Genomic DNA, 72,089 nt, shown 5'->3' on the forward strand with positions numbered 1-72,089 from the left:
CAGTTCTGGTCGCCGTGGTAACGCTGCGTTGACACCAGAGTCTCCCAGACGGGGGGGGGGGCGAGGTGTCTAAGGTCATGACACCTCGGAGACTTGGAACCTCAGAGTGAAAGGTAACCGAGGCTTCCCATTGGTGGTTTCTGACACCCTCTGAGTCAGAAACTCGGGTATCATCTTTGTACAACGAGTTTCCAAATGAGACATTTCAAAGTGGTAATTCAGACACACGTCGTGAACGCACCATGAGTGTTCCTCCAACAGTCTGTGTCTCCTGGCAACAACTCTCTCCAGTTACAACATCCAGGAATTCTGGAAAAGGCAAAAAATAACAATCATTTCAGTCCCAAGCCAGGTACATCCTGGAGGGGGCAGGGTAGAGAGGATATTTTAGTTTTCTTGTTGTTGTTGTTGTTGTTGTTGTTGTTGTTGTTTTTGCAGTAGAGTGTTCTAGAAGCAGTAAGAACAGTAAGTGGAAGTCATGCCAGTGTCACGAACAGTCCCATCATCCCTAGGGAGGGAAAGGGGGGGCTTCAGGGTTGCTCCCATCTCCTCCACCTCGATCAGTCCCTCCGTACATCCATCAGACGCCTGCGATGGAGGTCAGTTTGTCTGTCTGTGCGTCTGTGTGTCTGTCTGTCTCTCTAGGTCTGTCTGTCTGTCTGTCAGTCTGCCTGTTTGTCTGTCTGTCTCTCTGTGTGTGTGTGTGTGTGTGTGTGTGTGTGTGTCTGTCTGTGTGTCTGTCTGCCTGTGTGTCTGTCTCGCTACCTATCTGTCTGCCTGTCAGTCTGTCTGTCTGTCTGTCTGCCTGACTCTGTCTGTCAGTCTGTCTGTCTGTCTCTGTCTGTCTGTATGCGTGTCTCTCTGTCAGTCTGTCTGTCTGTCTGTCTCTCTCTGTCCATCTGTTTGTCTCTCTGCCTGTGTCTGCCTATCTGTCTGTCTGTCTGTCTGTCTGTCTGTCTGTCTGTCTGTCTGTCAGACGCTAGTGATGGAGGCCAGGGTCGGGGGCTTGGTCAGCTTGTCCTTCTGCGCGGAAGCAGGGGGTTGTGGGTTAGCGCGGAAGTTGAAGGGCGGGCCGACGCTGGTCAGGTGACCGGGGATCATGTGACGGGGGCTCAGGATTGCAGAGTTCTGACGTCTGTTATTCTCCGTCATGATGCTGGAGGTGTTGGAGGCAAGGCTCTCACGAGTCCTGGAGGAGGGGGAGGGGTTGGAGGGAGGAGGGTGAGAGGAGGGGAGGGAGGAGGGGAGGGAGGAGGGTGAGAGGAGGGGAGGGAGGAGGGGAGGGGTGGGAGAAGGGGAGGGTGGGAGGAGAGGGGTGGGTGGAGGAGAGGGGTTGGTGGGAGAGGTAGGAGGGGAGGAGAGGGTTCAAACTGTTAACTTTTAAAAAGCAGTTAGTCTGCCTTTAAGAACAGTTTTTTTTGTAAATAACAATACGTGTACAATACACAATGTCAACTTATCTTCTCTTACCTAATGCAGACATTTTCATTTTTTCAGTAATGGTTAAGCACATCCATATCGGATGATGACATAATGGTTACCCTATTTTCAGGGCTGACAGAAAGGGTAGAGGGGGGCAGGGGGGTAATATCAACACAGCTAATATCAAAAAAGAGACGACCATTTTTGACAAATGTAAATGTACTCTGTGGGACTGTAAATGTAAATGTACTCTGACATTATACTAACAGACACCATCAGTACACAGCCAGTGGAGGTTTTGCACAGGGTGTTAGTGATCCCTGTACTAATAAAGGCATAAGACATGTAGGAATACAACAAACAAGGTCACGCTCATCAACAAAAGGAATTTTCAGAAAAGTTAATGAACATGATTTCTAAGTGACCCAGAAAGAGTATCCTCCATTTCTGAGCCTGACTTGGCTCTTGGTGACTCCTCAAATGTTTCTAACTCTGTCACAGATGAACATGCTCCATATAGGCTTCCGGTTGAGACACGGACAAGATGGCAGCATAAAGAAGGCTCTCCCGTTCAATTACGTTCTTAAAGTCCCTCAAAACGCCCTAGCGCCCTCTATTGGCCAGCCGATATCTATCAATATCTACCGCCACTGGAAGCAGGTTGAGGCAGAGAACGGAGTAACACGTGTAAGTAAAATATATGTGTGTGGTTACTATCGGTAAATCTAGTATAGCTTTCTAAAATATTCAGTAAAGGAAATATCTTCCCCAACCAGATCCACCGAACCTTGAAAGACCTGTAGCCCCTGAAGTTACACGTCTGCTGCTATTTGCCGAAGGCAACGTCTCGGTGAGTTCTACTGAGATGCTACGGTGTTATTGAAACGTGTATGAAACGTGCTGTGCTGATAAAAAGAGACTATCAACTTAGTTATCAAGTTAGACTGACTGAAATGATGTGATAACGTCCTAAACGTTAGCATTATCAACCGTTAGCTTGTTAACATTAGCCGCGCTATTACCCTCTATTACCCGCTAATACCCTCTACCCTTAGTAATTGCAGGGTGATGACTGCCTTGTTATGATGATACCCACTGACAGATGGCAACACGACATATTTACAAACACGAAACTGATTAGCTACCGTATCTGACAAGACTGTCCTGTAGTTGTTCATGTGACTGTTGTTCTAGTGTTTTAGTTTTTCTTTCTATGTGTCTAAATAATGTATCTAGCTAGAATCTGGCTAGCTAACATTAGTGTAAGACAGTCAAGGCTCAGAACATTTTGATCTTTGTGGTTTCTGGTCGGCCACTCCATTTAACGTATTGTAGTCCTTCATTGAAAAACAAGGACACTACACTTACCATCATTTGATAGAGGATGGAAGGAAAATTCTGTGATGTGGTGATTAAAGTCAATGGCATCGACTTCAACGCACACAAGAATATCCTTTGCGGCTGCAGTCCATATTTCCGGTGAGTGTCTTAACTTTGTGGGGATGTGGCCATGATGGATGGCAGGGATTCACTTGGCATGGATCCAAAGGATAATCAGAAGAAAATAGCCAGATCCTACAAGAGCTTACACTTTGTTCTTTGTGGCAGCAATGATACATTCTATAAAAGATAGCATGCAACTATTGATTCATAATATTTGTGTACCCCTCTTTATATTGTCATATACTTGCAGAGGGTGTTTATTATATAGCTGTGCTGTATTGAAAAGAGTATTGAGAAAATCTGGTACAGTATATGGATGATTCCTGACCATCATAAACCCTCCTCTCTAAACCCTGACCCACAGAGCTCTCTTCACAATTGTCTGGAACAACCTAGAAAAGCGGGTGTACAATATTCCTGGTGTGTCACTGGACATGATGCGTCTCATTATTGAGTATGCCTACACACGCTCTGTGCCTGTCACTGACGAGAATGTGGAGCAGCTTCTGGTGGCTGCAGATCAGTTCTCTGTCATGGGCATTGTGCAAGCCTGCTCTGACTACCTAGAGGCCCAGCTGTGCCCGGAGAACTGCATTGGCATCTGTACGTTTGCAGACTTCTACTCCTGCTATGAGCTGAGGCGCAGGTCCTCTCTCTTCATCCTGCATCACTTTAAGGAGATGGTGCGTAGCTCCGAGGAGTTCCTAGAACTCTCGCTGTGGCAGTTTCGTGACATCATTGAGAAGGACGACCTGAATGTGAAGCAGGAAGATGTAGTGTTTGAGGCCATCCTGTGCTGGATTGGCCATTCTCCTCAAGACCGCGAAGCCCAGATCTCGGTGCTGTTGCCTAAGGTGACTGAGAGTTGGACAACACACGTAACACGTAAATGTTTGATGCATTTCATAAAGGCTGCCGACTGCATTCTGTGTCCATATCTGTCTGTGTCTGTTTGCTTAGGTACGCATGGCCTTGATGACAGCAGACTACTTCATGAACAATGTGAAGAATAATCCACTGGTGAGAGCCAATGATGACTGCAAGCCCATCATCATCAACGCACTGAAGGCCATGTTCAGCTCTGACAGCAGCAACCCTCTGACCCGCCCTCGCCTGCCCTATGCCATCTTACTGGCCATCGGTGGTTGGTGTGGTGGCAGCCTCACCAATGGCATTGAGGCGTATGATGCACGGGCTGACCGATGGGTCAATGTGACTCGAGAGGAGGAGAGCGCACGGGCCTTTCACGGTGCTGCCTACCTCAATGGTTTTGTGTACTGCGTGGGAGGCTTTTACGACGTTGACTACTTCAGTAGTGTGCGCAAGTTCAACCCAGTCACACACACTTGGCACCAAGTGGCACCCATGCACTCACGGCGCTGCTGGGTCAGTGTGGCTGTGCTGGGTGGCTGCATCTACTACGCCATGGGCGGCTTTGATGGCCATGTGCCAGTCAACACTGTTGAGCGCTATGAGCCTGAGACCAACCAGTGGACACTCATCTCACCCATGCATGAGCAGAGAAGTGATGCCAGTGCCACCACACTTTTTGGAAAGGTAAGTGGAATAGGTAAGACTAACTGTACCTGGAACACAACTTGATAACTATTGTACAATGAATCTATTAAAAAGCCAGGATGGATGAATTTACAAGTTGCCTTAACTCTAGGTATACATATGTGGTGGTATGAATCGGAATGAGTGGCTGTGTACAGCAGAGTGCTTCAACCCTGAGACCAACCAATGGACTCTGATCGCCCCCATGAGAAGACGACGTTGTGGGTTGGGGGTCATCGCCTTTGGGGAGCAGGTCTATGCGGTGAGACCTACATAAAAATACACAATAAATCTATGCTCAAGTTCTGATATTCTGTTATTGACCCACATTTCTCCTATCCTCTCTTAGGTGGGCGGCTTTGATGGAGCCAACCGTCTGCGACACGCAGAGTGCTACAATCCCCAGACCAACACCTGGCGCGCAGTTCCCACCATGTTGAACCCACGGAGCAACTTTGGCATCGAGGTGGTGGATGATCTTCTGTTTGTGGTGGGCGGCTTCACTGGCACAGATACCTGCAATGTGGAGTGCTACGATGAGAAGACAGATGAGTGGCATGACGCCCATGACATGGGCATCCTCCGCAGTGGCGTTAGCTGCTGTGTGGTGCACGGACTACCCAATGTGCTCGAGTATGCTGCCCCGCGAGATACCCTGCAGAACCCCCGGGAGGAGCTCAAACTGTCCACCTCCAATAGCATCCTTACTGTCTGACACCATATCTACCCACCATTACCCCCCATCCCTACATGACCCGGTCCTGCCCACTGCAGTCCATCTGGGCAGAGACAGAAACCATCCAAATAAATCCTTCAAGTGCCCATGGAAATCACATAACATTTCTGTCTTTCTTATTGCTTCTATCAGGCCGGGTGGTACAATAATTTTTCTACAATGAACGTATAAGGGAGGCTTTAATTGAATGCTAGTTTGCAATCATGTCTTAACTTTGCTGGGCAAGCCCATGCCCATTAATGTCCATCAATACGTGTATATCTGACGTCTACATGTAAATACCCTCCAAACAAAAGACGAATGTTATCGTTTGCCTTGAAAGATGCATACACATATTGGGCTACACAACAATCATGTAGATTAGCTATCCATTTCAACCCCACATTCAAGACAGATCAGGCATCAAGGTTATATTTAAAAAGTTACTTTGTTGCCCCCTAGTGGGTATTGAATGCAATATGTCATCTGTACAGTTATGTGCTGCTGAACTATGAGTGCGGATAATGATATTGTCAATGGGACTCCATCTTGGAGGACAGTAACTATCCTGTTTATTTGTTTATATATTGTTAGATGTTGAAATGATTGTCAACCCTGTTGCAGATTACTGGACTGATCTGGCTAATCTGCCAGTGGTCGCTATTGCACCTACATCACAGAATTGACTTGGTGTGGTCAACTTCATTATCTGGCAGCGACTAGAGGCCTTTCTTTCCTGACATCTTACCATTTCAATCATGTCCTTTGAGCATTATTGCTTTATGCCCATAGTACGTCAAATCCAATTTGTATGAAAACAAAACAAGCATCTAAAAAGGTCCAGGGTCAGAGTTTCTGAACTCAAACCAAACCTAACTACCTCATCTGTATAAATTATTGATATGTATTTTGTGTGTTTCATAACAGCTGTGTTACTGTGTGTGTGTGCGTGCGTGCGTGCGTGTGTGTGTGTGTGTGTGTGTGTGTGTGTGTGTGTGCGCGCGCGTATGCATGTGTGTGCGTGTGTGTTTTGTGTGAAAAAGGGACAACATCATTGACAAAGTGATGGAGCGCTATTCTCTCAGCAGGAGGAAGCAGGAGGACAATTTCAAAAAGTTCAGGTGAAACATGAAAATAAACACACTCAAAAGCAGACCCTAAATCTAAAATGTCAAATACCACACATGATTAAAGTTCAAGGGGTCATATCCGTTTTACCTCTAAAAGAATGGGAAACAAAACCATGTTGAAGTGGAAGTGTGCTTCAAAGCAAAACTGACAATGGAAACATATTTACTTCTTTATGCTATTAGTGGAAGATGGGTCATGGTCATGTGTGATTACAACACAGTGGGTATTTCTCTCCTCAAGACTCCCTTAGTTTCCTGCCTCTGTCATCACAGTCTTGTTCTCTTTGGACTGCAAGAACTTCAATAAGATAAGTACAGCATCATGGCTCAAATACCCAATGTGACAAACTCTTATGAGCATACACTGCTGCCCTCTGGTGGTCAGAGTGGGATTGATGTAACCAGCAGGGCTCAAACTGGGGATCTCTCCCCTGGATGACCTAAGATTCTACCATTAGGACATCCATTTGGACTGGCAGGGCTACTCATCACGAGAGCTACACTGCCACTACACACTACACCATGCACACTACACACTACACCCTGCACACTGCACACAAGGGAGAGGGGACATCTGTACATCCAACAACTCAGGGAAAACACACCACTGTCCAACTGCATGTGTGTAGGCTTGATCTTAGTGGAACATCAAAACCTTTGAGTTTGAGTGTATGAAGCTTGATCTGTGTAACAATGCATCATGACATGTTGATCTATCATCTTTGAGCCTTTGGTGTTCAGTGTGATCTCCCTGAGACTAGTGTACACAGTAAATACAGTGTGCATTGAACTACAGTACATCTACATTCCTATGTCTAACATTAATCTGGTTATGAATGAAGTATCTATAATCATCATCATCAATATCATCATCTTCATGGTAAATGCCCTCCAGAGACTCTTCTCTTACCCCATGGCTTCAACATCCCCAGAGAGACTAATTTTAGAGGCAGTGGTCCCCTCCTCTCTCTCTCCAGAGAGACTCATTTTAGAGCCAGGGGTCTCCTCCACTCTCTCCTTAAAGGACCTCTTGCTGTAAACCTGAACAATGAACACACGCAGCACATTAAAGGAGACCAAAGTTAAAAACTGTGAAGTGAGAAACTACAGCATAGGAAAGGGACATGAAAGTATGCTGATACTGTATATACAGTATCTCTCTCTCCTGAAGCTAACAAGGGATATTTACAATGTCTCTCTATAACCCTAAAAGTTAACTTTGATCACACAAGCCCATTTTTACATAAAAAAGACATACAGTAAACCAACTAATTGACCCTTCATAGAGGAGTGTATTCAACAGTCTTCTGTCAGTCTTATAGCTCTGCTGATTGGTCAATAGTGACCTTTGTAAAGACTGTTGACTAGTCTAGACACAGTCATTATTATCTATTATTATCTAGGGCCTCATGTAGTTGAACCTACTAGATCACAGTCAGCTGGACAAAATCAGGTTGAGGCTTTCTTAACAGGCTGGTCACATACAGTTGGCTACTGTAGTATGTTAGGGCTACATCATTTTGTGAGATGATACAAAGGCATGCAAGTTTATTCAAATCATATTAAACAGTGAAAAACTATGTAAAACACCAACTTACGGTTATGATCTGTCTCCCACATCAGTGCTCAGCTCTCTGTCTTGCTCCTCACTGATACAGCTCTCCCCTGTATGAACTAGTCTGTCCACATTGTATCACCTCATTGTGTCTGTCTGTATGTATGTATGTATGTATGTATGTATGTATGTATGTATGTATGTATGTATGTATGTATGTATGTATGTATGTCTGAGACACATGACAGGCTGACAGCTATCACACTTAATGTGTCACCATGGCGTGGGGCAAGATATTTCTCATCCAATGAAATGATTGTGTGTGAAAACACAGGTGGTTCAAACACAGATACAACCCCCAAAAATAAATAAACTTTTGCCAGTCATAAATTCTCATTTCAACATTATTCTTTTTAATGACGTTTTTTTCTTCTCCAAGTATTTGGTCATTTAAACATTTAAAAGAATTGAGTATACATGATCGCAACAATAAAGAACTTATAGGGATAGGAGGATGGAACTAGAATACTTTGCACATATCAGACCCTCTGGAGCTCTTCCTGGTTCACTGCTTCTCAGGAGGCTGTGTCTCTGGTCGTCGTGGTAACGTTGTGTGTCGTCACAGGGTGACCAGTTCTGGTCGCCGTGGTAACGCTGCGTTGACACCAGAGTCTCCCAGACGGGGGGGGGGGGGGGGGGGGGGGGGGGCGAGGTGTCTAAGGTCATGACACCTCGGAGACTTGGAACCTCAGAGTGAAAGGTAACCGAGGCTTCCCATTGGTGGATTCTGACACCCTCTGAGTCAGAAACTCGGGTATCATCTTTGTACAACGAGTTTCCAAATGAGATATTTCAAAGTGGTAATTCAGACACATGTCGTGAACGCACCACGAGTGTTCCTCCAACAGTCTGTGTCTCCTGGCAACAACTCTCTCCAGTTACAACATCCAGGAATTCTGGAAAAGGCAAAAAATAACAATCATTTCAGTCCCAAGCCAGGTACATCCTGGAGGGGGCAGGGTAGAGAGGATATTTTAGTTTTCTTGTTGTTGTTGTTGTTGTTGTTGTTGTTTTTGCAGTAGAGTGTTCTAGAAGCAGTAAGAACAGTAAGTGGAAGTCATGCCAGTGTCACGAACAGTCCCATCATCCCTAGGGAGGGAAAGGGGGGGGGCTTCAGGGTTGCTCCCATCTCCTCCACCTCTATCAGTCCCTCCGTACATCCATCAGACGCCTGCGATGGAGGTCAGTTTGTCTGTCTGTGCGTCTGTGTGTCTGTGTGTCTGTCTCTCTAGGTCTGTCTGTCTGTCTGTCTGTCAGTCTGCCTGTTTGTCTGTCTGTCTCTCTGTGTGTGTGTGTGTGTGTGTGTGTGTGTCTGTCTGTCTGCCTGTGTGTCTGTCTCGCTACCTATATGTCTGCCTGTCAGTCTGTCTGTCTGTCTGTCTGCCTGACTCTGTCTGTCAGTCTGTCTGTCTGTCTCTCTCTGTCTGTCTGTATGCGTGTCTCTCTGTCAGTCTGTCTGTCTGTCTGTCTGTCTCTCTCTGTCCGTCTGTTTGTCTCTCTGCCTGTGTCTGCCTATCTGTCTGTCTGTCTGTCTGTCTGTCTGTCTGTCTGTCTGTCTGTCTGTCTGTCAGACGCTAGTGATGGAGGCCAGGGTCGGGGGCTTGGTCAGCTTGTCCTTCTGCGCGGAAGCAGGGGGTTGTGGGATAGCGCGGAAGTTGAAGGGCGGGCCGACGCTGGTCAGGTGACCGGGGATCATGTGACGGGGGCTCAGGACTGCAGAGTTCTGACGTCTGTTATTCTCCGTCATGATGCTGGAGGTGTTGGAGGCAAGGCTCTCACGAGTCCTGGAGGAGGGGGAGGGGTTGGAGGGAGGAGGGTGAGAGGAGGGGAGGGAGGAGGGGAGGGGTGGGAGGGAGGAGGGTGAGAGGAGGGGAGGGAGGAGGGGAGGGGTGGGAGAAGGGGAGGGTGGGAGGAGAGGGTGGAGGAGAGGGGTGGGTGGAGGAGAGGGGTTGGTGGGAGAGGTAGGAGGGGAGGAGAGGGTTCAAACTGTTAACTTTTAAAAAGCAGTTAGTCTGCCTTTAAGAACAGGGTTTTTTGTAAATAACAATACGTGTACAATACACAATGTCAACTTATCTTCTCTTACCTAATGCAGACATTTTAATTTTTTCAGTAATGGTTAAGCACATCCATATCGGATGATGACATAATGGTTACCATATTTTCAGGGCTGACAGAAAGGGTAGAGGGGGGCAGGGGGGTAATATCAACACAGCTAATATCAAAAAAGAGACGACCATTTTTGACAAATGTAAATGTACTCTGTGGGACTGTAAATGTAAATGTACTCTGACATTATACTAACAGACACCATCAGTACACAGCCAGTGGAGGTTTTGCACAGGGTGTTAGTGATCCCTGTACTAATAAAGGCATAAGACATGTAGGAATACAACAAACAAGGTCACGCTCATCAACAAAAGGAATTTTCAGAAAAGTTAATGAACATGATTTATATCTAAGTGACCCAGAAAGAGTATCCTCCATTTCTGAGCCTGACTTGGCTCTTGGTGACTCCTCAAATGTTTCTAACTCTGGCACAGATGAACATGCTCCATATAGGCTTCCGGTTGAGACACGGACAAGATGGCAGCATAAAGAAGGCTCTCCCGTTCAATTACGTTCTTAAAGTCCCTCAAAACGCCCTAGCGCCCTCTATTGGCCAGCCGATATCTATCAATATCTACCGCCACTGGAAGCACACATGTTGAGGCAGAGAACGGAGTAACACGTGTAAGTAAAATATATGTGTGTGGTTACTATCGGTAAATCTAGTATAGCTTTCTAAAATATTCAGTAAAGGAAATATCTTCCCCAACCAGATCCACCGAACCTTGAAAGACCTGTAGCCCCTGAAGTTACACGTCTGCTGCTATTTGCCGAAGGCAAAGTCTCGGTGAGTTCTACTGAGATGCTACGGTGTTATTGAAACGTGTATGAAACGTGCTGTGCTGATAAAAAGAGACTATCAACTTAGTTATCAAGTTAGACTGACTGAAATGATGTGATAACGTCCTAAACGTTAGCATTATCAACCGTTAGCTTGTTAACATTAGCCGCGCTATTACCCGCTATTATTATAGCTGTGCTGTATTGAAAAGAGTATTGAGAAAATCTGGTACAGTATATGGATGATTCCTGACCATCATATCCCTCCTCTCTAAACCCTGACCCACAGAGCTCTCTTCACAATTGTCTGGAACAACATAGAAAAGCGGGTGTACAATATTCCTGGTGTGTCACCGGACATGATGCGTCTCATTATTGAGTATGCCTACACACGCTCTGTGCCTGTCACTGACGAGAATGTGGAGCAGCTTCTGGTGGCTGCAGATCAGTTCTCTGTCATGGGCATTGTGCAAGCCTGCTCTGACTACCTAGAGGCCCAGCTGTGCCCGGAGAACTGCATTGGCATCTGTACGTTTGCAGACTTCTACTCCTGCTATGAGCTGAGGCGCAGGTCCTCTCTCTTCATCCTGCATCACTTTAAGGAGATGGTGCGTAGCTCCGAGGAGTTCCTAGAACTCTCGCTGTGGCAGTTTCGTGACATCATTGAGAAGGACGACCTGAATGTGAAGCAGGAAGATGTAGTGTTTGAGGCCATCCTGTGCTGGATTGGCCATTCTCCTCAAGACCGCGAAGCCCAGATCTCGGTGCTGTTGCCTAAGGTGACTGAGAGTTGGACAACACACGTAACACGTAAATGTTTGATGCATTTCATAAAGGCTGCCGACTGCATTCTGTGTCCATATCTGTCTGTGTCTGTTTGCTTAGGTACGCATGGCCTTGATGACAGCAGACTACTTCATGAACAATGTGAAGAATAATCCACTGGTGAGAGCCAATGATGACTGCAAGCCCATCATCATCAACGCACTGAAGACCATGTTCAGCTCTGACAGCAGCAACCCTCTGACCCGCCCTCGCCTGCCCTATGCCATCTTACTGGCCATCGGTGGTTGGTGTGGTGGCAGCCTCACCAATGGCATTGAGGCGTATGATGCACGGGCTGACCGATGGGTCAATGTGACTCGAGAGGAGGAGAGCGCACGGGCCTTTCACGGTGCTGCCTACCTCAATGGTTTTGTGTACTGCGTGGGAGGCTTTTACGACGTTGACTACTTCAGTAGTGTGCGCAAGTTCAACCCAGTCACACACACTTGGCACCAAGTGGCACCCATGCACTCACGGCGCTGCTACGTCAGTGTGGCTGTGCTAGGTGGCTGCATCTACGCCATGGGCGGCTTTGATGGCTATGTGCGACTCAACACTGCTGAGCGCTATGAGCCTGAGACCAACCAGTGGACACTCATCTCACCCATGCATGAGCAGAGAAGTGATGCCAGTGCCACCACACTTTTTGGAAAGGTAAGTGGAATAGGTAAGACTAACTGTACCTGGAACACAACTTGATAACTATTGTACAATGAATCTATTAAAAAGCCAGGATGGATGAATTTACAAGTTGCCTTAACTCTAGGTATACATATGTGGTGGTTCCAATGGGAATGAGCGGCTGTGTACAGCAGAGTGCTTCAACCCTGAGACCAACCAATGGACTCTGATCGCCCCCATGAGAAGACGACGTTGTGGGTTGGGGGTCATCGCCTATGGGGAGCAGGTCTATGCGGTGAGACCTACATAAAAATACACAATAAATCTATGCTCAAGTTCTGATATTCTGTTATTGACCCACATTTCTCCTATCCTCTCTTAGGTGGGCGGCTTTGATGGAGCCAACTGTCTGCGACACGCAGAGTGCTACAATCCCCAGACCAACACCTGGCGCGCAGTTCCCACCATGTTAAACCCACGGAGCAACTTTGGCATCGAGGTGATGGATGATCTTCTGTTTGTGGTGGGCGGTTCACTGTGGTTCACTGGCACAGATACCTGCAATGTGGAGTGCTACGATGAGAAGACAGATGAGTGGCATGACGCCCATGACATGGGCATCCTCCGCAGTGGCGTTAGCTGCTGTGTGGTGCACGGACTACCCAATGTGCTCGAGTATGCTGCCCCGCGAGATACCCTGCAGAACCCCCGGGAGGAGCTCAAACTGTCCACCTCCAATAGCATCCTTACTGTCTGACACCATATCTACCCACCATTACCCCCCATCCCTACATGACCCGGTCCTGCCCACTGCAGTCCATCTGGGCAGAGACAGAAACCATCCAAATAAATCCTTCAAGTGCCCATGGAAATCACATAACATTTCTGTCTTTCTTATTGCTTCTATCAGGCCGGGTGGTACAATATTTTTTCTACAATGAACGTATAAGGGAGGCTTTAATTGAATGCTAGTTTGCAATCATGTCTTAACTTTGCTGGGCAAGCCCATGCCCATTAATGTCCATCAATACGTGTATATCTGACGTCTACATGTAAATACCCTCCAAACAAAAGACGAATGTTATCGTTTGCCTTGAAAGATGCATACACATATTGGGCTACACAACAATCATGTAGATTAGCTATCCATTTCAACCCCACATTCAAGACAGATCAGGCATCAAGGTTATATTTAAAAAGTTACTTTGTTGCCCCCTAGTGGGTATTGAATGCAATATGTCATCTGTACAGTTATGTGCTGCTGAACTATGAGTGCGGATAATGATATTGTCAATGGGACTCCATCTTGGAGGACAGTAACTATCCTGTTTATTTGTTTATATATTGTTAGATGTTGAAATGATTGTCAACCCTGTTGCAGATTACTGGACTGATCTGGCTAATCTGCCAGTGGTCGCTATTGCACCTACATCACAGAATTGACTTGGTGTGGTCAACTTCATTATCTGGCAGCGACTAGAGGCCTTTCTTTCCTGACATCTTACCATTTCAATCATGTCCTTTGAGCATTATTGCTTTATGCCCATAGTACGTCAAATCCAATTTGTATGAAAACAAAACAAGCATCTAAAAAGGTCCAGGGTCAGAGTTTCTGAACTCAAACCAAACCTAACTACCTCATCTGTATAAATTATTGATATGTATTTTGTGTGTTTCATAACAGCTGTGTTACTGTGTGTGTGTGTGTGTGCGTGCGTGCGTGCGTGTGTGTGTGTGTGTGTGTGTGTGTGTGTGTGTGTGTGTGTGTGTGTGTGTGTGTGCGCGCGTATGCATGTGTGTGCGTGTGTGTTTTGTGTGAAAAAGGGACAACATCATTGACAAAGTGATGGAGCGCTATTCTCACAGCAGGAGGAAGCAGGAGGACAATTTCAAAAAAGTTCAGGTGAAACATGAAAATAAACACACTCAAAAGCAGACCCTAAATCTAAAATGTCAAATACCACACATGATTAAAGTTCAAGGGGTCATATCCGTTTTACCTCTAAAAGAATGGGAAACAAAACCATGTTGAAGTGGAAGTGTGCTTCAAAGCAAAACTGACAATGGAAACATATTGACTTCTTTATGCTATTAGTGGAAGATGGGTCATGGTCATGTGTGATTACAACACAGTGGGTATTTCTCTCCTCAAGACTCCCTTAGTGTCCTGCCTCTGTCATCACAGTCTTGTTCTCTTTGGACTGCAAGAACTTCAATAAGATAAGTACAGCATCATGGCCCAATGTGACGAACTCTTATGAGCATACCCTGCTGCCCTCTGGTGGTCAGAGTGGGATTGATGTAACCAGCAGGGCTCAAACTGGGGATCTCTCCCCTGGATGACTTAAGATTCTACCATTAGGACATCCATTTGGACTGGCAGGGCTACTCATCACGAGAGCTACACTGCCACTACACACTACACCATGAACACTACACCCTGCACCCTGCACACTGCACACAAGGGAGAGGGGACATCTGTACATCCAACAACTCAGGGAAAACACACCACTGTCCAACTGCATGTGTGTAGGCTTGATCTTAGTGGAACATCAAAACCTTTGAGTTTGAGTGTATGAAGCTTGATCTGTGTAACAATGCATCATGACATGTTGATCTATCATCTTTGAGCCTTTGGTGTTCAGTGTGATCTCCCTGAGACTAGTTTACACAGTAAATACAGTGTGCATTGAACTACAGTACATATACATTCCTATGTCTAACATTAATCTGGTTATGAATGAAGTATCTATAATCATCATCATCAATATCATCATCTTCATGGTAAATGCCCTCCAGAGACTCTTCTCTTACCCCATGGCTTCAACATCCCCAGAGAGACTAATTTTAGAAGCAGTGGTCCCCTCCTCTCTCTCCCCAGAGAGACTCATTTTAGAGCCAGGGGTCTCCTCCACTCTCTCCTCAAAGGACCTCTTGCTGTAAACCTGAACAATGAACACACGCAGCACATTAAAGGAGACCAAAGTTAAAAACTGTGAAGTGAGAAACTACAGCATAGGAAAGGGACATGAAAGTATGCTGATACTGTATATACAGTATCTCTCTCTCCTGAAGCTAACAAGGGATATTTACAATGTCTCTCTATAACCCTAAAAGTTAACTTTGATCACACAAGCCCATTTTTACATAAAAAAGACATACAGCAAACCAACTAATTGACCCTTCATAGAGGAGTGTATTCAACAGTCTTCTGTCAGTCTTATAGCTCTGCTGATTGGTCAATAGTGACCTTTGTAAAGACTGTTGACTAGTCTAGACACAGTCATTATTATCTATTATTATCTAGGGCCTCATGTAGTTGAACCTACTAGATCACAGTCAGCTGGACAAAATCAGGTTGAGGCTTTCTTAACAGGCTGGTCACATACAGTTGGCTACTGTAGTATGTTAGGGCTACATCATTTTGTGAGATGATACAAAGGCATGCAAGTTTATTCAAATCATATTAAACAGTGAAAAACTATGAAAAACACCAACTTACGGTTATGATCTGTCTCCCACATCAGTGCTCAGCTCTCTGTCTTGCTCCTCACTGATACAGCTCTCCCCTGTATGAACTAGTCTGTCCACATTGTATCACCTCATTGTGTCTGTCTGTCTGTCTGTATGTATGTATGTATGTAAGTATGTATGTATGTATGTATGTATGTATGTATGTATGTATGTATGTATGTATGTATGTATGTATGTATGTATGTCTGAGACACATGACAGGCTGACAGCTATCACACTTAATGTGTCACCATGGGAGGGGTGGGGCAAGATATTTCTCATCCAATGAAATGATTGTGTGTGAAAACACAGGTGGTTCAAACACAGATACAACCCCCAAAAATAAATAAACGTTTGCCAGTCATAAATTCTCATTTCAACATTATTCTTTTTAATGACGTTTTTTACTTCTCCAAGTATTTGGTCATTTAAACATTTAAAAGAATTGAGTATACATGATCGCAACAATAAAGAACTTATAGGGATAGGAGGATGGAACTAGAATACTTTGCACATATCAGAGACCCTCTGGAGCTCTTCCTGGTTCACTGCTTCTCAGGAGGCTGTGTCTCTGGTCGTCGTGGTAACGTTGTGTGTCGTCACAGGGTGACCAGTTCTGGTCGCCGTGGTAACGCTGCGTTGACACCAGAGTCTCCCAGACGGGGGGGGCGAGGTGTCTAAGGTCATGACACCTCGGAGACTTGGAACCTCAGAGTGAAAGGTAACCGAGGCTTCCCATTGGTGGATTCTGACACCCTCTGAGTCAGAAACTCGGGTATCATCTTTGTACAACGAGTTTCCAAATGAGACATTTCAAAGTGGTAATTCAGACACATGTCGTGAACGCACCACGAGTGTTCCTCCAACAGTCTGTGTCTCCTGGCAACAACTCTCTCCAGTTACAACATCCAGGAATTCTGGAAAAGGCAAAAAATAACAATCATTTCAGTCCCAAGCCAGGTACATCCTGGAGGGGGCAGGGTAGAGAGGATATTTTTGTTTTCTTGTTGTTGTTGTTGTTGTTGTTGTTTTTGCAGTAGAGTGTTCTAGAAGCAGTAAGAACAGTAAGTGGAAGTCATGCCAGTGTCACGAACAGTCCCATCATCCCTAGGGAGGGAAAGGGGGGGGGCTTCAGGGTTGCTCCCATCTCCTCCACCTCTATCAGTCCCTCCATACATCCATCAGACGCCTGCGATGGAGGTCAGTTTGTCTGTCTGTGCGTCTGTGTGTCTGTCTGTCTGTCTCTCTAGGTCTGTCTGTCTGTCTGTCAGTCTGCCTGTTTGTCTGTCTGTCTCTCTGTGTGTGTGTGTGTGTGTGTGTGTGTGTCTGTCTGTCTGCCTGTGTGTCTGTCTCGCTACCTATATGTCTGCCTGTCAGTCTGTCTGTCTGTCTGTCTGCCTGACTCTGTCTGTCAGTCTGTCTGTCTGTCTCTCTCTGTCTGTCTGTATGCGTGTCTCTCTGTCAGTCTGTCTGTCTGTCTGTCTGTCTGTCTGTCTGTCTCTCTCTGTCCGTCTGTTTGTCTCTCTGCCTGTGTCTGCCTATCTGTCTGTCTGTCTGTCTGTCTGTCTGTCAGACGCTAGTGATGGAGGCCAGGGTCGGGGGCTTGGTCAGCTTGTCCTTCTGCGCGGAAGCAGGGGGTTGTGGGATAGCGCGGAAGTTGAAGGGCGGGCCGACGCTGGTCAGGTGACCGGGGATCATGTGACGGGGGCTCAGGACTGCAGAGTTCTGACGTCTGTTATTCTCCGTCATGATGCTGGAGGTGTTGGAGGCAAGGCTCTCACGAGTCCTGGAGGAGGGGGAGGGGTTGGAGGGAGGAGGGTGAGAGGAGGGGAGGGAGGAGGGTGAGAGGAGGGGAGGGAGGAGGGGAGGGGTGGGAGAAGGGGAGGGTGGGAGGAGAGGGTGGAGGAGAGGGGTGGGTGGAGGAGAGGGGTTGGTGGGAGAGGTAGGAGGGGAGGAGAGGGTTCAAACTGTTAACTTTTAAAAAGCAGTTAGTCTGCCTTTAAGAACAGTTTTTTTTGTAAATAACAATACGTGTACAATACACAATGTCAACTTATCTTCTCTTACCTAATGCAGACATTTTAATTTTTTCAGTAATGGTTAAGCACATCCATATCGGATGATGACATAATGGTTACCCTATTTTCAGGGCTGACAGAAAGGGTAGAGGGGGGCAGGGGGGTAATATCAACACAGCTAATATCAAAAAAGAGACGACCATTTTTGACAAATGTAAATGTACTCTGTGGGACTGTAAATGTAAATGTACTCTGACATTATACTAACAGACACCATCAGTACACAGCCAGTGGAGGTTTTGCACAGGGTGTTAGTGATCCCTGTACTAATAAAGGCATAAGACATGTAGGAATACAACAAACAAGGTCACGCTCATCAACAAAAGGAATTTTCAGAAAAGTTAATGAACATGATTTATATCTAAGTGACCCAGAAAGAGTATCCTCCATTTCTGAGCCTGACTTGGCTCTTGGTGACTCCTCAAATGTTTCTAACTCTGTCACAGATGAACATGCTCCATATAGGCTTCCGGTTGAGACACGGACAAGATGGCAGCATAAAGAAGGCTCTCCCGTTCAATTACGTTCTTAAAGTCCCTCAAAACGCCCTAGCGCCCTCTATTGGCCAGCCGATATCTATCAATATCTACCGCCACTGGAAGCAGGTTGAGGCAGAGAACGGAGTAACACGTGTAAGTAAAATATATGTGTGTGGTTACTATCGGTAAATCTATTATAGCTTTCTAAAATATTCAGTAAAGGAAATATCTTCCCCAACCAGATCCACCGAACCTTGAAAGACCTGTAGCCCCTGAAGTTACACGTCTGCTGCTATTTGCCGAAGGCAAAGTCTCGGTGAGTTCTACTGAGATGCTAAGTGTTATTGAAACGTGTATGAAACGTGCTGTGCTGATAAAAAGAGACTATCAACTTAGTTATCAAGTTAGACTGACTGAAATGATGTGATAACGTCCTAAACGTTAGCATTATCAACCGTTAGCTTGTTAACATTAGCCGCGCTATTACCCGCTATTACCCGCTAATACCCTCTACCCTTAGTAATTGCAGGGTGATGACTGCCTTGTTATGATGATACCCACTGACAGATGGCAACACGACATATTTACAAACACGAAACTGATTAGCTACCGTATCTGACAAGACTGTCCTGTAGTTGTTCATGTGACTATTGTTCTAGTGTTTTAGTTTGTCTTTCTATGTGTCTAAATAATGTGTCTAGCTAGAATCTGGCTAGCTAACATTAGTGTAAGACAGTCAAGGCTCAGAACATTTTGATCTTTGTGGTTTCTGGTCGGCCACTCCATTTAACGTATTGTAGTCCTTCATTGAAAAACAAGGACACTACACTTACCATCATTTGATAGAGGATGGAAGGAAAATTCTGTGACGTGGTGATTAAAGTCAATGGCATCGACTTCAACGCACACAAGAATATCCTTTGCGGCTGCAGTCCATATTTCCGGTGAGTGTATTAACTTTGTGGGGATGTGGCCATGATGGATGGCAGGGATTCACTTGGCATGGATCCAAAGGATAATCAGAAGAAAATAGCCAGATCCTACAAGAGCTTACACATTGTTCTTTGTGGCAGCAATGATACATTCTATAAAAGATAGCATGCAACTATTGATTCATAATATTTGTGTACCCCTCTTTATATTGTCATATACTTGCAGAGGGTGTTTATTATATAGCTGTGCTGTATTGAAAAGAGTATTGAGAAAATCTGGTACAGTATATGGATGATTCCTGACCATCATATCCCTCCTCTCTAAACCCTGACCCACAGAGCTCTCTTCACAATTGTCTGGAACAACCTAGAAAAGCGGGTGTACAATATTCCTGGTGTGTCACCGGACATGATGCGTCTCATTATTGAGTATGCCTACACACGCTCTGTGCCTGTCACTGACGAGAATGTGGAGCAGCTTCTGGTGGCTGCAGATCAGTTCTCTGTCATGGGCATTGTGCAAGCCTGCTCTGACTACCTAGAGGCCCAGCTGTGCCCGGAGAACTGCATTGGCATCTGTACGTTTGCAGACTTCTACTCCTGCTATGAGCTGAGGCGCAGGTCCTCTCTCTTCATCCTGCATCACTTTAAGGAGATGGTGCGTAGCTCCGAGGAGTTCCTAGAACTCTCGCTGTGGCAGTTTCGTGACATCATTGAGAAGGACGACCTGAATGTGAAGCAGGAAGATGTAGTGTTTGAGGCCATCCTGTGCTGGATTGGCCATTCTCCTCAAGACCGCGAAGCCCAGATCTCGGTGCTGTTGCCTAAGGTGACTGAGAGTTGGACAACACACGTAACACGTAAATGTTTGATGCATTTCATAAAGGCTGCCGACTGCATTCTGTGTCCATATCTGTCTGTGTCTGTTTGCTTAGGTACGCATGGCCTTGATGACAGCAGACTACTTCATGAACAATGTGAAGAATAATCCACTGGTGAGAGCCAATGATGACTGCAAGCCCATCATCATCAACGCACTGAAGGCCATGTTCAGCTCTGACAGCAGCAACCCTCTGACCCGCCCTCGCCTGCCCTATGCCATCTTACTGGCCTTCGGTGGTTGGAGTTGGGACAGCCTCACCAATGGCATTGAGGCGTATGATGCACGGGCTGACCGATGGGTCAATGTGACTCGAGAGGAGGAGAGCGCACGGGCCTTTCACGGTGCTGCCTACCTCAATGGTTTTGTGTACTGCGTGGGAGGCTTTTACGACGTGCGCAAGTTCAACCCAGTCACACACACTTGGCACCAAGTGGCACCCATGCACTCACGGCGCTGCTGGGTCAGTGTGGCTGTGCTGGGTGGCTGCATCTACGCCATGGGCGGCTTTGATGGCTATGTGCGACTCAACACTGCTGAGCGCTATGAGCCTGAGACCAACCAGTGGACACTCATCTCACCCATGCATGAGCAGAGAAGTGATGCCAGTGCCACCACACTTTTTGGAAAGGTAAGTGGAATAGGTAAGACTAACTGTACCTGGAACACAACTTGATAACTATTGTACAATGAATCTATTAAAAAGCCAGGATGGATGAATTTACAAGTTGCCTTAACTCTAGGTATACATATGTGGTGGTTCCAATGGGAACTGTGTACAGCAGAGTGTGTACACAGTGTACACACTGTGTACAGCAGAGTGCTTCAACCCTGAGACCAACCAATGGACTCTGATCGCCCCCATGAGTAGACGACGTTGTGGGTTGGGGGTCATCGCCTATGGGGAGCAGGTCTATGCGGTGAGACCTACATAAAAATACACAATAAATCTATGCTCAAGTTCTGATATTCTGTTATTGACCCACATTTCTCCTATCCTCTCTTAGGTGGGCGGCTTTGATGGAGCCAACTGTCTGCGACACGCAGAGTGCTACAATCCCCAGACCAACACCTGGCGCGCAGTTCCCACCATGTTGAACCCACGGAGCAACTTTGGCATCGAGGTGGTGGATGATCTTCTGTTTGTGGTGGGCGGTTCACTGTGGTTCACTGGCACAGATACCTGCAATGTGGAGTGCTACGATGAGAAGACAGATGAGTGGCATGACGCCCATGACATGGGCATCCTCCGCAGTGGCGTTAGCTGCTGTGTGGTGCACGGACTACCCAATGTGCTCGAGTATGCTGCCCCGCGAGATACCCTGCAGAACCCCCGGGAGGAGCTCAAACTGTCCACCTCCAATAGCATCCTTACTGTCTGACACCATATCTACCCACCATTACCCCCCATCCCTACATGACCCGGTCCTGCCCACTGCAGTCCATCTGGGCAGAGACAGAAACCATCCAAATAAATCCTTCAAGTGCCCATGGAAATCACATAACATTTCTGTCTTTCTTATTGCTTCTATCAGGCCGGGTGGTACAATATTTTTTCTACAATGAACGTATAAGGGAGGCTTTAATTGAATGCTAGTTTGCAATCATGTCTTAACTTTGCTGGGCAAGCCCATGCCCATTAATGTCCATCAATACGTGTATATCTGACGTCTACATGTAAATACCCTCCAAACAAAAGACGAATGTTATCGTTTGCCTTGAAAGATGCATACACATATTGGGCTACACAACAATCATGTAGATTAGCTATCCATTTCAACCCCACATTCAAGACAGATCAGGCATCAAGGTTATATTTAAAAAGTTACTTTGTTGCCCCCTAGTGGGTATTGAATGCAATATGTCATCTGTACAGTTATGTGCTGCTGAACTATGAGTGCGGATAATGATATTGTCAATGGGACTCCATCTTGGAGGACAGTAACTATCCTGTTTATTTGTTTATATATTGTTAGATGTTGAAATGATTGTCAACCCTGTTGCAGATTACTGGACTGATCTGGCTAATCTGCCAGTGGTCGCTATTGCACCTACATCACAGAATTGACTTGGTGTGGTCAACTTCATTATCTGGCAGCGACTAGAGGCCTTTCTTTCCTGACATCTTACCATTTCAATCATGTCCTTTGAGCATTATTGCTTTATGCCCATAGTACGTCAAATCCAATTTGTATGAAAACAAAACAAGCATCTAAAAAGGTCCAGGGTCAGAGTTTCTGAACTCAAACCAAACCTAACTACCTCATCTGTATAAATTCTTGATATGTATTTTGTGTGTTTCATAACAGCTGTGTTACTGTGTGTGTGTGTGTGTGTGTGTGCGTGCGTGCGTGTGTGTGTGTGTGTGTGTGTGTGTGTGTGCGTATGCATGTGTGTGCGTGTGTGTTTTGTGTGAAAAAGGGACAACATCATTGACAAAGTGATGGAGCGCTATTCTCACAGCAGGAGGAAGCAGGAGGACAATTTCAAAAAGTTCAGGTGAAACATGAAAATAAACACACTCAAAAGCAGACCCTAAATCTAAAATGTCAAATACCACACATGATTAAAGTTCAAGGGGTCATATCCGTTTTACCTCTAAAAGAATGGGAAACAAAACCATGTTGAAGTGGAAGTGTGCTTCAAAGCAAAACTGACAATGGAAACATATTTACTTCTTTATGCTATTAGTGGAAGATGGGTCATGGTCATGTGTGATTACAACACAGTGGGTATTTCTCTCCTCAAGACTCCCTTAGTGTCCTGCCTCTGTCATCACAGTCTTGTTCTCTTTGGACTGCAAGAACTTCAATAAGATAAGTACAGCATCATGGCTCAAATACCCAATGTGACAAACTCTTATGAGCATACACTGCTGCCCTCTGGTGGTCAGAGTGGGATTGATGTAACCAGCAGGGCTCAAACTGGGGATCTCTCCCCTGGATGACCTAAGATTCTACCATTAGGACATCCATTTGGACTGGCAGGGCTACTCATCACGAGAGCTACACTGCCACTACACACTACACCATGCACACTACACACTACACCCTGCACACTGCACACAAGGGAGAGGGGACATCTGTACATCCAACAACTCAGGGAAAACACACCACTGTCCAACTGCATGTGTGTAGGCTTGATCTTAGTGGAACATCAAAACCTTTGAGTTTGAGTGTATGAAGCTTGATCTGTGTAACAATGCATCATGACATGTTGATCTATCATCTTTGAGCCTTTGGTGTTCAGTGTGATCTCCCTGAGACTAGTTTACACAGTAAATACAGTGTGCATTGAACTACAGTACATCTACATTCCTATGTCTAACATTAATCTGGTTATGAATGAAGTATCTATAATCATCATCATCAATATCATCATCTTCATGGTAAATGCCCTCCAGAGACTCTTCTCTTACCCCATGGCTTCAACATCCCCAGAGAGACTAATTTTAGAGGCAGTGGTCCCCTCCTCTCTCTCCCCAGAGAGACTCATTTTAGAGCCAGGGGTCTCCTCCACTCTCTCCTCAAAGGACCTCTTGCTGTAAACCTGAACAATGAACACACGCAGCACATTAAAGGAGACCAAAGTTAAAAACTGTGAAGTGAGAAACTACAGCATAGGAAAGGGACATGAAAGTATGCTGATACTGTATATACAGTATCTCTCTCTCCTGAAGCTAACAAGGGATATTTACAATGTCTCTCTATAACCCTAAAAGTTAACTTTGATCACACAAGCCCATTTTTACATAAAAAAGACATACAGCAAACCAACTAATTGACCCTTCATAGAGGAGTGTATTCAACAGTCTTCTGTCAGTCTTATAGCTCTGCTGATTGGTCAATAGTGACCTTTGTAAAGACTGTTGACTAGTCTAGACACAGTCATTATTATCTATTATTATCTAGGGCCTCATGTAGTTGAACCTACTAGATCACAGTCAGCTGGACAAAATCAGGTTGAGGCTTTCTTAACAGGCTGGTCACATACAGTTGGCTACTGTAGTATGTTAGGGCTACATCATTTTGTGAGATGATACAAAGGCATGCAAGTTTATTCAAATCATATTAAACAGTGAAAAACTATGAAAAACACCAACTTACGGTTATGATCTGTCTCCCACATCAGTGCTCAGCTCTCTGTCTTGCTCCTCACTGATACAGCTCTCCCCTGTATGAACTAGTCTGTCCACATTGTATCACCTCATTGTGTCTGTCTGTCTGTCTGTATGTATGTATGTATGTATGTCTGAGACACATGACAGGCTGACAGCTATCACACTTAATGTGTCACCATGGGAGGGGTGGGGCAAGATATTTCTCATCCAATTAAATGATTGTGTGTGAAAACACAGGTGGTTCAAACACAGATACAACCCCCAAAAATAAATAAACTTTTGCCAGTCATAAATTCTCATTTCAACATTATTCTTTTTAATGACGTTTTTTTCTTCTCCAAGTATTTGGTCATTTAAACATTTAAAAGAATTGAGTATACATGATCGCAACAATAAAGAACTTATAGGGATAGGAGGATGGAACTAGAATACTTTGCACATATCAGACCCTCTGGAGCTCTTCCTGGTTCACTGCTTCTCAGGAGGCTGTGTCTCTGGTCGTCGTGGTAACGTTGTGTGTCGTCACAGGGTGACCAGTTCTGGTCGCCGTGGTAACGCTGCGTTGACACCAGAGTCTCCCAGACCGGGAGACACTCCCAGCTAGAGAAAACCATCAGGGGACCAGTGGAAAGGGAAGGGTTCAGCAACATCAGGGACAGATTTCAAAGATCCAAGAGGCATCGCCTCGGATTTGGCAAAGTTGATTTTATAACCTGAGAAGGTGCCAAATGAGGAGATAACCTTGGTCAGGTGTGGGACAGAGGACTGGGGGTGTGATAAAAATAGCAAAATGTCATCAGCATATAAAGAAATATTGTGCTCCCTGCTCTGAGTGGAAATACCAGAGATAGAGATGTTTTGTCTTATAGCTTGTGCCAGAGGTTCGAGCGCAATGTTGAAAAGCAGCGGACTCAGTGGGTCTCCCTGGCGATTGCCACGGTGGAGTGCAAAGTTGTCTGATCGCAATCCATTTGTCAGGACTGCTGCTAGTGGAGAGTTATAAAGAACTCTGATCCACTTAATGAGATAATCTCCGAGTCCAAATGCTTGTAGTGTAGAGAATAAGTAAGGCCATTCAACTCTGTCGAATGCCTTCTCTGCATCTAGGGAAAGCACCAGGGCTGGGATGTTGGAGTTGTGGCATAATTGAATGATGTTGAGTAACCGTCGTGTGTTGTCACTAGAGTTGCGACCTTTGATGAAGCCTGTCTGGTCTTCATTAATCAAATGGGGTAAAACTTTTTCTAGACGCAAGGCTAGGATTTTAGACAATCATTTTTGGTCGGAGATGAGTAGAGGGTCTATATGAAGCACATTTCTCAGGGCATTTCCCTTTTGTTAAAATAAGGGAGATGTTAGCCTCTCTGAGAGAGTGTGGTAAGATGCCATTTTCAAATGAGTGGTTTAACATTGCTAGGAGTGGGTCTAAAAGAATGTGGCTGAACTCTTTATACAATTCACAGCCAATCCTATCGGGCCCTGCGGCCCTACCAGAGGACATAGAATTCAAGGCATGCAGTGCCTCCTCTCTTGCGATTGCGGCGTCGAGTTGTAATTTCTGCTCCCTGGTTACTTGTGGAAGTTTTAAATTGGAAAAGAAAGCGTTCATGAGGGTAGGGGCATCGTCAGGTTGTTCAGATTTGTAGAGATTGCTATAGAACAATGCAAACTCCCTGTTGATAGTTTTGGAGTCAAAGGATCTAGCTCCCTCATGACTTATCACTGAGGTGATGGTTTGAGAATTAGCCCTCTTTTTGGTAAGATTAGAAAGAAGCTTTCCAGGCTTGTCCCCAGATTCATACATTTCCTGCCTAACATATTTGAGGGAGTGTTCAGCATCTTGAATAAGTAGGGTGTTTAGTGCAACTCTAGTGGCTGTCACTTCCCGAAGTACATTTGCACTTGGGGTTAATACATAGGATTTCTTCAGATCTGTTAGTTTAGATTCAAGAAGTTTACACTGTTCATTCTTTTTACGTCTTCTAGAAGCCTCAAATGACATAATCAAACCTCTAGAGAATGCTTTGCAGGTTTCCCATAGAATAGAGGGATTATTCATAGAAAGTGAATTGATGGAGTAGAAAATCTTAAATTCTGAAGTAAAATAAGAGATAAACTGGTTATCCTTCAATATAGAGGGTTTAAATCTCAAGCGCCTAAACAAGGCCCTATCCTCTGTTAGGGAGTACACCATAAAAATTGGGGCGTGGTCCGACAGTTTAATGTTACCCATAGAGCAAGAGGAAATTAGAAATAATTTAGATGATGGTATGAAAAAATAGTCAATTCTGCTATAGCTTTTGTAATGCGAAAAAAATGTAAATTTTAGGTCATTAGGGTAGAGTGTCCTCCAGACATCTGAGAATCCGTTGTCCTGACAAAGTGAGTTAAGCATTTTAGCTTGTCTAGATGGAGGGGAGGAGCTAGAGGGGAGTTTATCAATCCCTGGGTTTAGATGACAATTAAAGTCTCCTCCCACAATTAGGTCATCAGATGCCAGTACAGTGAATTCGGCAAAGATATTTGGTTAAAAAATCAGGAGAGTAGCCAAGTGGGCAGTAGATATTCAAAAAGGAGAACTCCCTACCTTGAATGACCCCCATTGAGGAACACATAGCGCCCCTTACTGTCTTTAGTACAAATGAGAGGTGTGAAAGCTATATTTTTACTAACCAAAATGGCCACACCTCTACTGGCAGAAGAGTAGTTTGTGGCAAATACCTGGCCATTCCAGACTTCCCTTTCAAGCTTCTTAATACCATTATCATCTAGATGGCTTTCTTGCAGAAACAAAATTGATAGGCTACACCCTCTTTTTTTACAGAGGTGATAAGTGCCCGTCTTTTTGTAGGTTTCTGTAGGCTTTTGGTATTGGAGGATTTTTAATGAATGCTGATAGGCGCCGACAGAATATCAGCCGCATTTTATGAATAAACAATGTTTATTTTTAAAAAATCTTTTACGAAGTGGGGCTGCGTTGGAAGGTGTGGGCGGCGCCCTAGCGCCCTCTATTGGCCAGCCGATATCTATCAATATCTACCGCCACTGGAAGCAGGTTGAGGCAGAGAACGGAGTAACACGTGTAAGTAAAATATATGTGTGTGGTTACTATCGGTAAATCTAGTATAGCTTTCTAAAATATTCAGTAAAGGAAATATCTTCCCCAACCAGATCCACCGAACCTTGAAAGACCTGTAGCCCCTGAAGTTACACGTCTGCTGCTATTTGCCGAAGGCAACGTCTCAGTGAGTTCTACTGAGATGCTAAGTGTTATTGAAACGTGTATGAAATGTGCTGTGCTGATAAAAAGAGACTATCAACTTAGTTATCAAGTTAGACTGACTGAAATGATGTGATAACGTCCTAAACTAAACGTTAGCATTATCAACCGTTAGCTTGTTAACATTAGCCGCGCTATTACCCTCTATTACCCGCTAATACCCTCTACCCTTAGTAATTGCAGGGTGATGACTGCCTTGTTATGATGATACCCACTGACAGATGGCAACACGACATATTTACAAACACGAAACTGATTAGCTACCGTATCTGACAAGACTGTCCTGTAGTTGTTCATGTGACTGTTGTTCTAGTGTTTTAGTTTGTCTTTCTATGTGTCTAAATAATGTGTCTAGCTAGAATCTGGCTAGCTAACATTAGTGTAAGACAGTCAAGGCTCAGAACATTTTGATCTTTGTGGTTTCTGGTCGGCCACTCCATTTAACGTATTGTAGTCTTTCATTGAAAAACAAGGACAATACACTTACCATAATTTGATAGAGGATGGAAGGAAAATTCTGTGACGTGGTGATTAAAGTCAATGGCATCGACTTCAACGCACACAAGAATATCCTTTGCGGCTGCAGTCCATATTTCCGGTGAGTGTCTTAACTTTGTGGGGATGTGGCCATGATGGATGGCAGGGATTCACTTGGCATGGATCCAAAGGATAATCAGAAGAAAATAGCCAGATCCTACAAGAGCTTACACATTGTTCTTTGTGGCAGCAATGATACATTCTATAAAAGATAGCATGCAACTATTGATTCATAATATTTGTGTACCCCTCTTTATATTGTCATATACTTGCAGAGGGTGTTTATTATATAGCTGTGCTGTATTGAAAAGAGTATTGAGAAAATCTGGTACAGTATATGGATGATTCCTGACCATCATATCCCTCCTCTCTAAACCCTGACCCACAGAGCTCTCTTCACAATTGTCTGGAACAACATAGAAAAGCGGGTGTACAATATTCCTGGTGTGTCACCGGACATGATGCGTCTCATTATTGAGTATGCCTACACACGCTCTGTGCCTGTCACTGACGAGAATGTGGAGCAGCTTCTGGTGGCTGCAGATCAGTTCTCTGTCATGGGCATTGTGCAAGCCTGCTCTGACTACCTAGAGGCCCAGCTGTGCCCGGAGAACTACATTGGCATCTGTACGTTTGCAGACTTCTACTCCTGCTATGAGCTGAGGCGCAGGTCCTCTCTCTTCATCCTGCATCACTTTAAGGAGATGGTGCGTAGCTCCGAGGAGTTCCTAGAACTCTCGCTGTGGCAGTTTCGTGACATCATTGAGAAGGACGACCTGAATGTGAAGCAGGAAGATGTAGTGTTTGAGGCCATCCTGTGCTGGATTGGCCATTCTCCTCAAGACCGCGAAGCCCAGATCTCGGTGCTGTTGCCTAAGGTGACTGAAAGTTGGACAACACACGTAACACGTAAATGTTTGATGCATTTCATAAAGGCTGCCGACTGCATTCTGTGTCCATATCTGTCTGTGTCTGTTTGCTTAGGTACGCATGGCCTTGATGACAGCAGACTACTTCATGAACAATGTGAAGAATAATCCACTGGTGAGAGCCAATGATGACTGCAAGCCCATCATCATTCAACGCACTGAAGGCCATGTTCAGCTCTGACAGCAGCAACCCTCTGACCCGCCCTCGCCTGCCCTATGCCATCTTACTGGCCATCGGTGGTTGGTGTGGTGGCAGCCTCACCAATGGCATTGAGGCGTATGATGCATGGGCTGACCGATGGGTCAATGTGACTCGAGAGGAGGAGAGCGCACAGGCCTTTCACGGTGCTGCCTACCTCAATGGTTTTGTGTACTGCGTGGGAGGCTTTTACGACGTTGACTACTTCAGTAGTGTGCGCAAGTTCAACCCAGTCACACACACTTGGCACCAAGTGGCACCCATGCACTCACGGCGCTGCTGGGTCAGTGTGGCTGTGCTAGGTGGCTGCATCTACGCCATGGGCGGCTTTGATGGCTATGTGCGACTCAACACTGCTGAGCGCTATGAGCCTGAGACCAACCAGTGGACACTCATCTCACCCATGCATGAGCAGAGAAGTGATGCCAGTGCCACCACACTTTTTGGAAAGGTAAGTGGAATAGGTAAGACTAACTGTACCTGGAACACAACTTAATAACTATTGTACAATTAATCTATTAAAAAGCCAGGATGGATGAATTTACAAGTTGCCTTAACTCTAGGTATACATATGTGGTGGTAACAATCGGAATGAGCGGCTGTGTACAGCAGAGTGCTTCAACCCTGAGACCAACCAATGGACTCTGATCGCCCCCATGAGAAGCCGCCGCATTGGGTTGGGGGTCATCGCCTATGGGGAGCAGGTCTATGCGGTGAGACCTACATAAAAATACACAATAAATCTATGCTCAAGTTCTGATATTCTGTTATTGACCCACATTTCTCCTATCCTCTCTTAGGTGGGCGGCTTTGATGGAGCCAACTGTCTGCGACACGCAGAGTGCTACAATCCCCAGACCAACACCTGGCGCGCAGTTCCCACCATGTTGAACCCTCGGAGCAACTTTGGCATCGAGGTGGTGGATGATCTTCTGTTTGTGGTGGGCGGCTTCACTGGCACAGGTACCTGCAATGTGGAGTGCTACGATGAGAAGACAGATGAGTGGCATGACGCCCATGACATGGGCATCTTCCGCAGTGGCGTTAGCTGCTGTGTGGTGCACGGACTACCCAATGTGCTCGAGTATGCTGCCCCGCGAGATACCCTGCAGAACCCCCGGGAGGAGCTCAAACTGTCCACCTCCAATAGCATCCTTACTGTCTGACACCATATCTACCCACCATTACCCCCCATCCCTACATGACCCGGTCCTGCCCACTGCAGTCCATCTGGGCAGAGACAGAAACCATCCAAATAAATCCTTCAAGTGCCCATGGAAATCACATAACATTTCTGTCTTTCTTATTGCTTCTATCAGGCCGGGTGGTACAATAATTTTTCTACAATGAACGTATAAGGGAGGCTTTAATTGAATGCTAGTTTGCAATCATGTCTTAACTTTGCTGGGCAAGCCCATGCCCATTAATGTCCATCAATACGTGTATATCTGACGTCTACATGTAAATACCCTCCAAACAAAAGACGAATGTTATCGTTTGCCTTGAAAGATGCATACACATATTGGGCTACACAACAATCATGTAGATTAGCTATCCATTTCAACCCCACATTCAAGACAGATCAGGCATCAAGGTTATATTTAAAAAGTTACTTTGTTGCCCCCTAGTGGGTATTGAATGCAATATGTCATCTGTACAGTTATGTGCTGCTGAACTATGAGTGCGGATAATGATATTGTCAATGGGACTCCATCTTGGAGGACAGTAACTATCCTGTTTATTTGTTTATATATTGTTAGATGTTGAAATGATTGTCAACCCTGTTGCAGATTACTGGACTGATCTGGCTAATCTGCCAGTGGTCGCTATTGCACCTACATCACAGAATTGACTTGGTGTGGTCAACTTCATTATCTGGCAGCGACTAGAGGCCTTTCTTTCCTGACATCTTACCATTTCAATCATGTCCTTTGAGCATTATTGCTTTATGCCCATAGTACGTCAAATCCAATTTGTATGAAAACAAAACAAGCATCTAAAAAGGTCCAGGGTCAGAGTTTCTGAACTCAAACCAAACCTAACTACCTCATCTGTATAAATTATTGATATGTATTTTGTGTGTTTCATAACAGCTGTGTTACTGTGTGTGTGTGTGCGTGCGTGCGTGCGTGCGTGCGTGTGTGTGTGTGTGTGCGTGTGTGTGTGTGTGTGTGTGTGTGTGTGTGTGTGTGTGTGTGTGTGTGTGCGCGCGTATGCATGTGTGTGCGTGTGTGTTTTGTGTGAAAAAGGGACAACATCATTGACAAAGTGATGGAGCGCTATTCTCACAGCAGGAGGAAGCAGGAGGACAATTTCAAAAAAGTTCAGGTGAAACATGAAAATAAACACACTCAAAAGCAGACCCTAAATCTAAAATGTCAAATACCACACATGATTAAAGTTCAAGGGGTCATATCCGTTTTACCTCTAAAAGAATGGGAAACAAAACCATGTTGAAGTGGAAGTGTGCTTCAAAGCAAAACTGACAATGGAAACATATTTACTTCTTTATGCTATTAGTGGAAGATGGGTCATGGTCATGTGTGATTACAACACAGTGGGTATTTCTCTCCTCAAGACTCCCTTAGTGTCCTGCCTCTGTCATCACAGTCTTGTTCTCTTTGGACTGCAAGAACTTCAATAAGATAAGTACAGCATCATGGCTCAAATACCCAATGTGACAAACTCTTATGAGCATACACTGCTGCCCTCTGGTGGTCAGAGTGGGATTGATGTAACCAGCAGGGCTCAAACTGGGGATCTCTCCGCTGGATGACCTAAGATTCTACCATTAGGACATCCATTTGGACTGGCAGGGCTACTCATCACGAGAGCTACACTGCCACTACACACTACACCATGCACACTACACACTACACCCTGCACACTGCACACAAGGGAGAGGGGACATCTGTACATCCAACAACTCAGGGAAAACACACCACTGTCCAACTGCATGTGTGTAGGCTTGATCTTAGTGGAACATCAAAACCTTTGAGTTTGAGTGTATGAAGCTTGATCTGTGTAACAATGCATCATGACATGTTGATCTATCATCTTTGAGCCTTTGGTGTTCAGTGTGATCTCCCTGAGACTAGTTTACACAGTAAATACAGTGTGCATTGAACTACAGTACATCTACATTCCTATGTCTAACATTAATCTGGTTATGAATGAAGTATCTATAATCATCATCATCAATATCATCATCTTCATGGTAAATGCCCTCCAGAGACTCTTCTCTTACCCCATGGCTTCAACATCCCCAGAGAGACTAATTGTGACTACTCCTGGTGTTTCTGGACACCTCTCGGAAATGAGAAAGACGTCAAATTCGTCTTTAAAGTTTTTTGTTTTTTTTTCAGATTTTCGTTTTTTTAGCTAACATTCAACTCGAAGATGTGAAGTACCCACTCGTTATTTTTCCGAACAGTTTTACGTTCATTAAATAAGTGTAATCTATAACACAATGACTTCGTTTCTTGTTGTTTGATGGGGATTCATTATCTTTGATGGGGATTTTCTGTGCTTAGTGATTTCCGGTGTAGCAACTTTCAAATACTCATGTCGTCTTCAATTTGTTTCCGATTTCAATGTATGATGCATCATTTGAAAGCTTACAATCTGTAGTTTAAGCACATGTAAAAAACTGAAAAATGATTTCGCCTACAGGTAGCCCTTTTCATTGGGCTGTGTCACAATTTTAGAGGCAGTGGTCCCCTCCTCTCTCTCCCCAGAGAGACTCATTTTAGAGCCAGGGGTCTCCTCCACTCTCTCCTTAAAGGACCTCTTGCTGTAAACCTGAACAATGAACACACGCAGCACATTAAAGGAGACCAAAGTTAAAAACTGTGAAGTGAGAAACTACAGCATAGGAAAGGGACATGAAAGTATGCTGATACTGTATATACAGTATCTCTCTCTCCTGAAGCTAACAAGGGATATTTACAATGTCTCTCTATAACCCTAAAAGTTAACTTTGATCACACAAGCCCATTTTTACAAAAAAAAGACATACAGTAAACCAACTAATTGACCCTTCATAGAGGAGTGTATTCAACAGTATTCTGTCAGTCTTATAGCTCTGCTGATTGGTCAATAGTGACCTTTGTAAAGACTGTTGACTAGTCTAGACACAGTCATTATTATCTATTATTATCTAGGGCCTCATGTAGTTGAACCTACTAGATCACAGTCAGCTGGACAAAATCAGGTTGAGGCTTTCTTAACAGGCTGGTCACATACAGTTGGCTACTGTAGTATGTTAGGGCTACATCATTTTGTGAGATGATACAAAGGCACGCAAGTTTATTCAAATCATATTAAACAGTGAAAAACTATTAAAAACACCAACTTACGGTTATGATCTGTCTCCCACATCAGTGCTCAGCTCTCTGTCTTGCTCCTCACTGATACAGCTCTCCCCTGTATGAACTAGTCTGTCCACATTGTATCACCTCATTGTGTCTGTCTGTCTGTCTGTATGTATGTATGTATGTATGTATGTATGTATGTATGTATGTATGTATGTATGTATGTATGTATGTATGTATGTATGTATGTATGTATGTATGTATGTCTGAGACACATGACAGGCTGACAGCTATCACACTTAATGTGTCACCATGGGAGGGGTGGGGCAAGATATTTCTCATCCAATGAAATGATTGTGTGTGAAAACACAGGTGGTTCAAACACAGATACAACCCCCCAAAATAAATAAACGTTTGCCAGTCATAAATTCTCATTTCAACATCTTTTTAATGACGTTTTTTTCTTCTCCAAGTATTTGGTCATTTAAACATTTAAAAGAATTGAGTATACATGATCGCAACAATAAAGAACTTATAGGGATAGGAGGATGGAACTAGAATACTTTGCACATATCAGAGACCCTCTGGAGCTCTTCCTGGTTCACTGCTTCTCAGGAGGCTGTGTCTCTGGTCGTCGTGGTAACGTTGTGTGTCGTCACAGGGTGACCAGTTCTGGTCGCCGTGGTAACGCTGCGTTGACACCAGAGTCTCCCAGACGGGGGGGGGGGCGAGGTGTCTAAGGTCATGACACCTCGGAGACTTGGAACCTCAGAGTGAAAGGTAACCGAGGCTTCCCATTGGTGGATTCTGACACCCTCTGAGTCAGAAACTCGGGTATCATCTTTGTACAACGAGTTTCCAAATGAGACATTTCAAAGTGGTAATTCAGACACACGTCGTGAACGCACCATGAGTGTTCCTCCAACAGTCTGTGTCTCCTGGCAACAACTCTCTCCAGTTACAACATCCAGGAATTCTGGAAAAGGCAAAAAATAACAATCATTTCAGTCCCAAGCCAGGTACATCCTGGAGGGGGCAGGGTAGAGAGGATATTTTAGTTTTCTTGTTGTTGTTGTTGTTGTTGTTGTTTTTGCAGTAGAGTGTTCTAGAAGCAGTAAGAACAGTAAGTGGAAGTCATGCCAGTGTCACGAACAGTCCCATCATCCCTAGGGAGGGAAAGGGGGGGCTTCAGGGTTGCTCCCATCTCCTCCACCTCGATCAGTCCCTCCGTACATCCATCAGACGCCTGCGATGGAGGTCAGTTTGTCTGTCTGTGCGTCTGTGTGTCTGTCTGTCTCTCTAGGTCTGTCTGTCTGTCAGTCTGCCTGTTTGTCTGTCTGTCTCTCTGTGTGTGTGTGTGTGTGTGTGTCTGTCTGTGTGTCTGTCTGCCTGTGTGTCTGTCTCGCTACCTATCTGTCTGCCTGTCAGTCTGTCTGTCTGTCTGTCTGCCTGACTCTGTCTGTCAGTCTGTCTGTCTGTCTCTGTCTGTCTGTATGCGTGTCTCTCTGTCAGTCTGTCTGTCTGTCTGTCTCTCTCTGTCCATCTGTTTGTCTCTCTGCCTGTGTCTGCCTATCTGTCTGTCTGTCTGTCTGTCTGTCTGTCTGTCTGTCAGACGCTAGTGATGGAGGCCAGGGTCGGGGGCTTGGTCAGCTTGTCCTTCTGCGCGGAAGCAGGGGGTTGTGGGTTAGCGCGGAAGTTGAAGGGCGGGCCGACGCTGGTCAGGTGACCGGGGATCATGTGACGGGGGCTCAGGATTGCAGAGTTCTGACGTCTGTTATTCTCCGTCATGATGCTGGAGGTGTTGGAGGCAAGGCTCTCACGAGTCCTGGGGGAGGGGGAGGGGTTGGAGGGAGGAGGGTGAGAGGAGGGGAGGGAGGAGGGGAGGGAGGAGGGTGAGAGGAGGGGAGGGAGGAGGGGAGGGGTGGGAGAAGGGGAGGGTGGGAGGAGAGGGTGGAGGAGAGGGGTGGGTGGAGGAGAGGGGTTGGTGGGAGAGGTAGGAGGGGAGGAGAGGGTTCAAACTGTTAACTTTTAAAAAGCAGTTAGTCTGCCTTTAAGAACAGTTTTTTTTGTAAATAACAATACGTGTACAATACACAATGTCAACTTATCTTCTCTTACCTAATGCAGACATTTTAATTTTTTCAGTAATGGTTAAGCACATCCATATCGGATGATGACATAATGGTTACCCTATTTTCAGGGCTGACAGAAAGGGTAGAGGGGGGCAGGGGGGTAATATCAACACAGCTAATATAAAAAAAGAGACGACCATTTTTGACAAATGTAAATGTACTCTGTGGGACTGTAAATGTAAATGTACTCTGACATTATACTAACAGACACCATCAGTACACAGCCAGTGGAGGTTTTGCACAGGGTGTTAGTGATCCCTGTACTAATAAAGGCATTAGACATGTAGGAATACAACAAACAAGGTCACGCTCATCAACAAAAGGAATTTTCAGAAAAGTTAATGAACATGATTTATATCTAAGTGACCCAGAAAGAGTATCCTCCATTTCTGAGCCTGACTTGGCTCTTGGTGACTCCTCAAATGTTTCTAACTCTGTCACAGATGAACATGCTCCATATAGGCTTCCGGTTGAGACACGGACAAGATGGCAGCATAAAGAAGGCTCTCCCGTTCAATTACGTTCTTAAAGTCCCTCAAAACGCCCTAGCGCCCTCTATTGGCCAGCCGATATCTATCAATATCTACCGCCACTGGAAGCAGACATGTTGAGGCAGAGAACGGAGTAACACGTGTAAGTAAAATATATGTGTGTGGTTACTATCGGTAAATCTAGTATAGCTTTCTAAAATATTCAGTAAAGGAAATATCTTCCCCAACCAGATCCACCGAACCTTGAAAGACCTGTAGCCCCTGAAGTTACACGTCTGCTGCTATTTGCCGAAGGCAACGTCTCGGTGAGTTCTACTGAGATGCTACGGTGTTATTGAAACGTGTATGAAACGTGCTGTGCTGATAAAAAAGAGACTATCAACTTAGTTATCAAGTTAGACTGACTGAAATGATGTGATAACGTCCTAAACGTTAGCATTATCAACCGTTAGCTTGTTAACATTAGCCACGCTATTACCCTCTATTACCCTCTACCCTTAGTAATTGCAGGGTGATGACTGCCTTGTTATGATGATACCCACTGACAGATGGCAACACGACATATTTACAAACACGAAACTGATTAGCTACCGTATCTGACAAGACTGTCCTGTAGTTGTTCATGTGACTGTTGTTCTAGTGTTTTAGTTTGTCTTTCTATGTGTCTAAATAATGTGTCTAGCTAGAATCTGGCTAGCTAACATTAGTGTAAGACAGTCAAGGCTCAGAACATTTTGATCTTTGTGGTTTCTGGTCGGCCACTCCATTTAACGTATTGTAGTCCTTCATTGAAAAACAAGGACACTACACTTACCATCATTTGATAGAGGATGGAAGGAAAATTCTGTGACGTGGTGATTAAAGTCAATGGCATCGACTTCAACGCACACAAGAATATCCTTTGCGGCTGCAGTCCATATTTCCGGTGAGTGTCTTAACTTTGTGGGGATGTGGCCATGATGGATGGCAGGGATTCACTTGGCATGGATCCAAAGGATAATCAGAAGAAAATAGCCAGATCCTACAAGAGCTTACACATTGTTCTTTGTGGCAGCAATGATACATTCTATAAAAGATAGCATGCAACTATTGATTCATAATATTTGTGTACCCCTCTTTATATTGTCATATACTTGCAGAGGGTGTTTATTATATTGCTGTGCTGTATTGAAAAGAGTATTGAGAAAATCTGGTACAGTATATGGATGATTCCTGACCATCATATCTCTCCTCTCTAAACCCTGACCCACAGAGCTCTCTTCACAATTGTCTGGAACAACCTAGAAAAGCGGGTGTACAATATTCCTGGTGTGTCACCGGACATGATGCGTCTCATTATTGAGTATGCCTACACACGCTCTGTGCCTGTCACTGACGAGAATGTGGAGCAGCTTCTGGTGGCTGCAGATCAGTTCTCTGTCATGGGCATTGTGCAAGCCTGCTCTGACTACCTAGAGGCCCAGCTGTGCCCGGAGAACTGCATTGGCATCTGTACGTTTGCAGACTTCTACTCCTGCTATGAGCTGAGGCGCAGGTCCTCTCTCTTCATCCTGCATCACTTTAAGGAGATGGTGCGTAGCTCCGAGGAGTTCCTAGAACTCTCGCTGTGGCAGTTTCGTGACATCATTGAGAAGGACGACCTGAATGTGAAGCAGGAAGATGTAGTGTTTGAGGCCATCCTGTGCTGGATTGGCCATTCTCCTCAAGACCGCGAAGCCCAGATCTCGGTGCTGTTGCCTAAGGTGACTGAAAGTTGGACAACACACGTAACACGTAAATGTTTGATGCATTTCATAAAGGCTGCCGACTGCATTCTGTGTCCATATCTGTCTGTGTCTGTTTGCTTAGGTACGCATGGCCTTGATGACAGCAGACTACTTCATGAACAATGTGAAGAATAATCCACTGGTGAGAGCCAATGATGACTGCAAGCCCATCATCATCAACGCACTGAAGGCCATGTTCAGCTCTGACAGCAGCAACCCTCTGACCCGCCCTCGCCTGCCCTATGCCATCTTACTGGCCATCGGTGGTTGGTGTGGTGGCAGCCTCACCAATGGCATTGAGGCGTATGATGCACGGGCTGACCGATGGGTCAATGTGACTCGAGAGGAGGAGAGAGCACGGGCCTTTCACGGTGCTGCCTACCTCAATGGTTTTGTGTACTGCGTGGGAGGCTTTCACGACGTTGACTACTTCAGTAGTGTGCGCAAGTTCAACCCAGTCACACACACTTGGCACCAAGTGGCACCCATGCACTCACGGAGCTGCTGGGTCAGTGTGGCTGTGCTGGGTGGCTGCATCTACGCCATGGGCGGCTTTGATGGCTATGTGCGACTCAACACTGCTGAGCGCTATGAGCCTGAGACCAACCAGTGGACACTCATCTCACCCATGCATGAGCAGAGAAGTGATGCCAGTGCCACCACACTTTTTGGAAAGGTAAGTGGAATAGGTAAGACTAACTGTACCTGGAACACAACTTGATAACTATTGTACAATGAATCTATTAAAAAGCCAGGATGGATGAATTTACAAGTTGCCTTAACTCTAGGTATACATATGTGGTGGTATGAATCGGAATGAGTGGCTGTGTACAGCAGAGTGCTTCAACCCTGAGACCAACCAATGGACTCTGATCGCCCCCATGAGAAGACGACGTTGTGGGTTGGGGGTCATCGCCTATGGGGAGCAGGTCTATGCGGTGAGACCTACATAAAAATACACAATAAATCTATGCTCAAGTTCTGATATTCTGTTATTGACCCACATTTCTCCTATCCTCTCTTAGGTGGGCGGCTTTGATGGAGCCAACTGTCTGCGACACGCAGAGTGCTACAATCCCCAGACCAACACCTGGCGCGCAGTTCCCGCCATGTTAAACCCACGGAGCAACTTTGGCATCGAGGTGGTGGATGATCTTCTGTTTGTGGTGGGCGGTTCACTGTGGTTCACTGGCACAGATACCTGCAATGTGGAGTGCTACGATGAGAAGACAGATGAGTGGCATGACGCCCATGACATGGGCATCCTCCGCAGTGGCGTTAGCTGCTGTGTGGTGCACGGACTACCCAATGTGCTCGAGTATGCTGCCCCGCGAGATACCCTGCAGAACCCCCGGGAGGAGCTCAAACTGTCCACCTCCAATAGCATCCTTACTGTCTGACACCATATCTACCCCCCATCCCTACATGACCCGGTCCTGCCCACTGCAGTCCATCTGGGCAGAGACAGAAACCATCCAAATAAATCCTTCAAGTGCCCATGGAAATCACATAACATTTCTGTCTTTCTTATTGCTTCTATCAGGCCGGGTGGTACAATAATTTTTCTACAATGAACGTATAAGGGAGGCTTTAATTGAATGCTAGTTTGCAATCATGTCTTAACTTTGCTGGGCAAGCCCATGCCCATTAATGTCCATCAATACGTGTATATCTGACGTCTACATGTAAATACCCTCCAAACAAAAGACGAATGTTATCGTTTGCCTTGAAAGATGCATACACATATTGGGCTACACAACAATCATGTAGATTAGCTATCCATTTCAACCCCACATTCAAGACAGATCAGGCATCAAGGTTATATTTAAAAAGTTACTTTGTTGCCCCCTAGTGGGTATTGAATGCAATATGTCATCTGTACAGTTATGTGCTGCTGAACTATGAGTGCGGATAATGATATTGTCAATGGGACTCCATCTTGGAGGACAGTAACTATCCTGTTTATTTGTTTATATATTGTTAGATGTTGAAATGATTGTCAACCCTGTTGCAGATTACTGGACTGATCTGGCTAATCTGCCAGTGGTCGCTATTGCACCTACATCACAGAATTGACTTGGTGTGGTCAACTTCATTATCTGGCAGCGACTAGATGCCTTTCTTTCCTGACATCTTACCATTTCAATCATGTCCTTTGAGCATTATTGCTTTATGCCCATAGTACGTCAAATCCAATTTGTATGAAAACAAAACAAGCATCTAAAAAGGTCCAGGGTCAGAGTTTCTGAACTCAAACCAAACCTAACTACCTCATCTGTATAAATTCTTGATATGTATTTTGTGTGTTTCATAACAGCTGTGTTACTGTGTGTGTGTGCGTGCGTGTGTGTGCGTGTGTGTGTGTGTGTGTGTGTGTGTGTGTGTGTGTGTGTGTGCGTATGCATGTGTGTGCGTGTGTGTTTTGTGTGAAAAAGGGACAACATCATTGACAAAGTGATGGAGCGCTATTCTCACAGCAGGAGGAAGCAGGAGGACAATTTCAAAAAGTTCAGGTGAAACATGAAAATAAACACACTCAAAAGTGCTTCAAAGCAAAACTGACAATGGAAACATATTTACTTCTTTATGCTATTAGTGGAAGATGGGTCATGGTCATGTGTGATTACAACACAGTGGGTATTTCTCTCCTCAAGACTCCCTTAGTTTCCTGCCTCTGTCATCACAGTCTTGTTCTCTTTGGACTGCAAGAACTTCAATAAGATAAGTACAGCATCATGGCCCAATGTGACGAACTCTTATGTGCATACACTGCTGCCCTCTGGTGGTCAGAGTGGGATTGATGTAACCAGCAGGGCTCAAACTGGGGATCTCTCCGCTGGATGACCTAAGATTCTACCATTAGGACATCCATTTGGACTGGCAGGGCTACTCATCACGAGAGCTACACTGCCACTACACACTACACCATGCACACTACACACTACACCCTGCACACTGCACACAAGGGAGAGGGGACATCTGTACATCCAACAACTCAGGGAAAACACACCACTGTCCAACTGCATGTGTGTAGGCTTGATCTTAGTGGAACATCAAAACCTTTGAGTTTGAGTGTATGAAGCTTGATCTGTGTAACAATGCATCATGACATGTTGATCTATCATCTTTGAGCCTTTGGTGTTCAGTGTGATCTCCCTGAGACTAGTTTACACAGTAAATACAGTGTGCATTGAACTACAGTACATCTACATTCCTATGTCTAACATTAATCTGGTTATGAATGAAGTATCTATAATCATCATCATCAATATCATCATCTTCATGGTAAATGCCCTCCAGAGACTCTTCTCTTACCCCATGGCTTCAACATCCCCAGAGAGACTAATTTTAGAGGCAGTGGTCCCCTCCTCTCTCTCCCCAGAGAGACTCATTTTAGAGCCAGGGGTCTCCTCCACTCTCTCCTCAAAGGACCTCTTGCTGTAAACCTGAACAATGAACACACGCAGCACATTAAAGGAGACCAAAGTTAAAAACTGTGAAGTGAGAAACTACAGCATAGGAAAGGGACATGAAAGTATGCTGATACTGTATATACAGTATCTCTCTCTCCTGAAGCTAACAAGGGATATTTACAATGTCTCTCTATAACCCTAAAAGTTAACTTTGATCACACAAGCCCATTTTTACATAAAAAAGACATACAGTAAACCAACTAATTGACCCTTCATAGAGGAGTGTATTCAACAGTATTCTGTCAGTCTTATAGCTCTGCTGATTGGTCAATAGTGACCTTTGTAAAGACTGTTGACTAGTCTAGACACAGTCATTATTATCTATTATTATCTAGGGCCTCATGTAGTTGAACCTACTAGATCACAGTCAGCTGGACAAAATCAGGTTGAGGCTTTCTTAACAGGCTGGTCACATACAGTTGGCTACTGTAGTATGTTAGGGCTACATCATTTTGTGAGATGATACAAAGGCACGCAAGTTTATTCAAATCATATTAAACAGTGAAAAACTATTAAAAACACCAACTTACGGTTATGATCTGTCTCCCACATCAGTGCTCAGCTCTCTGTCTTGCTCCTCACTGATACAGCTCTCCCCTGTATGAACTAGTCTGTCCACATTGTATCACCTCATTGTGTCTGTCTGTCTGTATGTATGTATGTATGTATGTATGTATGTATGTATGTCAGGGTTTCCGTTAACCGGTAATTACCGGTCTTTGTCCGATAAAATCTGTTGAAGTCCGACATATTTAAACCTCTTCGGTCATATTGTCCGGTGAAAATAACCGCTAAACGCAGTAGCCCATTCGGCGGTAACCCGCCCCATCTGGCAACCCTGTCTCTCAACGGCGCGAGTACCGTAGTTTAGTCAGTTACCGTAATTTAGTTTGATCTAGTCTAAATAAAACCACTGCAGTGACCGGAGTCAAGGTTATTGTTCTGCGTGTTTTGGATGTGCTAGACTAGTGAATGACCACCGAGGGCCGTGAGATGCGGCTAGTAAAGGACGCTAGCGGCCATCTCAACCCCGTTCATTGATTGAGCCTGCCGTGCCCGTTCCAGCCCTGAGTCGGGAGAAGTACTACAGGAGTAGTGCGCTACTATCGACAACCTGGGCTACTGGTACCATTAGATTAGGATTGATTAGATTAGGTTGACAATACCACACTACATTTGAGTTTAGGGATATCAATGTTATATATTTGTGTATGTTTTAACTTTATGTATTAAATGTTATAATTGTTTCACATTTGAGACTTGTCTTCCCCCACTCAGTTATTCAGTCGGTGTCCATCATTTTAGTCTATCTATAGATTCTATAGTGTTAGAGTTTAATTTGTGCCACTAAGGTGAAATAGTCCACGGGTGTGTATCCCCCCCGATACATCCTCCCCATTCTCATACTCCCGAGTCCGAGAAAGTATGATTTGACAGGCAGCTAGACTTAATGCCTTCCCAATCAGGGAGACGTGGTTATAGAAATTACGTTGTTTTATTGATAAAAAGGGTAAAACTGGAAAGAGAATATAAAAAACTTACATTACTGTCGTGAAACTATTTAACACACTTCAGTTAACGTAATGTCCGTTCATTGATCGATCGATGCAGTCCGTTCAAATAGCCATCAAAAGCTAAACTATAGGCATACTTAAAATTACCAATTACATACTCAAATCCCATTAATGCAATTGAAATAAACATCTTAAAGTAGCCTACAGTCGTAATTCAAAGTAGCAAAGGTGACTAGGCTGCCCAGTGTGGCGCGCGTGCAGCCCTGGACATATTATGCCATAGTAGCGCATGCGAATCATGAAAGCCTATATTATTATATAGTTCGCGATCTAATCGTATCGGATGAGAAATGGACATTAAATGGCCTATATAGGCTACACAACAGCTAATCACCGCGACAAACACCTATATTATATTCTAATATGATGACCGGAATTTTTCCCGTTTGTCCGACAAATTGAAATCTTCCCGGACACGTTGACCGGCACCAAATTTTTCTAACGGAAACCCTGATGTATGTACAGTGTTTCCTCTACATGCATTTCATCGTGGCGGTCCGCCACGATGGAATTTCCTCCGCCACCATGCAGATTTCTCAACCCAAAAAAAAAAAAAAAGATTTAGGCCGCTTTTCAGACCTTCACAGCGCTAGACACACCCACAAGCGCGAAGCGACGCGCTTGCAAAACTGTTTTGTGATTCCTCATTTAAATTACGTTGTACCTGTTACAATGACAATAAAGATCATTCATCTTCATCAAGATGAGAGATGGAGCGATCCGCTCACACAGCTGTCCCGCATCCGCTAATCAGCGCAGCACCGAACCGCCGGGCTCGTTGAGCGGATGCGAGGCAGCTGTGCCCGGGACCGGCCACTTCACATAAAGGAAGGAAGGAAGGAAGGAAAGAAAGAAAGCCGTGCACAAACGAGAGCTAAGTCAGACCGGGACGCTGCCAGTATGTGTGAGAGCCGGACTGCCGGCGTGAACATTTGAACCGTGTCATTTTATTTAATGGACCATTTCGTTGTCTGGTACCTGTACTGTAGCAATGACAAATAAAGTCCATTCCATTCCATTCCAGAGAGGGACGGACGGACGGACTACCCTTGTTTTTAATTTACAGGAAAACATTTTATTTTCGAGTTTTGGCTGAAATGACGTCGTTGTTTTGAGCGCGCGTGCGCGTTTCATGCGCGTGCACGCGAAAAAATCGCGCGGTCAGCACTACCCGCCACCATGGTAAAAAATCCTGGAGGAAACACTGTATGTATGTATGTATGTATGTATGTATGTATGTATGTATGTATGTATGTATGTATGTATGTATGTATGTCTGAGACACATGACAGGCTGACAGCTATCACTTAATGTGTCACCATGGGAGGGGTGGGGCAAGATATTTCTCATCCAATGAAATGATTGTGTGTGAAAACACAGGTGGTTCAAACACAGATACAACCCCCAAAAATAAATAAACGTTTGCCAGTCATAAATTCTCATTTCAACATCTTTTTAATGACGTTTTTTTCTTCTCCAAGTATTTGGTCATTTAAACATTTAAAAGAATTGAGTATACATGATCGCAACAATAAAGAACTTATAGGGATAGGAGGATGGAACTAGAATACTTTGCACATATCAGAGACCCTCTGGAGCTCTTCCTGGTTCACTGCTTCTCAGGAGGCTGTGTCTCTGGTCGTCGTGGTAACGTTGTGTGTCGTCACAGGGTGACCAGTTCTGGTCGCCGTGGTAACGCTGCGTTGACACCAGAGTCTCCCAGACGGGGGGGGGGCGAGGTGTCTAAGGTCATGACACCTCGGAGACTTGGAACCTCAGAGTGAAAGGTAACCGAGGCTTCCCATTGGTGGATTCTGACACCCTCTGAGTCAGAAACTCGGGTATCATCTTTGTACAACGAGTTTCCAAATGAGACATTTCAAAGTGGTAATTCAGACACACGTCGTGAACGCACCATGAGTGTTCCTCCAACAGTCTGTGTCTCCTGGCAACAACTCTCTCCAGTTACAACATCCAGGAATTCTGGAAAAGGCAAAAAATAACAATCATTTCAGTCCCAAGCCAGGTACATCCTGGAGGGGGCAGGGTAGAGAGGATATTTTAGTTTTCTTGTTGTTGTTGTTGTTGTTGTTGTTGTTTTTGCAGTAGAGTGTTCTAGAAGCAGTAAGAACAGTAAGTGGAAGTCATGCCAGTGTCACGAACAGTCCCATCATCCCTAGGGAGGGAAAGGGGGGGCTTCAGGGTTGCTCCCATCTCCTCCACCTCGATCAGTCCCTCCGTACATCCATCAGACGCCTGCGATGGAGGTCAGTTTGTCTGTCTGTGCGTCTGTGTGTCTGTCTGTCTCTCTAGGTCTGTCTGTCTGTCTGTCAGTCTGCCTGTTTGTCTGTCTGTCTCTGTGTGTGTGTGTGTGTGTGTGTCTGTCTGTGTGTCTGTCTGCCTGTGTGTCTGTCTCGCTACCTATCTGTCTGCCTGTCAGTCTGTCTGTCTGTCTGTCTGCCTGACTCTGTCTGTCAGTCTGTCTGTCTGTCTCTGTCTGTCTGTATGCGTGTCTCTCTGTCAGTCTGTCTGTCTGTCTGTCTCTCTCTGTCCATCTGTTTGTCTCTCTGCCTGTGTCTGCCTATCTGTCTGTCTGTCTGTCTGTCTGTCTGTCTGTCTGTCTGTCAGACGCTAGTGATGGAGGCCAGGGTCGGGGGCTTGGTCAGCTTGTCCTTCTGCGCGGAAGCAGGGGGTTGTGGGTTAGCGCGGAAGTTGAAGGGCGGGCCGACGCTGGTCAGGTGACCGGGGATCATGTGACGGGGGCTCAGGACTGCAGAGTTCTGACGTCTGTTATTCTCCGTCATGATGCTGGAGGTGTTGGAGGCAAGGCTCTCACGAGTCCTGGAGGAGGGGGAGGGGTTGGAGGGAGGAGGGTGAGAGGAGGGGAGGGAGGAGGGGAGGGAGGAGGGGAGGGGTGGGAGAAGGGGAGGGTGGGAGGAGAGGGTGGAGGAGAGGGGTGGGTGGAGGAGAGGGGTTGGTGGGAGAGGTAGGAGGGGAGGAGAGGGTTCAAACTGTTAACTTTTAAAAAGCAGTTAGTCTTCCTTTAAGAACAGTTTTTTTTGTAAATAACAATACGTGTACAATACACAATGTCAACTTATCTTCTCTTACCTAATGCAGACATTTTAATTTTTTCAGTAATGGTTAAGCACATCCATATCGGATGATGACATAATGGTTACCCTATTTTCAGGGCTGACAGAAAGGGTAGAGGGGGGCAGGGGGGTAATATCAACACAGCTAATATCAAAAAAGAGACGACCATTTTTGACAAATGTAAATGTACTCTGTGGGACTGTAAATGTAAATGTACTCTGACATTATACTAACAGACACCATCAGTACACAGCCAGTGGAGGTTTTGCACAGGGTGTTAGTGATCCCTGTACTAATAAAGGCATTAGACATGTAGGAATACAACAAACAAGGTCACGCTCATCAACAAAAGGAATTTTCAGAAAAGTGTAAGGTGATCAACTTCTCTAGTATCGATTTAATTGAGTCGTCACTTTACAAGCGAGTTCGTTTAATCTCAACGAGACGTCCTTGATATCACTTCTTAAGATGATATGATCCAATCAAATATTAGGCACCACTACTGAACTGTTCATTAAGATAATATTTATTCAAGCACATCAGCAAGCAATATCATTTCCATGGAAAAGTGGTCTCATCTAGTTTCACCTCTGCAGGCCCGTCTCAGCTAGCCGTCAACAAGTTAACTGCAAGAGCTCCACCAGACGAGAGTCCCTCTCACCTCCGTACATAGTCCTTTATACAATTCATCAAACATTTTGGGCTGGGTGATGCCCCCCCCTCTATCTGGTAGTTTTCCAAGTGTCAGCACAAATCCGTTGCAGCTGCAGAAAGTCTTCTCGTTAGCGTTGGCCTTCAATTCCTCTCTTGTGTGGGTGCGCGAGAGTGTACTGTGTGTTATCAGCAGTGTCCTGCTAGCGTCTCGTTCCCATGGTGATATCATACTTTGTATGAGCAGAGCATTGTGTCAGTGTCCTTATCAGAATGTCTTGTTATCAGAATGTCTTGTGAAAACACAACTATTGAAGTTACACAGTAATATTAGGATTTGATTTTGTAAGTTAAAGTATAGTATAGAAGAATAGACTTATCATTAATCATTAGTTATGAAAGTATAAAATCAGTACAGAAAAATAGAATATCATAACAGCAGGTATACAATGGTTGTTAGCACATAGGTAAAAAAATAAGTAATTTATAGGCAGTTTGAATCATAAAACGTTCTTTTAGTCAGGAGCTTGTCTTCTTCTTGTCGCTCAAAAACAGAACCTCTCTTTTGGCTTTGCGTGACCTTCCTATTGTTCTCAACTGACTGCATTCACATATTATTTAAATGAGCACATAGTACATGATTTATCACTTCTAGTGATTTTAATACAAATTCCCAACAAATCCCCCCTTTGGTCATTAAAACAAAATTATGACCATTACAGAGAATTTGTAGCCAGAAAGGTGAGATGGGTCGTAGACCGCAAATGCCTTTATTTACACCATTCCTTCACAAAACTCCATAATTACAACATATCTTCAACTCCTGTATCATGATCCATCTCCTCACCCTCCAACAGTGACTGCTGCTGCTCAGCAATAAGCATTTGTAAGTGCATCTGTGTTCCAGCATCAACCTTGGTTAGGGCCGTAGTAATCAGTCGCTGGGTCAGGCCTCTAATGCAAGGGATAGCCAAACAGGATCAAACAGGATCAACAATGTGGCAGAGATGAGGAGGGCAGTGAGCATAGACATAGCCAGATTTTTTCATTTAACAAAACAGTCACCAATAACAGTGCTAACTCAAGCGTTTGCATACACCTCTTGTAAACATCCTCATCACCAATATCCTCATCACCATCTTCCAAATTTCTCATTACCATGTGCCTCAGCACCAATAACATACATTAGACCTGCACGGGCCACTATTCTTCCGTCATGCACTCTCCACAACCAGCTTTGCGTCACCCCCCTTGTTACCCACACTGACCTTTCTTGGGGGGAGGCGGCCCCCTGTATGTCATCTATAGTCTGTACAGAGCATTTAGGTTTGTCTAGCTGGATTGAGACCAGCTGATGTTCTCTGGGGACATATCAATGGACTGCGCTTACATACCGCCTTTATCCAAAAGCGCTTCAATGGCTTCTCATTCACCAACACACACATTCACACACCAATGGTGGCAAGCTGCCATACAAGGCGCCGGCCCTGGGAGCAATTCGGGTTTCAGTGTCTTGCCCAAGGACACTCTGACATGTGGCCTGCCGGGGCTCGAACCGCCGATCTGCCAACCTTGCGATCATTAGATGGCGGCTCTACTACCTCCTGCATCACAGCCACCCCCTCCTGATTTAGCGGCTGCATCTGCAGCATAATTTCCTTTTTCTTCGTCTGTGTCGGCTTTCGAGCGTCCCTTCAGCGGTGCCTCTAATCTAAAAGCAGATATCTATGGGGTGAGCCCCCACCTTTCCAAACATGTCTGCTACAGGTTTACTGAAATTGCCTGGCAGTCACGCATTCTAAGGAAGCAAAACAAAATGCAAGGCATTTAGACAAGAAACTGTAAAGTGATGATTAGGCCCAATGGATCTCCTGAAACCTCCAAAGGGATTATGGTGAGAGAACAAATAATGACTGTGAAATACCTGAACAGACAATTGACTCAAATCTGAGTGGAAATACTTGAACAGACAATGACTGTAAGAATGGGAATGGACAAGGATTATTCATTTCCACTAAACGATATAAATGATGATGAGTTTGGAGAAATGGGATCACTGGACTGTGTGAATTATAATCCAGCTGCACCTAAAAACTATGAAGAGTTGAACTTTGAAAACTTTTGACTTTACAGAGGACAACATGTATGACATTGAGAACAACATCGACCACCTCTACAACAATAATAACCTCGAACCACTTCTGAGTATTACACAGAGGAACAATTCAAAAGTGATATAATATTGGATGGTATTTTATCAACAATACACTTCAACAGTAGAAGTCTTTATAGAAACTTTAAGAAAACTAAGGACTATTTGAGACAGTTCACCAAGTTCAGCATCATTGCTGTATCGAAGACATGGCTCAGTAAAGAAAAAGAAGCCGATTTGGAACTTGAGGACTATTAACTATTTACCTCCAACAGAACAAACAAGAAAGGAGTAGGAGTTGCCTTGTATGTAAATAATGACTTTGACTGTAAAATAGTAAACAAATAATAATAAGTCAATAACAATAGAAAACATTATGGATTGTGTCACTGTAGAAATAAAATATTGAGAACTCTAAGACCATAATAATACGCTGTGTATATAGAACTCCAGGATCCTGTCTTGACACATTCAAAGATATGATGGTTGATATGTATGATAAACTAAATGACAGAAAGACGGTCTTTGTATGAGGGGACTTAAATATAGATTTGTTGAACCCAAATGAACACAAAAAAAAATGTTACAGACATCATGGACACAATGTACAGTACATGTGTATTTCCTACAATCTTAAAACCGACTAGAATAACAATTAACAGTGCTCCTTTAATAGATAACATTTTTACCAATGAAATTGGGAGTAAAATAGTAAGTAGAATGCTATTACCGTAAATAAACAGAGCTGCCTATCAAGACCCAACTAACAAATTATTCATAAACCCCTATGATCTCAAATTTAAAGAATTGGTGGACTTCAAAATGGCACAAGTAATTCTACAAAGTAAAAAAATATATAAGATGCTCCCAGACTGTATCCAGAGACTGTTCCAAGTTAGACAGACTAATTACGAACTCAGAGGAATATGTATGTTTATGAAAACAAAGATTAAAACAAATGCAAAACAAAGATGTATAACAGTTAAAGGAGCCTACCCATGGAACGCCGCCGAAAAGGAAATGAAAATGTGCAGCACACCAAAAGGACTCAAAAAATCACAAAAAATAAGATGATTAACAAGTATAAAAACAGAGGCATAAACACAGCCCTTGTTTGGTATCCTTGAACCCCCCCCCGCCAACATGCGCAAGTAAAGTCCCGTTCACAAATGTTTCCCTGTCTTGACCATGCATTCATGAACATATTGCAGAAGTGCGTAGTTTTAAGGCGTCCCACGTCGCCCCCCTTTCCCGTCCTGTTAAGGCAGTCGTAGGCTTTTTCTAAGTGTAAAGGGTGATGTCCCTCATATATCATGGGGCCTTTAGTTCTATTTATACCGGGGCAGCATGTTCTCCCCCTCGTCCCATCCCTACTGAAGAATTTGAACAATTATCAGGCTTGTAGGGGGAGAAACAGTGTACCGTACTCTCTCTAGGTTGTTTCAAGCAGACTAAACATGTTACCTTATAAATGGTGGATATTGTGTAGTTAACCCAGTTAATTTAATAATTAATTAATAAATTGTATAAATAATTGTGGCTATAACCCAGTTGTACCAAACATTTTAATTTGATTTGATTTGCTTCTCCATTTATCTCGAACATTTCAACCACAAAAACACACACATCTGCAACAACAAAAAACAACAAAAGCAAACCCCAAAAAATAAATAGAAATACAAATAAAATACAAATAAAATAAGCTATAAATTGAAATAAAATATATCTTCCTTGACATGGAAGCAACAGTCGGCAATGGCCCTGTTCGAGAAAAGACAGAAAGAAACAAAACCCATGGTCCTGCCCCTTCCCCACAATATCATACCATTACGCAATAGATTATCTATCAATATCTATAATAATATGGCTATCCACTATAGCTAACCAGGAACCAAATGTCCACAAAAATACCAGTTCACGTCATTCTCAAGCTCCTCCAACCTATATCCCTCCAAACCACTCAATAGTATTACTTGTTTTCATTGTTACATCAAGGCCATTCAAAATGGACACCCCACAAACTGAGATGCACCTGCCCCTGAGCGCTGCACGGACAACAGGCTGTTCTCCACAATTTCCCTCCTAGACTACAACCCCCATCTCTGCTCATGAACAAAACATTTTTTGTAAGTTGCCAGGGACCTTATTTTGTGTTACTTTAAACATGAATCGTGCAGCTCTGAATTTACACTACATTTACACTCAGTTTGACTTTCTGTTATTTGTATATAATTGGTATGATCTCTATGAAGTACAATCCTTATAGCTCTTTTTGCAATGTGCATATCTTTTCTAGGTTGGTTTTATATGTATTTCCCCAAACTTCAACACAATATGACAGATAGGGTACAATGAGTGTGCAATAAAGAGTGTATAGTGATTTCTGATTTAAGATGTATTTAATTTTACCCAGAATTCCCAAGCTTTTCGCAATCTTTGAGCACAGATATTTTATATGTGGTTTCCAGCAGAGTTTGTGGTCTATTTAAAACACCCAAAAACTTGATTTCATATACTCTATTGATTTTGACATTTTCAATTTCCAGATGGAGCTCTGTATTTATATTGCAATTTCCAAATTGCATGAATTTGGCTTTATTCAGATTTAATGATAGCTTGTTTGTCTCAACCCAGCATTTTAATTTGTACAATTCCTTCTTTGCCACCTTTAAAAGCTGCTGCAGATCTTCCCCATAACATAACATATTTCTGTCATCTGCCAAGACAACCAATTCGACCCCTGTGGGCACCACAGGTAATATTTAAGCACCTTGATTTGTTCTGGCCTATTTGAACAAATTGCTGTCTATTACTAATATAGCTTTTAAGCCATTCAAGTGCGACCCCTCTGACACCATACCTGTCCTTTTTTTTAAAAGTAGAATCTCATGATCTATTGTGTCGAATGCTTTTTTAAGGTCAATGAATATGCCCAATGCATATTTCTTTCTCTCTGTACAAGTTGTTATTTGCTTCTACTAGCTCCATTAATGCCATGTCAGTAGATCTAGCTGTTCTAAAACCATACTGATTATCCATTAATAGTTGATGTTTTTCAATGAAATTGGCCAGTCTTTCATCATATAGTTTTTCTAACCCTAACCCTAACTGTTATAATAAGGATACCGGTCTGTAATTGGTGAAGAGGTGTTTATCTGTTTTGTTCCTTTAACATTATTTTTTATTCTCCTCTAATAATCTGGTATAATAATCTTTCTTACATATGCTCATAATACTAATTAGTTTGTTTTTTGTATTTCTTCTATGTAACCCCTGCCTCCTTTGTTTGATGCTTTATACATACACTTTATAGAGTATACCTTTTCTTGTATGCATTTTGAATGCCCCTGGACACCCACAGATTTTCAGAATATTTATTCTTATTGCTACATTGTTTTAGTGGGCAGTTTTTGTCATATAGAACTTTAAAGGTTTCTAGGAATAACCCATACGCTTTGTCCACATCTGATTCTTCATATATACTCTTCTAATTCCATTTTAATAACTCATTTCTAAAAGCAGATATGGATTCCTCAGTTCTACTGTCTTGTATGTAATTTCCTTTAACTCCCTCTTCTTTCTATAATTACATTCATAAAATGAAAAGACAGGCAGGTGATCGCTAATATCATGGATTAATAGTCCACTTGTTGTGTTACTTTCCACATTATTTGAGGCTTAGTGCATGCTGACAGAGTCGCCAGGAATTTGAAAATGTTATACATGTGGTGGGTCTGCTTTGGTACAGTGTGACAAGAGAGACCACCCTGTACCCGGTTTACCTTCGACTCTGACAGCGTGTGAGGTGGTCAATATACCTCCCACGGTCTTGTCCACCACGTCGCCTGGGTCTAAAATAGGAGTCTGTTTTGCCGTTGTCTGCTTTCTCCGCAGCATTCAGTTCCTGTGAAGAGAAAACTCGATTGAGATTAGTTAAGAGTTTTGACATATTCATTTTCATGGAGAGGAGGTCGAAGCCACCTCCCTCTGTCTCTATATCATGCCTGTCGGCACCAACATCGGTCTACCAGTTATGATCTCATGGGGTGTCAAATGAGTCACTGAATTGGTCTTATTTCTCATTGCCATCAACACCATGGGCAATGCCCCCACCCACGATAGTCCTGTCGAGGCACAGGTTTTAGCAAGCTTTCTTTTAATAGATTGGTTAGCCCTTTCAACCAGCCCCTGTGATTGGGGGTGATAGACTGAACCAAATCGATGCTTAATCCCCATTGCTGTCTCAATTGCAGCCATATGGACTTTTATTTTATTTTATATGTGACCCATTATCAAAGCGTATTATTGTAGGGAAACTAAACCGTGGTATGAATTCCTTTAAGAGGCACTTTATTACAGATGCGGCATCCTCCCGTTTACACGGATATGCTTCAGGCCACCTTGACAATCTATCAATCACTCCCATGTCCGTGAAGTCAATACATATCTCTCATTATTAGTATTCTGCATGGGGTTTCCCCGGTGACTTTCCTGCCGCCGGGAAGTGTTACTGTTAATCCGTCTGGTCCACAAGTTACCTCCGCGTTCAATTTACATAGCAGGTCCCTCCCCATTACATTTACGGGGCATTAGGGAGCGAACAGGTAGTTGTGTGACAATTTCTGGTGGCCTATTTTTGTTTCTAGGGGGATTGTTTATTTCTGTGTCTGTGCCTGTCCGGAGTAGCCTACTGTCGTCATGGCCAGATTTTCCGACAGAGGAGGAACTCTACCCTTGTGGTTTGTCATGGTGGACGCTGCTGCTCCAGTATCTACCATGAACTGTTTTTTCTCTCCTCCCACCAGTATTTCGATCATTGGTTCTTCGTTCGGGTGGAAGTGGTAGGTTCCTCTTTCGCCTCCCGGGCATCCCTATAGGCTTTGACCATAAGGAGCCCCTCCTTGTGGTTGATTCATCATGGGGGTCATTATGGTTGGGGCCGGTTGGCCTGGCATCGGGCCCCCTCCACTGTTGCTGTGTGGGGGGTCGAAACTGCTGGGGCTGCCATTGCTGCTGTTGCGTTGGTCCCCATGACTGCTGTTGGCCCCCTTGGTTAGGGCATTCATACTTCCAGTGTCCTGTTACTCCACATGAGTGGCAGGCACCTCTTTGTCCTCCGCGGCCTCTTCCGCGGCCTTCTCGCCCACGTCCTCTCCCTCCGCCTCTCTGTTGATATTCGGGGAAGGATTGGTACTGAGCCGGGGGCTGTGGTGCTGCAGAGGCCTGCGGCACCTCTCCACGCTGGACCAATATCTTGCATTCTTTACATTCCTTCTTCCTTGTCGTAGCCACAACTACGGTCACCTGCATTTTCAACAACCTCTCACGCTGCACGTATCATCAATATTATTATTGCCAACCCATACTAAACTAACTGAACAACTAAACAAAACCACAATTTATTCAAACACCCCAAATATACCACTATTGCAAAGACGACGAGACACAAAATCGCCACGTATCACCAGAGACACTCCTAGTGAGCCTTTTTTTTTTTTTTTTTTTTCTGCTGTCTGCGCTTCAATGGTGGGTCACACCCGCAGCACAACACTTCTTTAAACACCTTGAACGAGGCATAACATACAACTATCCCTTTTAATAGTAATAATTACAATAATAATAACAATTCCATCTATGATTTACATACAATATTACGTAACACCTTTGCATGAGTTTAGAATTATAAGGTTCTATCTCCGTTTAGGGTAGTTCACTGAGCGTCAAAGTTTTTACATTCCATTATGTTTTGTGAGATGGAACCGTTGTATTTTATGAATTACCCACTCAAAATGTCAACATTTTAAAAATAACACCACACATTAATAAACCACTTAATGGATCAGATTATGCAAAAAACTCAATTTTGACTAAAACGATGATAGAACCATATAATCCTAACGTCACAATTATTTTAGCGCCCGCTGTGAGGGGAGGCACGCTAAATAGGACCTTCACCGGACTGCAGTCCTGCCGTGAACGCTACCCTATCCGCAATGTCCTACACTCCTCACTTGGTTTGCAAGGTATTTCAACCTTCGGGGCCTGGGCCTGATTACCCCTGGTTACCCCTGGGGCCTGGGCCTGCATGATTACCCCTGGATACCCCTGGGGCCTGGGCCTGATTACCCCTGGTTACCCCTGGGGCCTGGGCCTGCATGGTTACCCCTGGCTACCCCTTAATAGGACTATAGTGTCCTTTCCTGGGGCCTGGGCCTGTCTACCCCTGGTTACCCCTTAATATGGACTTAGCTACTGTCCCTTCCTTAGACCTCGGCGGGTCTTATTACACGTTAATACAAGATGTGCTTAAATATCAGACAGTGGTGTTCAATAATGTATAGAATGTCAATTTAATTAATGATTATCCTTACGTTTGACGGATCTTCAAAGACACAGATCAGAATGGGTTTGACGATTCCAGGACCCAGCACTTCCAGCTAGAATACTATTGTCTACCTAAGCAGATTTCATTAAATGGCTCTGCTCACCTCTTTTGTGTTGGTACCGTGGAAGTGCTTAGTCCGAACCCAGCCTCGCCCACTCCTCCTTGCATCCCGTTGAAGATCACGTCGGGGTCACCAATTTTGTAAGGTGATCAACTTCTCTAGTATCGATTTAATTGAGTCGTCACTTTACAAGCGAGTTCGTTTAATCTCAACGAGACGTCCTTGATATCACTTCTTAAGATGATATGATCCAATCAAATATTAGGCACCACTACTGAACTGTTCATTAAGATAATATTTATTCAAGCACATCAGCAAGCAATATCATTTCCATGGAAAAGTGGTCTCATCTAGTTTCACCTCTGCAGGCCCGTCTCAGCTAGCCGTCAACAAGTTAACTGCAAGAGCTCCACCAGACGAGAGTCCCTCTCACCTCCGTACATAGTCCTTTATACAATTCATCAAACATTTTGGGCTGGGTGATGCCCCCCCCTCTATCTGGTAGTTTTCCAAGTGTCAGCACAAATCCGTTGCAGCTGCAGAAAGTCTTCTCGTTAGCGTTGGCCTTCAATTCCTCTCTTGTGTGGGTGCGCGAGAGTGTACTGTGTGTTATCAGCAGTGTCCTGCTAGCGTCTCGTTCCCATGGTGATATCATACTTTGTATGAGCAGAGCATTGTGTCAGTGTCCTTATCAGAATGTCTTGTTATCAGAATGTCTTGTGAAAACACAACTATTGAAGTTACACAGTAATATTAGGATTTGATTTTGTAAGTTAAAGTATAGTATAGAAGAATAGACTTATCATTAATCATTAGTTATGAAAGTATAAAATCAGTACAGAAAAATAGAATATCATAACAGCAGGTATACAATGGTTGTTAGCACATAGGTAAAAAAATAAGTAATTTATAGGCAGTTTGAATCATAAAACGTTCTTTTAGTCAGGAGCTTGTCTTCTTCTTGTCGCTCAAAAACAGAACCTCTCTTTTGGCTTTGCGTGACCTTCCTATTGTTCTCAACTGACCGCATTCACATATTATTTAAATGAGCACATAGTACATGATTTATCACTTCTAGTGATTTTAATACAAATTCCCAACAAATGTTAATGAACATGATTTATATCTAAGTGACCCAGAAAGAGTATCCTCCATTTCTGAGCCTGACTTGGCTCTTGGTGACTCCTCAAATGTTTCTAACTCTGGCACAGATGAACATGCTCCATATAGGCTTCCGGTTGAGACACGGACAAGATGGCAGCATAAAGAAGGCTCTCCCGTTCAATTACGTTCTTAAAGTCCCTCAAAACGCCCTAGCGCCCTCTATTGGCCAGCCGATATCTATCAATATCTACCGCCACTGGAAGCAGGTTGAGGCAGAGAACGGAGTAACACGTGTAAGTAAAATATATGTGTGTGGTTACTATCGGTAAATCTATTATAGCTTTCTAAAATATTCAGTAAAGGAAATATCTTCCCCAACCAGATCCACCGAACCTTGAAAGACCTGTAGCCCCTGAAGTTACACGTCTGCTGCTATTTGCCGAAGGCAACGTCTCGGTGAGTTCTACTGAGATGCTACGGTGTTATTGAAACGTGTATGAAACGTGCTGTGCTGATAAAAAGAGACTATCAACTTAGTTATCAAGTTAGACTGACTGAAATGATGTGATAACGTCCTAAACGTTAGCATTATCAACCGTTAGCTTGTTAACATTAGCCACGCTATTACCCTCTATTACCCTCTACCCTTAGTAATTGCAGGGTGATGACTGCCTTGTTATGATGATACCCACTGACAGATGGCAACACGACATATTTACAAACACGAAACTGATTAGCTACCGTATCTGACAAGACTGTCCTGTAGTTGTTCATGTGACTGTTGTTCTAGTGTTTTAGTTTGTCTTTCTATGTGTCTAAATAATGTGTCTAGCTAGAATCTGGCTAGCTAACATTAGTGTAAGACAGTCAAGGCTCAGAACATTTTGATCTTTGTGGTTTCTGGTCGGCCACTCCATTTAACGTATTGTAGTCCTTCATTGAAAAACAAGGACACTACACTTACCATAATTTGATAGAGGATGGAAGGAAAATTCTGTGACGTGGTGATTAAAGTCAATGGCATCGACTTCAACGCACACAAGAATATCCTTTGCGGCTGCAGTCCATATTTCCGGTGAGTGTCTTAACTTTGTGGGGATGTGGCCATGATGGATGGCAGGGATTCACTTGGCATGGATCCAAAGGATAATCAGAAGAAAATAGTCAGATCCTACAAGAGCTTACACATTGTTCTTTGTGGCAGCAATGATACATTCTATAAAAGATAGCATGCAACTATTGATTCATAATATTTGTGTACCCCTCTTTATATTGTCATATACTTGCAGAGGATGTTTATTATATTGCTGTGCTGTATTGAAAAGAGTATTGAGAAAATCTGGTACAGTATATGGATGATTCCTGACCATCATATCCCTCCTCTCTAAACCCTGACCCACAGAGCTCTCTTCACAATTGTCTGGAACAACCTAGAAAAGCGGGTGTACAATATTCCTGGTGTGTCACCGGACATGATGCGTCTCATTATTGAGTATGCCTACACACGCTCTGTGCCTGTCACTGACGAGAATGTGGAGCAGCTTCTGGTGGCTGCAGATCAGTTCTCTGTCATGGGCATTGTGCAAGCCTGCTCTGACTACCTAGAGGCCCAGCTGTGCCCGGAGAACTGCATTGGCATCTGTACGTTTGCAGACTTCTACTCCTGCTATGAGCTGAGGCGCAGGTCCTCTCTCTTCATCCTGCATCACTTTAAGGAGATGGTGCGTAGCTCCGAGGAGTTCCTAGAACTCTCGCTGTGGCAGTTTCGTGACATCATTGAGAAGGACGACCTGAATGTGAAGCAGGAAGATGTAGTGTTTGAGGCCATCCTGTGCTGGATTGGCCATTCTCCTCAAGACCGCGAAGCCCAGATCTCGGTGCTGTTGCCTAAGGTGACTGAGAGTTGGACAACACACGTAACACGTAAATGTTTGATGCATTTCATAAAGGCTGCCGACTGCATTCTGTGTCCATATCTGTCTGTGTCTGTTTGCTTAGGTACGCATGGCCTTGATGACAGCAGACTACTTCATGAACAATGTGAAGAATAATCCACTGGTGAGAGCCAATGATGACTGCAAGCCCATCATCATCAACGCACTGAAGGCCATGTTCAGCTCTGACAGCAGCAACCCTCTGACCCGCCCTCGCCTGCCCTATGCCATCTTACTGGCCATCGGTGGTTGGTGTGGTGGCAGCCCCACCAATGGCATTGAGGCGTATGATGCACGGGCTGACCGATGGGTCAATGTGACTGAGGAGAGCGCACGGGCCTACCACGGTGCTGCCTACCTCAATGGTTTTGTGTACTGCGTGGGAGGCTTTGACGACTTCAGTAGTGTGCGCAAGTTCAACCCAGTCACACACACTTGGCACCAAGTGGCACCCATGCACTCACAGCGCTGCTGGGTCAGTGTGGCTGTGCTGGGTGGCTGCATCTACGCCATGGGCGGCTGTAATGGCTATGTGCGACTCAACACTGCTGAGCGCTATGAGCCTGAGACCGACCAGTGGACACTCATCTCACCCATGCATGAGCAGAGAAGTGATGCCAGTGCCACCACACTTTTTGGAAAGGTAAGTGGAATAGGTAAGACTAACTGTACCTGGAACACAACTTGATAACTATTGTACAATGAATCTATTAAAAAGCCAGGATGGATGAATTTACAAGTTGCCTTAACTCTAGGTATACATATGTGGTGGTATGAATCGGAATGAGTGGCTGTGTACAGCAGAGTGCTTCAACCCTGAGACCAACCAATGGACTCTGATCGCCCCCATGAGAAGACGACGTTGTGGGTTGGGGGTCATCGCCTATGGGGAGCAGGTCTATGCGGTGAGACCTACATAAAAATACACAATAAATCTATGCTCAAGTTCTGATATTCTGTTATTGACCCACATTTCTCCTATCCTCTCTTAGGTGGGCGGCTTTGATGGAGCCAACCATCTGCGACACGCAGAGTGCTACAATCCCCAGACCAACACCTGGCGCGCAGTTCCCACCATGTTGAACCCACGGAGCAAATTTGGCATCGAGGTGGTGGATGATCTTCTGTTTGTGGTGGGCGGCTTCACTGGCACAGATACCTGCAATGTGGAGTGCTACGATGAGAAGACAGATGAGTGGCATGACGCCCATGACATGGGCATCCTCCGCAGTGGCGTTAGCTGCTGTGTGGTGCACGGACTACCCAATGTGCTCGAGTATGCTGCCCCGCGAGATACCCTGCAGAACCCCCGGGAGGAGCTCAAACTGTCCACCTCCAATAGCATCCTTACTGTCTGACACCATATCTACCCCCCATCCCTACATGACCCGGTCCTGCCCACTGCAGTCCATCTGGGCAGAGACAGAAACCATCCAAATAAATCCTTCAAGTGCCCATGGAAATCACATAACATTTCTGTCTTTCTTATTGCTTCTATCAGGCCGGGTGGTACAATAATTTTTCTACAATGAACGTATAAGGGAGGCTTTAATTGAATGCTAGTTTGCAATCATGTCTTAACTTTGCTGGGCAAGCCCATGCCCATTAATGTCCATCAATACGTGTATATCTGACGTCTACATGTAAATACCCTCCAAACAAAAGACGAATGTTATCGTTTGCCTTGAAAGATGCATACACATATTGGGCTACACAACAATCATGTAGATTAGCTATCCATTTCAACCCCACATTCAAGACAGATCAGGCATCAAGGTTATATTTAAAAAGTTACTTTGTTGCCCCCTAGTGGGTATTGAATGCAATATGTCATCTGTACAGTTATGTGCAGGGGTGCACATAACTGGTGCGCCAGTGCGCATGCGTCGCCAAAATGCATGCTGCGCGGGAGATCAGCGGCATGAACGCGCTCTTGCGCACCAACAGCTGGAAGCGCAGGGAGAGGAATTTACTTCCTCAAAATCCAACTGCTGACTGCTGACTGCTGCATCACTGCAAGCCCCACTAAGTAACTATTTGCCGTCCCCTCAGCCGAAGGCGACCGACGATGACCACGGCGACTCCCCTCACGAAAACATTCGGAAAGTATCGTAACTCGTACTTTCATTCCGCGTATCGCGTATCGCGTATCGCACGGTTATCACGGTTATCTCGCCGACACGTGAAAATTCAGTCCCGAACGACTCGTCGCTAAAAGGAAAAACAACACCAAGGGACTTCACGTTTCTTTTCTCTGAAGCTTTCAAACGTTCAGACGTTTGTTTTACAGCTTCATTATCGCACCTAGACCCCTGACCCAGGGAATATGGTTGGGAATTCTATTAGAAGAAAAAAAAAAGACTTTGTTGCACAATCAAAATAATGAGCTATTTAAAGTGATAGCCTACTACAACATCCTCTACCATGGTTGAAATTGAGGACAGTGATAACTTACAGCAGTCAAGAGAGCAGTGATGATGATGATTAAGCTGGTAGCATAAGTAAATGCTTAGGCTGTAACTTTTTGTTGAAAAGTTGATTTCAGTGTTTACAGAACAGAGCAGTGCTTAAAGAGATGTCAGTTGATTTCATTGTGTTTAAAGAACAGACATTCAGTTAGTGCTTAAAGAGATGTCAGTTGATTTCAGTGTGTTTAAAGAACAGACATTCAGTTAGTGCTTAAAGAGATGTCAGTTGATTTCATTGTGTTTAAAGGAGTCTGACAGACTTTCATGCTTAAAGAGCAGTCATTTGATTTTGCATTTGTTTCTTTTGTTTTGCACACAATCATTTGTTCGTTCATCTTTATTTATGAATAAATGTCGTTTTGCTAATATAAGTTATCCAGGTATTCCTTTTTTATCCATCCTGTGGGACGGGTTGTGACTCGCGAGCTCGGGGAGCACCAAGCAGAATCCCTAGGTGCTCCTCTGAGCACTGGCCCCAAAAAGTTATGTGCACCCCTGGTTATGTGCTGCTGAACTATGAGTGCGGATAATGATATTGTCAATGGGACTCCATCTTGGAGGACAGTAACTATCCTGTTTATTTGTTTATATATTGTTAGATGTTGAAATGATTGTCAACCCTGTTGCAGATTACTGGACTGATCTGGCTAATCTGCCAGTGGTCGCTATTGCACCTACATCACAGAATTTACTTGGTGTGGTCAACTTCATTATCTGGCAGCGACTAGAGGCCTTTCTTTCCTGACATCTTACCATTTCAATCATGTCCTTTGAGCATTATTGCTTTATGCCCATAGTACGTCAAATCCAATTTGTATGAAAACAAAACAAGCATCTAAAAAGGTCCAGGGTCAGAGTTTCTGAACTCAAACCAAACCTAACTACCTCATCTGTATAAATTATTGATATGTATTTTGTGTGTTTCATAACAGCTGTGTTACTGTGTGTGTGTGTGCGTGCGTGCGTGTGTGTGTGTGTGTGTGTGTGTGTGTGTGTGCGCGCGTATGCATGTGTGTGCGTGTGTGTTTTGTGTGGAAAAGGGACAACATCATTGACAAAGTGATGGAGCGCTATTCTCACAGCAGGAGGAAGCAGGAGGACAATTTCAAAAAGTTCAGGTGAAACATGAAAATAAACACACTCAAAAGCAGACCCTAAATCTAAAATGTCAAATACCACACATGATTAAAGTTCAAGGGGTCATATCCGTTTTACCTCTAAAAGAATGGGAAACAAAACCATGTTGAAGTGGAAGTGTGCTTCAAAGCAAAACTGACAATGGAAACATATTTACTTCTTTATGCTATTAGTGGAAGATGGGTCATGGTCATGTGTGATTACAACACAGTGGGTATTTCTCTCCTCAAGACTCCCTTAGTGTCCTGCCTCTGTCATCACAGTCTTGTTCTCTTTGGACTGCAAGAACTTCAATAAGATAAGTACAGCATCATGGCCCAATGTGACGAACTCTTATGAGCATACACTGCTGCCCTCTGGTGGTCAGAGTGGGATTGATGTAACCAGCAGGGCTCAAACTGGGGATCTCTCCCCTGGATGACCTAAGATTCTACCATTAGGACATCCATTTGGACTGGCAGGGCTACTCATCACGAGAGCTACACTGCCACTACACACTACACCATGCACACTTACACACTACACCCTGCACACTGCACACAAGGGAGAGGGGACATCTGTACATCCAACAACTCAGGGAAAACACACCACTGTCCAACTGCATGTGTGTAGGCTTGATCTTAGTGGAACATCAAAACCTTTGAGTTTGAGTGTATGAAGCTTGATCTGTGTAACAATGCATCATGACATGTTGATCTATCATCTTTGAGCCTTTGGTGTTCAGTGTGATCTCCCTGAGACTAGTTTACACAGTAAATACAGTGTGCATTGAACTACAGTACATATACATTCCTATGTCTAACATTAATCTGGTTATGAATGAAGTATCTATAATCATCATCATCAATATCATCATCTTCATGGTAAATGCCCTCCAGAGACTCTTCTCTTACCCCATGGCTTCAACATCCCCAGAGAGACTAATTTTAGAGGCAGTGGTCCCCTCCTCTCTCTCCCCAGAGAGACTCATTTTAGAGCCAGGGGTCTCCTCCACTCTCTCCTCAAAGGACCTCTTGCTGTAAACCTGAACAATGAACACACGCAGCACATTAAAGGAGACCAAAGTTAAAAACTGTGAAGTGAGAAACTACAGCATAGGAAAGGGACATGAAAGTATGCTGATACTGTATATACAGTATCTCTCTCTCCTGAAGCTAACAAGGGATATTTACAATGTCTCTATAACCCTAAAAGTTAACTTTGATCACACAAGCCCATTTTTACATAAAAAAGACATACAGTAAACCAACTAATTGACCCTTCATAGAGGAGTGTATTCAACAGTCTTCTGTCAGTCTTATAGCTCTGCTGATTGGTCAATAGTGACCTTTGTAAAGACTGTTGACTAGTCTAGACACAGTCATTATTATCTATTATTATCTAGGGCCTCATGTAGTTGAACCTACTAGATCACAGTCAGCTGGACAAAATCAGGTTGAGGCTTTCTTAACAGGCTGGTCACATACAGTTGGCTACTGTAGTATGTTAGGGCTACATCATTTTTTGAGATGATACAAAGGCATGCAAGTTTATTCCAATCATATTAAACAGTGAAAAACTATGAAAAACACCAACTTACGGTTATGATCTGTCTCCCACATCAGTGCTCAGCTCTCTGTCTTGCTCCTCACTGATACAGCTCTCCCCTGTATGAACTAGTCTGTCCACATTGTATCACCTCATTGTGTCTGTCTGTCTGTATGTATGTATGTATGTATGTATGTATGTATGTATGTATGTATGTATGTATGTATGTATGTATGTATGTATGTATGTATGTATGTATGTCTGAGACACATGACAGGCTGACAGCTATCACACTTAATGTGTCACCATGGGAGGGGTGGGGCAAGATATTTCTCATCCAATGAAATGATTGTGTGTGAAAACACAGGTGGTTCAAACACAGATACAACCCCCAAAAATAAATAAACTTTTGCCAGTCATAAATTCTCATTTCAACATTATTCTTTTTAATGACGTTTTTTTCTTCTCCAAGTATTTGGTCATTTAAACATTTAAAAGAATTGAGTATACATGATCGCAACAATAAAGAACTTATAGGGATAGGAGGATGGAACTAGAATACTTTGCACATATCAGAGACCCTCTGGAGCTCTTCCTGGTTCACTGCTTCTCAGGAGGCTGTGTCTCTGGTCGTCGTGGTAACGTTGTGTGTCGTCACAGGGTGACCAGTTCTGGTCGCCGTGGTAACGCTGCGTTGACACCAGAGTCTCCCAGACGGGGGGGGGGGGGGGGGGGGGGGGGGCGAGGTGTCTAAGGTCATGACACCTCGGAGACTTGGAACCTCAGAGTGAAAGGTAACCGAGGCTTCCCATTGGTGGATTCTGACACCCTCTGAGTCAGAAACTCGGGTATCATCTTTGTACAACGAGTTTCCAAATGAGACATTTCAAAGTGGTAATTCAGACACATGTCGTGAACGCACCACGAGTGTTCCTCCAACAGTCTGTGTCTCCTGGCAACAACTCTCTCCAGTTACAACATCCAGGAATTCTGGAAAAGGCAAAAAATAACAATCATTTCAGTCCCAAGCCAGGTACATCCTGGAGGGGGCAGGGTAGAGAGGATATTTTAGTTTTCTTGTTGTTGTTGTTGTTGTTGTTGTTGTTGTTGTTTTTGCAGTAGAGTGTTCTAGAAGCAGTAAGAACAGTAAGTGGAAGTCATGCCAGTGTCACGAACAGTCCCATCATCCCTAGGGAGGGAAAGGGGGGGGGGGCTTCAGGGTTGCTCCCATCTCCTCCACCTCTATCAGTCCCTCCGTACATCCATCAGACGCCTGCGATGGAGGTCAGTTTGTCTGTCTGTGCGTCTGTGTGTCTGTCTGTCTGTCTCTCTAGGTCTGTCTGTCTGTCTGTCAGTCTGCCTGTTTGTCTGTCTGTCTCTCTCTGTGTGTGTGTGTGTGTGTGTGTGTGTCTGTCTGTCTGTCTGCCTGTGTGTCTGTCTCGCTACCTATATGTCTGCCTGTCAGTCTGTCTGTCTGTCTGTCTGTCTGCCTCTGTCTGTCAGTCTGTCTGTCTGTCTCTCTCTGTCTGTCTGTATGCGTGTCTCTCTGTCAGTCTGTCTGTCTGTCTGTCTCTCTCTGTCCGTCTGTTTGTCTCTCTGCCTGTGTCTGCCTATCTGTCTGTCTGTCTGTCTGTCTGTCTGTCAGACGCTAGTGATGGAGGCCAGGGTCGGGGGCTTGGTCAGCTTGTCCTTCTGCGCGGAAGCAGGGGGTTGTGGGATAGCGCGGAAGTTGAAGGGCGGGCCGACGCTGGTCAGGTGACCGGGGATCATGTGACGGGGGCTCAGGACTGCAGAGTTCTGACGTCTGTTATTCTCCGTCATGATGCTGGAGGTGTTGGAGGCAAGGCTCTCACGAGTCCTGGAGGAGGGGGAGGGGTTGGAGGGAGGAGGGTGAGAGGAGGGGAGGGAGGAGGGGAGGGGTGGGAGGGAGGAGGGTGAGAGGAGGGGAGGGAGGAGGGGAGGGGTGGGAGAAGGGGAGGGTGGGAGGAGAGGGTGGAGGAGAGGGGTTGGTGGGAGAGGTAGGAGGGGAGGAGAGGGTTCAAACTGTTAACTTTTAAAAAGCAGTTAGTCTGCCTTTAAGAACAGGTTTTTTGTAAATAACAATACGTGTACAATACACAATGTCAACTTATCTTCTCTTACCTAATGCAGACATTTTAATTTTTTCAGTAATGGTTAAGCACATCCATATCGGATGATGACATAATGGTTACCATATTTTCAGGGCTGACAGAAAGGGTAGAGGGGGGCAGGGGGGTAATATCAACACAGCTAATATCAAAAAAGAGACGACCATTTTTGACAAATGTAAATGTACTCTGTGGGACTGTAAATGTAAATGTACTCTGACATTATACTAACAGACACCATCAGTACACAGCCAGTGGAGGTTTTGCACAGGGTGTTAGTGATCCCTGTACTAATAAAGGCATTAGACATGTAGGAATACAACAAACAAGGTCACGCTCATCAACAAAAGGAATTTTCAGAAAAGTTAATGAACATGATTTATATCTAAGTGACCCAGAAAGAGTATCCTCCATTTCTGAGCCTGACTTGGCTCTTGGTGACTCCTCAAATGTTTCTAACTCTGTCACAGATGAACATGCTCCATATAGGCTTCCGGTTGAGACACGGACAAGATGGCAGCACAAAGAAGGCTCTCCCGTTCAATTACGTTCTTAAAGTCCCTCAAAACGCCCTAGCGCCCTCTATTGGCCAGCCGATATCTATCAATATCTACCGCCACTGGAAGCAGGTTGAGGCAGAGAACGGAGTAACACGTGTAAGTAAAATATATGTGTGTGGTTACTATCGGTAAATCTAGTATAGCTTTCTAAAATATTCAGTAAAGGAAATATCTTCCCCAACCAGATCCACCGAACCTTGAAAGACCTGTAGCCCCTGAAGTTACACGTCTGCTGCTATTTGCCGAAGGCAACGTCTCGGTGAGTTCTACTGAGATGCTACGGTGTTATTGAAACGTGTATGAAACGTGCTGTGCTGATAAAAAGAGACTATCAACTTAGTTATCAAGTTAGACTGACTGAAATGATGTGATAACGTCCTAAACGTTAGCATTATCAACCGTTAGCTTGTTAACATTAGCCGCGCATTAGCCACCCTCTATTACCCGCTAATACCCTCTACCCTTAGTAATTGCAGGGTGATGACTGCCTTGTTATGGTGATACCCACTGACAGATGGCAACACGACATATTTACAAACACGAAACTGATTAGCTACCGTATCTGACAAGACTGTCCTGTAGTTGTTCATGTGACTGTTGTTCTAGTGTTTTAGTTTGTCTTTCTATGTGTCTAAATAATGTGTCTAGCTAGAATCTGGCTAGCTAACATTAGTGTAAGTCAGTCAAGGCTCAGAACATTTTGATCTTTGTGGTTTCTGGTCGGCCACTCCATTTAACGTATTGTAGTCTTTCATTGAAAAACAAGGACACTACACTTACCATAATTTGATAGAGGATGGAAGGAAAATTCTGTGACGTGGTGATTAAAGTCAATGGCATCGACTTCAACGCACACAAGAATATCCTTTGCGGCTGCAGTCCATATTTCCGGTGAGTGTCTTAACTTTGTGGGGATGTGGCCATGATGGATGGCAGGGATTCACTTGGCATGGATCCAAAGGATAATCAGAAGAAAATAGCCAGATCCTACAAGAGCTTACACATTGTTCTTTGTGGCAGCAATGATACATTCTATAAAAGATAGCATGCAACTATTGATTCATAATATTTGTGTACCCCTCTTTATATTGTCATATACTTGCAGAGGGTGTTTATTATATAGCTGTGCTGTATTGAAAAGAGTATTGAGAAAATCTGGTACAGTATATGGATGATTCCTGACCATCATATCCCTCCTCTCTAAACCCTGACCCACAGAGCTCTCTTCACAATTGTCTGGAACAACATAGAAAAGCGGGTGTACAATATTCCTGGTGTGTCACCGGACATGATGCGTCTCATTATTGAGTATGCCTACACACGCTCTGTGCCTGTCACTGACGAGAATGTGGAGCAGCTTCTGGTGGCTGCAGATCAGTTCTCTGTCATGGGCATTGTGCAAGCCTGCTCTGACTACCTAGAGGCCCAGCTGTGCCCGGAGAACTGCATTGGCATCTGTACGTTTGCAGACTTCTACTCCTGCTATGAGCTGAGGCGCAGGTCCTCTCTCTTCATCCTGCATCACTTTAAGGAGATGGTGCGTAGCTCCGAGGAGTTCCTAGAACTCTCGCTGTGGCAGTTTCGTGACATCATTGAGAAGGACGACCTGAATGTGAAGCAGGAAGATGTAGTGTTTGAGGCCATCCTGTGCTGGATTGGCCATTCTCCTCAAGACCGCGAAGCCCAGATCTCGGTGCTGTTGCCTAAGGTGACTGAGAGTTGGACAACACACGTAACACGTAAATGTTTGATGCATTTCATAAAGGCTGCCGACTGCATTCTGTGTCCATATCTGTCTGTGTCTGTTTGCTTAGGTACGCATGGCCTTGATGACAGCAGACTACTTCATGAACAATGTGAAGAATAATCCACTGGTGAGAGCCAATGATGACTGCAAGCCCATCATCATCAACGCACTGAAGGCCATGTTCAGCTCTGACAGCAGCAACCCTCTGACCCGCCCTCGCCTGCCCTATGCCATCTTACTGGCCATCGGTGGTTGGTGTGGTGGCAGCCTCACCAATGGCATTGAGGCGTATGATGCACGGGCTGACCGATGGGTCAATGTGACTCGAGAGGAGGAGAGCGCACGGGCCTTTCACGGTGCTGCCTACCTCAATGGTTTTGTGTACTGCGTGGGAGGCTTTTACGACGTTGACTACTTCAGTAGTGTGCGCAAGTTCAACCCAGTCACACACACTTGGCACCAAGTGGCACCCATGCACTCACGGCGCTGCTGGGTCAGTGTGGCTGTGCTGGGTGGCTGCATCTACGCCATGGGCGGCTTTGATGGCTATGTGCGACTCAACACTGCTGAGCGCTATGAGCCTGAGACCAACCAGTGGACACTCATCTCACCCATGCATGAGCAGAGAAGTGATGCCAGTGCCACCACACTTTTTGGAAAGGTAAGTGGAATAGGTAAGACTAACTGTACCTGGAACACAACTTGATAACTATTGTACAATGAATCTATTAAAAAGCCAGGATGGATGAATTTACAAGTTGCCTTAACTCTAGGTATACATATGTGGTGGTTTCAATGGGAATGAGCGGCTGTGTACAGCAGAGTGCTTCAACCCTGAGACCAACCAATGGACTCTGATCGCCCCCATGAGAAGACGACGTTGTGGGTTGGGGGTCATCGCCTATGGGGAGCAGGTCTATGCGGTGAGACCTACATAAAAATACACAATAAATCTATGCTCAAGTTCTGATATTCTGTTATTGACCCACATTTCTCCTATCCTCTCTTAGGTGGGCGGCTTTGATGGAGCCAACTGTCTGCGACACGCAGAGTGCTACAATCCCCAGACCAACACCTGGCGCGCAGTTCCCACCATGTTAAACCCACGGAGCAACTTTGGCATCGAGGTGGTGGATGATCTTCTGTTTGTGGTGGGCGGTTCACTGTGCTTCACTGGCACAGGTACAGATACCTGCAATGTGGAGTGCTACGATGAGAAGACAGATGAGTGGCATGACGCCCATGACATGGGCATCCTCCGCAGTGGCGTTAGCTGCTGTGTGGTGCACGGACTACCCAATGTGCTCGAGTATGCTGCCCCGCGAGATACCCTGCAGAACCCCCGGGAGGAGCTCAAACTGTCCACCTCCAATAGCATCCTTACTGTCTGACACCATATCTACCCACCATTACCCCCCATCCCTACATGACCCGGTCCTGCCCACTGCAGTCCATCTGGGCAGAGACAGAAACCATCCAAATAAATCCTTCAAGTGCCCATGGAAATCACATAACATTTCTGTCTTTCTTATTGCTTCTATCAGGCCGGGTGGTACAATAATTTTTCTACAATGAACGTATAAGGGAGGCTTTAATTGAATGCTAGTTTGCAATCATGTCTTAACTTTGCTGGGCAAGCCCATGCCCATTAATGTCCATCAATACGTGTATATCTGACGTCTACATGTAAATACCCTCCAAACAAAAGACGAATGTTATCGTTTGCCTTGAAAGATGCATACACATATTGGGCTACACAACAATCATGTAGATTAGCTATCCATTTCAACCCCACATTCAAGACAGATCAGGCATCAAGGTTATATTTAAAAAGTTACTTTGTTGCCCCCTAGTGGGTATTGAATGCAATATGTCATCTGTACAGTTATGTGCTGCTGAACTATGAGTGCGGATAATGATATTGTCAATGGGACTCCATCTTGGAGGACAGTAACTATCCTGTTTATTTGTTTATATATTGTTAGATGTTGAAATGATTGTCAACCCTGTTGCAGATTACTGGACTGATCTGGCTAATCTGCCAGTGGTCGCTATTGCACCTACATCACAGAATTGACTTGGTGTGGTCAACTTCATTATCTGGCAGCGACTAGAGGCCTTTCTTTCCTGACATCTTACCATTTCAATCATGTCCTTTGAGCATTATTGCTTTATGCCCATAGTACGTCAAATCCAATTTGTATGAAAACAAAACAAGCATCTAAAAAGGTCCAGGGTCAGAGTTTCTGAACTCAAACCAAACCTAACTACCTCATCTGTATAAATTATTGATATGTATTTTGTGTGTTTCATAACAGCTGTGTTACTGTGTGTGTGTGCGTGCGTGCGTGTGTGTGTGTGTGTGCGTGTGTGTGTGTGTGTGTGTGTGTGTGTGTGTGTGCGTGCGTATGCATGTGTGTGCGTGTGTGTTTTGTGTGAAAAAGGGACAACATCATTGACAAAGTGATGGAGCGCTATTCTCACAGCAGGAGGAAGCAGGAGGACAATTTCAAAAAAGTTCAGGTGAAACATGAAAATAAACACACTCAAAAGCAGACCCTAAATCTAAAATGTCAAATACCACACATGATTAAAGTTCAAGGGGTCATATCCGTTTTACCTCTAAAAGAATGGGAAACAAAACCATGTTGAAGTGGAAGTGTGCTTCAAAGCAAAACTGACAATGGAAACATATTTACTTCTTTATGCTATTAGTGGAAGATGGGTCATGGTCATGTGTGATTACAACACAGTGGGTATTTCTCTCCTCAAGACTCCCTTAGTGTCCTGCCTCTGTCATCACAGTCTTGTTCTCTTTGGACTGCAAGAACTTCAATAAGATAAGTACAGCATCATGGCTCAAATACCCAATGTGACAAACTCTTATGAGCATACACTGCTGCTCTCTGGTGGTCAGAGTGGGATTGATGTAACCAGCAGGGCTCAAACTGGGGATCTCTCCGCTGGATGACCTAAGATTCTACCATTAGGACATCCATTTGGACTGGCAGGGCTACTCATCACGAGAGCTACACTGCCACTACACACTACACCATGCACACTACACACTACACCCTGCACACTGCACACAAGGGAGAGGGGACATCTGTACATCCAACAACTCAGGGAAAACACACCACTGTCCAACTGCATGTGTGTAGGCTTGATCTTAGTGGAACATCAAAACCTTTGAGTTTGAGTGTATGAAGCTTGATCTGTGTAACAATGCATCATGACATGTTGATCTATCATCTTTGAGCCTTTGGTGTTCAGTGTGATCTCCCTGAGACTAGTTTACACAGTAAATACAGTGTGCATTGAACTACAGTACATCTACATTCCTATGTCTAACATTAATCTGGTTATGAATGAAGTATCTATAATCATCATCATCAATATCATCATCTTCATGGTAAATGCCCTCCAGAGACTCTTCTCTTACCCCATGGCTTCAACATCCCCAGAGAGACTAATTTTAGAGGCAGTGGTCCCCTCCTCTCTCTCCCCAGAGAGACTCATTTTAGAGCCAGGGGTCTCCTCCACTCTCTCCTCAAAGGACCTCTTGCTGTAAACCTGAACAATGAACACACGCAGCACATTAAAGGAGACCAAAGTTAAAAACTGTGAAGTGAGAAACTACAGCATAGGAAAGGGACATGAAAGTATGCTGATACTGTATATACAGTATCTCTCTCTCCTGAAGCTAACAAGGGATATTTACAATGTCTCTCTATAACCCTAAAAGTTAACTTTGATCACACAAGCCCATTTTTACATAAAAAAGACATACAGTAAACCAACTAATTGACCCTTCATAGAGGAGTGTATTCAACAGTCTTCTGTCAGTCTTATAGCTCTGCTGATTGGTCAATAGTGACCTTTGTAAAGACTGTTGACTAGTCTAGACACAGTCATTATTATCTATTATTATCTAGGGCCTCATGTAGTTGAACCTACTAGATCACAGTCAGCTGGACAAAATCAGGTTGAGGCTTTCTTAACAGGCTGGTCACATACAGTTGGCTACTGTAGTATGTTAGGGCTACATCATTTTTTGAGATGATACAAAGGCATGCAAGTTTATTCCAATCATATTAAACAGTGAAAAACTATGAAAAACACCAACTTACGGTTATGATCTGTCTCCCACATCAGTGCTCAGCTCTCTGTCTTGCTCCTCACTGATACAGCTCTCCCCTGTATGAACTAGTCTGTCCACATTGTA

General features: G+C 44.5%; 5 protein-coding genes across 5 annotated transcripts; all 5 read left to right on the top strand.

Moving 5' to 3' along the window:
* Positions 1–3,302: 3,302 nt before the first annotated feature.
* On the top strand, positions 3,303–5,137 carry LOC308160767 (kelch-like protein 10; the record flags this gene model as incomplete). Its single annotated transcript, XM_080534708.1, has 4 exons — positions 3,303–3,719; positions 3,826–4,422; positions 4,535–4,684; positions 4,772–5,137. The coding sequence occupies 4 exons, from the start codon at positions 3,303–3,305 to the stop codon at positions 5,135–5,137; spliced, it is 1,530 nt and encodes a 509-aa protein (XP_080390834.1).
* A 5,993-nt stretch (positions 5,138–11,130) lies between these two features.
* LOC308160768 (kelch-like protein 10) lies at positions 11,131–12,974 on the top strand (the record flags this gene model as incomplete). The annotated part of the gene is made up of 4 exons (XM_080534709.1): positions 11,131–11,550; positions 11,657–12,250; positions 12,363–12,512; positions 12,600–12,974. The coding sequence occupies 4 exons, from the start codon at positions 11,131–11,133 to the stop codon at positions 12,972–12,974; spliced, it is 1,539 nt and encodes a 512-aa protein (XP_080390835.1).
* Positions 12,975–28,494: 15,520 nt separating this feature from the next.
* LOC308160769 (kelch-like protein 10) lies at positions 28,495–30,330 on the top strand (the record flags this gene model as incomplete). Its single annotated transcript, XM_080534710.1, has 4 exons — positions 28,495–28,914; positions 29,088–29,615; positions 29,728–29,877; positions 29,965–30,330. 4 exons carry the CDS (start codon positions 28,495–28,497, stop codon positions 30,328–30,330), a joined length of 1,464 nt encoding a protein of 487 aa, XP_080390836.1.
* A 7,092-nt stretch (positions 30,331–37,422) lies between these two features.
* Positions 37,423–39,266, top strand: LOC308160770 (kelch-like protein 10; the record flags this gene model as incomplete). Its single annotated transcript, XM_080534711.1, has 4 exons — positions 37,423–37,842; positions 37,949–38,542; positions 38,655–38,804; positions 38,892–39,266. The coding sequence occupies 4 exons, from the start codon at positions 37,423–37,425 to the stop codon at positions 39,264–39,266; spliced, it is 1,539 nt and encodes a 512-aa protein (XP_080390837.1).
* A 28,139-nt stretch (positions 39,267–67,405) lies between these two features.
* On the top strand, positions 67,406–69,255 carry LOC308160771 (kelch-like protein 10; the record flags this gene model as incomplete). The annotated part of the gene is made up of 4 exons (XM_080534712.1): positions 67,406–67,825; positions 67,932–68,525; positions 68,638–68,787; positions 68,875–69,255. 4 exons carry the CDS (start codon positions 67,406–67,408, stop codon positions 69,253–69,255), a joined length of 1,545 nt encoding a protein of 514 aa, XP_080390838.1.
* Between the last annotated feature and the right edge of the window lie 2,834 nt (positions 69,256–72,089).

This window comes from Nansenia antarctica, assembly GCF_963989245.1.
Source record: "Nansenia antarctica genome assembly, chromosome: 6".
Lineage (NCBI taxonomy): Eukaryota > Metazoa > Chordata > Actinopteri > Argentiniformes > Microstomatidae > Nansenia > Nansenia antarctica.